The sequence below is a fragment of the Pinus tabuliformis genome, chromosome 6 (genome assembly GCF_031772625.1).
Source record: "Pinus tabuliformis cultivar Carrire ecotype Pingquan chromosome 6, CPIR1, whole genome shotgun sequence".
NCBI classification, from domain to species: Eukaryota; Viridiplantae; Streptophyta; class Pinopsida; order Pinales; family Pinaceae; genus Pinus; species Pinus tabuliformis.
Genome location: NC_142292.1, coordinates 1,875,073,654 through 1,875,145,742, shown reverse-complemented (window position 1 = coordinate 1,875,145,742; position 72,089 = coordinate 1,875,073,654).

The following is a 72,089-nucleotide window of genomic DNA, read 5'->3' as shown; positions in this document are numbered from 1 at the left end:
AAATCAAGCATATGAACAAACATTTTGGAGCTTTGTAGTTCTTGGTAATTATTGAGTTGAGCATCTTAGTCCATCTATATATTGTAGATAGCTCAATGATAGTATGGTTGATTTTCTTGGTGTTGATAGAGTATAATCTTAGAGGATTGTGTGCAAGTTGTATGAGTTTGTGTGATGCAAAATTTTTTACGTAGTTTTCAAGTGTTGCAATACATATTGGAGTATGTTTTAGCTAGCATTTTGTGTAGTGAATGAGGATAAGAAATAATGTTTGATTGCAGTTTGTGGAGAGCTTGTTGTTGCAGTTTGTGGGGTATTTGGAGTTTGGAGGTTTTCTTTTTTGTTATGTACTTTGATGGTACTTTATTGTGGTTCTCATGTCACGCAGTTCTTTATTGCAGTATTAAAATGTATCAAACGATATCCACATAGAGAAGTGGAGTTGGAGGTCTCCAATGAAATAAATATAAGTGAAAAGTTTTCTCAATTCAATGGTGGTTGGATAATTCAACAGAAACTAGGTGAGGCTCATTGGTCCTAGTCACTTCATGCAAATCCGAGTTTGTAGAGTCGATTGATAGTTCAGGAGTAATTGGGCAAGAATCATTGATTGTGGTGACCTTTAGCATATGTTAGTCCATAGATCCGCATGAGAAAGAGTATCCATTTGATAATAGCCATGTATATCTCTATGTAAATAATTTTCTTGACATAATACAATATTTGAGAAGCATAACAACAACGAGTGGTTTTTTTCCCTGGAGAGGGTTTTCCACCAAAAATATTTATGTCCATTATGTTGATTGATTTTATGGTTTCATGTCTATATTTTATGCGATGATCTATGGTTTTGTGTTTCAGTCTATGCATGTTTAAAGGAATAATAATTTGGAGAAAAATTTATAAGTGCCTCCACTACTAATTCACCCGCCACCCCTCTAAGTAGTGATCTAGTTTCCAATAATTGAAACTAGAGGGGCTCTTAGTTGCAGCTTGATCATTGGAGAGTAGATCTTAGAAATTTTGGCAATTTTTTACAAATTTTTTGAAATGGATCGGCAACTAATTCCAATGCATCATAAAGGTAAATTTGTAACTTGGAGAGTGAATTTGGATTCCTATTTTTTGTTCGTTGATGAAGATATTTTTCTATCAGTTGGGTGTGGAATTAAATATGAATCTAATGATTTGGCTAAAAATATTGTTTTTCATAGTTTTTCAAAATATTATAGCATGTATGTGAGACATTGTGAGACTGCAAAAGAGATGTTGGACAAGTTGTAGAATTTGTATCTTGGAGGAAAATTGCATATTTCTAAGATGGATAAAAATGAAAAGATTCAACACATATTGCAATGATAAATCAAGTCTCCTCATAACAAGAAGATGAAAGCACTAGTGATAACATTGATAGATTGAGCATCAATCTTAAGGAACAACAAGAAGAGATCAATAGCAAGAATGATGAGAAATCCAAAATGATGGCACTAGAAGAGGAGATTCAAAGGCTCATGGATGAAAATAAAGATCAACGAATGTTGTTACAAATGTTTGATGAAAAGGAATGTGCATACAAAGAATAATTTTATATTTGAAAACTCAGTTGGAAGATGGAATGAACATGGAAGAAATACAATGAGCTAGAGAATGAGTTCCAAAGATTAAACGTTGAAGTAATTTCTACAAGGTAATAATTAGAGAGGTTCAGATCTAATGCTCAAGTATCAACAAGAAAATCTAAAAATATTGGAGCAGCTAGTGGTAGCAAGAAAATGGAAATTCACTAGCCATGCAAGAAGAAGCAGAATAAGAGAAGGAGGCCAAAGAAGAAGAATATATTTGAAAAATGTTACAACTGTGGAGTTAGTGGACACATATCAGCAATTTGCAGCAAAGGAGAGATTAAACTCTCTCATAAGAAGCAGCCAATGGAGAAGCTTCATCAAGCCTGCATGCAAAGAACATCTCCATCCATCAGGTATAATAGTCCTTTTTATGGTTATTGTTTCTCATGCAATGATTTTGGCCATAGGGCTATTGATTGTAGGGCACATGCAAGGAATAAAAATCAGATCAACAGAAGATATCAAGTTATTTCTCAGTTCCTTGGTCACATTAGATGTTTTGTGTGACAATGTTGGCCATAAGGACAAGGTTTTCACATTTCCCATGTGTTACAGGAGATCCAATCATAAAGAGGAAAATATCCAAGGCCAACCACACAAGAAGACGAAGGATCAAGAGATGAAAATATGGAGGAGAAAAGAGAAGTAAGGAACTCCCACCAAAAATTGAGGCATGCTTGGTCTCAAGGGGAGCATATGGTTGCATCATGAGTTACATGTAGATCCTTGAATGTGAAACCATATATGGAAGAGTTCATGAAGAAAAATATACATATTGTAGGATATGCATGAGCTGAGGGGGAGTTCATGAGGCTTGAAGTGTATTTTTATTTCTGATCTATTTTCATACAGTTTATTTATCGGTTGGATCAACTATATTGTTACTGATTTTTTTTAAGCAACTCCTTGTTGAGTTCTTGTTGATGTTTTTGGAGATATGACAACCACATGGTTGTCGTATGTGCATGTTCAAGGTGTGATGGAGGATCATACATTCAAGGGGAGCATTTGTGCTTCCAAATGAACCTACAGAGTGTCGGCATTGAGGAGCATGTTGTGCATATTTTTGACACTAATTTGATGTAGGGAAGAAGATTTGTTCTTTCTGCCATCATATGCTTGCATGAAATAATTTGTGTATTGTCTTGGATAGAGAAATGTCATGTGTTGTCATCCATGTGTTGCTACTGTGAAGATCAAATGATGTCTTAGAGTTGGTTCATCTAAAGTGTGCACTTTATGGCTAATGGTTTTTATTCTAGATGTATCATGTTTTTTCTCATGTGTTGTTGGATGGATGAGGTATAAGAAGGATGATTGTTGTTTCTCATGATATTTTCATGCATGTTGTTGATATGTATTACATGGCGGAGTTATGATGATTTATATTGTTGCTCATACATAGAGAGCGTGGGTTGATGGCATGAGGTCAAGAAGATGATGAGTATATATATAGCTGATGGTGTTTTATTGCTAAATCTTATATTACTATTGTTGATGCATATTTCCTTGTTGATGCTTGTTGGATACAATGCATTTCCATTCATATGTTGCTAGTGATGTTATTGTTGATTGTTTATTTGTTGCTTAGAGTTTATGTTGGTGCTACTATATTAATGAGCCTCATGGATGTCTTGTGATGATGAGGATGTAATGTTGTTGCTTCTATGAAATATTGATATGATGATGTTATCAGTTGATTTTGTTGTTGATGCACATGTGGATCATGGTGGTGGTCGCTAGCGATTACAATGATTTTTCTGCAGGTTTCTCATTCTTGAGATGGTGATGGCTGAGGTGTTGAGTGGCCATGCACTAGCATATGATGTTGTCTTTTGTTGATACTACATATGGAGATGTTATGTAATTTATCATGGAAGTCTTATGTTTGATGCACATGCCATGTATTGCATTTTTATTGTTATTATTGCATGCAACATGCATTTTTGTTCATGGAGGCCATGTATTTCATGTCATATTATTGTATTAGGCATGCCTAGATGAAAGAACAATTATGTGAATATGTAAAATCCATGTACCTTTATTGTTCTATCTTGTTGGAACATTTCTCATGGAGATAGCCATGGTATCTAGTATGACTTGTCATTAGATATGTGTGGGTAAATAGGTTTCCAAATCATGTTTCATTTGGTATATCATTGATGTAGCCACACTATATTGGGTGCATGATTTAAAATTGGGTCCTTAGACTTTTTTGGTTGGTATTATGCTCTATATGATGATTGGGATATGTGCTACTTATTGGTAGGCGTGGATGCTAGTTGATATGCATTATGTTTCAGTCATATAGATATCATACGCTCCAGTGTTTGTGCTTCAATTCTGGTTGCCTTATCAGATGGATTTGAGCCTTTTCCATTGATGTTAAAGGGGTAGAGATAGTTGATGATGGTCTGTATTTTTTGTATGGTTTCCATCAATGCCAAAAGGGGAGATTGTTGGCATTATGGTGTGCATGGATCTAGTTAGATGATGTTGGCATTGGTTCATGACGATAGCTAGCTCATGTTGGTGTTGATGTCAATCCTTATATCTTAGATGATGTATCGATGTGATTCAGTGTAGCATGGTTGTAGTTAATTATGTTAGCATTGGGATAATTGTGTTGGCATTGATGATCCAGGTGGCTCTTGAAACACTTAGTGATCAAAGAGGGCTTAGGAAAGGCTCAAAACTAAAAGTTGTTGGATTACCATGAAACCAAGGTCAGATCGAAGAGCTCGTCACAAGATTCATAATGGCACAAATGACACCTCAATCTGACATTGTATGTAAATGTTATGTCAAGTCAAATTTTTGGTCAACTAGGCCCCTTGGCTAAAATTAGCCAAGCACTAACTAAATTTTGAAGCTCGACTAAATCTGGAAGAGTCGCTAAATTTGGAAAAATTAACGAGGCAACAATTTTCCACTTTGCGGTGATGGTTTCCAACGGCCAGAAATGGTGAAATTGTTGCCTACTTAATTTTTTCACTGACCCCAAAATTTCGGCCAAAGAATTTTGTCCATATTTTTTTAGAAATAAAAAAATATAAAAAAATAAAATAAAATTGGCCAACGTTCCAACAAATTAACATTTCCAACCATTCTGCCATGAAGGCAGGCTTAAAAATTAATGGCAAGTTCTTTTTTATTTAAATTCATATTTTCCACAAGGGAACATGGGGACAGAACCTAATGAAGAGGTGGAACCCTAAAAGGGCACGAAAAATAAGGAGAGGAACCCTACCGCAGGGAAATATACAAGGATTTCTGAAATTTTGATAGTTTCAAAGCTAGACCCACTTTATACTCATTTTACTTAAATTTTCGCAAGGAGTGAATTGGTGAAGTCAATATGAGTAGCAAATATTCATTCAACTTGCAAATAGGCATCTTTATGGAATCATGAGGAATCTAAAATATTCCCTAACAACCAAATTTTGACAATTTCATAACTAACCTGAATTTATACTCATTTTACTTAGTTTTTTGCAAGGAGAATAGTGGTGCAGTCAGATTTTTTATCTGAGCAGTAGAATTCCAGTAAACAAATGAGAAGGAATCTTTAGGGGATCTTTGAGATTCCTGAAGCTCGAGATTTTGACCGAAGAAGAAAGGTGTCGAGTTTACAGTTATTTTTCACAATTGTTCACTAGGAATTCAATGGTGCAGTCCATTCCTTGAGCAGAGGTGTGCATGTTTAGGCCATCCTCGAGAGTGGAGGTATAAGGTGTCTTTTATACATGCATGTAATTTGAGTTTTGCTAAATATTAATGAAAGAGCCCCCCCCCCAACAACATTAAGCAGAGCGTGGAGACGTAGCCCATACTAGGTGAACTCCATTATCAACATGTTGTGTCTTTGATTCTCATGGTTGTTTTCTATTTCCGCTTCATTTATGTATATGCATATTATGGTTACATGTTGTTTAAAATGCGATTTTATATGCATATTTGAAGTGAAAAAATGGATCAGGTTTGGTGTCTGAGATGGTATTCTATTGATGTGAATTGCAAGTGTATGATAACCAAGGAAAAGCTCCAAAGAGGTGAAGGAAAACTTAAGTCCTTTGATCCAGAAGTTTGTCATGCAACATGAAGAGGGAAAATGGTAGATGAAGATGCTTGATTGGAAGAAGAGTGAAGCTATCACAAGGCCTTCTATGCCACAACAAAAAAAGTGGATAAATTATTTGTCAAGTTTGAGAAGACAATGGCGAAACCAAAGAAGAAGGAAGGAACAGATGATAATTCCTCGGTGAATGATGAAGGAGGAGGAGAAGATCCTCTTGAACCTCCCTCTCCATATTCCAGCGGAAGTTCTTCTTATTTCTCTTCTCATCATTCTAGAGGTAGAAAAACTCATAAAAATCCATTTTTCAAACTCGATGTCAAGTTTTATATGCATGTGTTTAGTGGAGAATCTAATGCAGAAAAGATATATAAATGGATAATACAGGTTGAAGTATATTTCCACATCCAATGAATCAAAGAGGATGAAGCCAAGGTCTAGCTAGCATCTCTTCAATTGAGTGGCACTGCTCTTTTCTGGTGAGAAGGAAAGCTATAGAAAGGTGGCAGGATTAGTCGTAAACAACTTTCATCTTAGTCAGAGTTTGTTTCCACTTTAAGAAGAAAATTTTGCCCATTACATTACAAAAAGAAGGCCATGATGGAATGGAAAGATTTGAAACAAGGTAAAGGTCAAAATATTCAGACTTTATAGAGGATTTTACAAAACAAACATTAATATTGAATGTTCCACTAGACACTTCTGAGACATTGATGAAATATATTGGCTCTTTGCATAATTATTTACGTGATTCATTGCTATTATTTGAACCTAAAAATCTTGATGAATTTAGAGTGAAGGAAGTACATATGGAAAGCAGTGGGAATCATGAGAAAGAAGACCTCCCAAATACGACAGTAACAATTAAGAGAAAGGAAGCAAAGCCCTATTGTAATCATTATGTGAAAGAAGGGCATGATGAGGAACATTACTGAAAAATCCATCCGAAATTGAGGCCTACGAGGAATGATAGATAAGAGAAGAAGAAGGCAGTTGCGGCTATGTAACAAGACCAAGAATCAGAATTAGAGAATGATGAAAAGATCACCATTGTAGGATTTGTAGGTGTTGGACCAGTTGACATGGGATCGAACGCAGGTGATGAAATGAAGATTGCAACTCTTGGGATTGCAGAAGGTGGACCTATTAACTTAGGTTTTGATTTAGGCGATGAGGAAAAGATTTAATAGACATTGTGCCAAAGGTGAGAAGGGAACCAAAGACTGCGTGGCTCCAAGAACTCAAAGAGATCAACCAAATAATTCAAGAAAAGAATGTTGAACTAAAGAGACTCCTATAAAAGGTAGAGGAGGACAAATAAAGGTTGCAGCATCAGTTACAAGCCAAGGAGTAGGCCTTGCAAAAGTTGCAGAATAACAAGCTTGAGGTAAAACATGATTCTTCAATTTCATGTTCTTTTTATGATGATGATTTCACTTCTTTTGAGAAACATGTTAGAGGAATTTGATGAAAATTGTTGAAGAAAATGGGGTATCAAGGAAAGGGTCTTAGCATTAATGGCCAAGGAATTATGAATCCCATCAAAGTGGAGGAATTTCCTCGTTATCCAGGACATGTATATGTCAAAAAAAGGCCAAAGAATAATCCAAGACATCCAGTGACCAACCAATGACAGATGATGAGATCACTTCATCACATTCCAGTGATAGTGAGGATCCCACATGCACTTATTAGAGGAACACCACGAATAAGCGTTCCAAGATAATTCGAAATGTTTGGAGGAGAAATAATCATTATATTTACTACAACAATGATGGAAGCCAGATTACCACATGTTAGATACTCCATGCCCATAAAGCACCTATAATGGAACTAACCGATGAAGATGTTCAATAAGCGAATAAGCCACAGAGAGATGGCCCATTCACTTTGTTGAGTGAGAGATGGTTTTATTAGATATAGTAGCTTGTCGTGGCCATATTATTGTAAATCATATGTTGCTAAATTATTGTAGAAGTGGTGATTTATTTTTCATCACTTATGAAAGCAACATAATGATATTTTAGCCTCTTTTTATTGATAGCTGGGATATTGGTTTCTATTATGATGTACACTTGACCAAAGAGTGTGTCATCTAAAACCTTGTAAAGTATAGGGATGCTCGAGTCATGATTGGTCATGTAATTGAACATCTAGTTTGCAAATATTGTACGTCAGGTTTGCAGAAGATGCAAGTATCATCTCATCACTTCCGTCTCTGAAGAACAAAGATGAAGGCGAAGGAAGTGTGGTCAGTCAGGGCACTTGTTTTGCAAACAAGGGAACACAATAGATTACAAATTATATTCATGCTTTTAGAGGACCAAAAGCTCCTCAGTGGGGAGGAATGATCCAGGTGCCTCTTGAAACACTCAGTGATTAAAGAGGGCTCAAGGAATGCTCAAAAATAAAAGTTATTGGATTACCATGAAACCAGAGTTAGATCAAAGAACTCATCACGCGCTTATCAACAACGCAAACAAAACCTCAATCGAACATCGTATGCAAGTTATGGCCAATCAAAGTTTTATTCAACTAGGCCCCTTGGTTGAAGTTAGCTAAGTGCCAACTAAATTTGGAAGCCCTGATAAATCTAGAGGAGCCACTAAATTTCGCGGAAATTGACAAGGAAACAATTCGGAACTTTGAGAAAACGATTTAATACAACCAACAAATTAATACTGCCAACCATCTTGCGAGGAAGGCAGGTTTAAAAATTAACGTTAATTTTTTTATTTAAACTTATATTTGCCACAATGGAACAAGGGCATGAAACCCAATGCAAAGTTGGAACCCTAAGTGTGTACAAAAATCAAGGAACAGAACCTTGATGTAGTGAAATATGCAAGGAATCTAAAAGATTCCCTAAGGGAAAAATTTTGATTGTTTCATAACCAAGCTAGGTTTATACTCATTTTACTCAAATTTTCGCAAAGGTCAAATTGGTGAAGTCATATTTGTAATCTAAGCCGCAGATCTTCAATCAACTTGCAGAGTGGAACATTTGTTGAATCATGAGGAATCTAAAAGATTCCTTAAGGGCCAAATTTTAACAGTTTCAAAACCAGGTCAAATTTATACTCATTTTATTAATTTTTTTATAAGGAGCGCAGTGGTGAAGCCATATTTGTCATATGAGCAGTAGAATTCTAGTCAACCAATGAGAAGGAACCTTTGGGGAATCTTTGAGATTCCCGAAGGTCTAGATTTTGACCAAAGCAGAAATAGGTCGAGCTTATAGTAATTTTTCATGATTTTCTGCCAGGATTTCAATGGTGCAATCCATTCCTTCAGCAAAGGTGTCCATTTTCAAGCCATCACCATAAGTAGAATTATAAGGTGTCTTTTGTACATGCATGTAATTTTGTTTTTGCTGAAGATTAATGAAAGAGGCCTCCCCACATTGAGTAGAGTCTAGAGACATATCCCACACTGTGCAAACTCTATTATCAACGTGTTATGTCTTTACTTCTTATGGTTGTTGTTTATTTCCACTTCGTTTATGTATATACATATTATGGTTACATGCACTTTAAAATGTGATTTTGTATGCATATTTGAAGTGAAAATATCAAGATAAAGTGATTCCAACAGTATGACGCCACTCATGTTAGTCAGATGTTGGCATTGGTATGGTTGTTGGTTGATGGCACACTAGTTGAGTTGGAAACTAGGTCTTCATCTAGGTCTTCATGCTTATGCTCATGGAGATGACTTGTGGTAGTAGTGTGTTGGTCTCATGATGATGATGATGATGTTGTTGTAGAGTTTTCCACATCATTTCAGAGGTATTGCATCATGTGCATATGTTTATTTGAAAGTGGAGGACTTTTTGGCACTCTTGCCAACCTTTCTTGTTCGCCTTCTAGGTCAATTTGGAAGTGACACTTAAGAGACATGTTTGATCCACTTGTAAATGTGTTAGAGGATATGTCATAGGTTTGGAGGCTTGTACAGATGCTGGAAAAGGTGATCCAACAGGTTGAATAGGTTCAGAGCCGATAGTCACATGGAGCCAAGCTTATGAGAGTGACTGAAATTTTACAGTCGCTGGCAAGCAAGCCTGTGGGAATGACTAAGGAGCTCTGATTTAGTTTGTGTAGTGTTGTGTGTGAAATTGAGCTCTTGTCACAAGTTTTTCTATACATTCCTTGTGCAACTCATCTAATTTTGGCATTATATCGACATTCTTGATCATAACATTTAAGCATATGGTCAAAAAAGTTAGTAAGGCCTCTAGAAGCTAATCAAAGTTGAAAATATCAAAAGGAAAGTGGAGTCTGTTAGGCCCCTATACTACTAGTGTAACCCCTTATTGTTATTAGTACAACCCACTTATTATATTGACGTACCCATGTAGTGTCCATATTGTTACTATTGTGCCCCATAGAATCCCACTATTGTTATTATTGTGCCCTTACATTATTATTGTTATGTCAGCTCTGATTATGTTATGACCCCTTAGACTCCTATATATAGAAAGGAGGTCTTTTCATTTGTAGGATCCAAGCATTGTTCATTTATGTAATGTAAAGGAGGTTTCCCCCTCGAAGAGGTTGAATTGTAAGGTGTTGATCTATCTTTTCTATCTTTTATTGAGCTAGTTTCATAACATTTGGTATCAGAGCTTTGGATTCTAGGGTTTCACTGCTCCAAACAGGTCATCGTGGAATTTTCACTATAACTTTTTTTCTGCAACGTTTCAGAAGATAAAAACAAAACCCATTTGATAATAGATCGCTTTGAATCTCGGGTCCAAATTTCAGAGCTTTTCGCGGTATATTTGCGGAGATATGATCTGAGGAAGTTGGTCTTTTTGCAGACTCCTAAATTACATTCCAAACAGGTGACCTGGGGAAAATCATCATAACTTTCTCTCTGAGCATCGGATTGAAATTTTATAAGAAGGGTAAAGAAAGAGGACGGATTGTAGTTTATTTTATATATTTTTCAGAGCCAGAGGTCGAAGCAGTGACTCGTGGCACGTCGTACAAGTTCGCTCTACTGAACAAGTCTATAATCTGGTAATCTTGGGAGATTCTGCATAACGCTTCCTTGGAGAATCCAATTTGGATCAAACTGGTGGCATTGGAAAGAGGACACAGAGGGCTACTACATATCACAATTTCAGAACTTAAAGATCTGAAAGTACAGAGTTACAGTCGTTTCAAGATCGAGCTCCTAAAATCAAGAAAAAGCAAGATGAAGAAGTTTGATGGCAAGGATCCGGTAAATTGGATACTTCTGATGGAGAAATATTTTGATCTACATGGTGTACCACTATTACAAAAGGTATGTATTGCATCTTCATATTTAGAACCGGATCAATTTTTATGGTATGAAGGGCTTTTTTCTCATAAACAACTTGTTACGTGGTCAATTTTCACAGAGGAAATGATAACACATTATGAGGATACAAAGTGCAACACCTTCTTTAGAGCAACACCACAACAATTGGAAAGAGTAAAAGGGCTTGTGACATAGTGGAAAGAAAAATTATGGAAACCAGCAAGCATACCCCTCACAACTATAAAGATGGAAGTGTTGTTTCTCCTAGCCTTCCACAACCTACAAGGGTTACACCACAACAATTGGAAGAAAAAAGAGAAAAAGGGCTTTGTTACAATTGTGATAGCAAATGCGCTAAAGGTCATAATTGTGCTGAGAAGAAATTATTTTACATGGAATATGAAGAGGAGGAAGAAAAAGATCAAGAAACATCAAAAGAAGAAGATATACGCCAGGACCCCACCCCAGAGAAAGAAGAAATAAATCAGACCATATCTTGTAAAGCATTGGCAAGAATTACCACTCCTCAAACTCTCAAAATAGAAGGACACATCAAGAAGAAAAAGTTGCAAGAAGTGAAAGATCACATCGAGAAAGAAGAAATGAATCCAACCATATCTTGGAATTCATTGGTCGAAATTACCACTCCTCAAACTATCAAGATAGAAGGACATATCAAGAAGAAAAATGTTCAAGAAGTGAAAGATCACATCGAGCATCAAGAAATGAATCTGACCATATCTTGTAAAGGATTGGAAGAAACTACCACTCCTCAAACTCTAGAATAGAAGGACATATCAAGAAGAAAAAGGTTCAAGCAATGAAAGATCACATCGAGCATCAACAACAAGTTCTCCAACTTTTAAAGGATAATGCCGCTTCGATGCAAAATCAAATGAAACAACATGTAGATCAACATCGTAGTGAAAAATGTTTTGATGTAGGTGATTGGGTATTTTTACTGCTACATCTCAAGCAAGTTATTTATGAGAAGGAAATGTTGGAAATACTACATGCACTTAAAAAATGGCGACCTTATCGAATGGGAAGACTCTTCAAGGATGAGGATGTGGAAGCATTGTTTTGTGCTATTTATATTATCTAACCAGATTGGATAAACGAAGCAAGGGATGAATGGAAGAAGGACGAAGAAGTATGGCCACTTATTCAAAAGTTGCAAAAGATCCCAATTCAAACAATATTGCCAGAAATTGAAGAGGAAGGAAAAATCATATTGGAACCTGGAGCAGTCACAGAAACAAGAACCTGATAGCTTCGAAATCGATCAATTTCAAAGTATCTCATCAAGTGGAAGAACTTACCCGCTGAAGATTCCACATAGGAGGACAAGAATTTTATACAGAAGCATCAAGAACTACTCAAGCGTTGAGGACAACTCTTTTTGAAGTAGAGGGGCATGTTAGGCCCCTATACTACTAGTGTAACCCCTTATTGTTATTAGTACAACCCACTTATTATATTGATGTACCCATGTAGTGTCCATATTGTTACTATTGTGCCCCATAGAAGCCCACTATTGTTATTATTGTGCCCTTACATTATTATTGTTATGTCGGCTCTGATTATGTTATGACCCCTTAGACTCCTATATATAGAAAGGAGGTCTTTTCATTTGTAGGATCCAAGCATTGCTCATTTATGTAATGTAAAGGAAGTTGCCCCCTCGAAGAGGCTGAATTGTAAGGCATTGATCTATCTTTTCTATCTTTTCTTGAGCTGGTTTCATAATAGAGTCAGTGGCTTTATCAAGTCAATGAGCCAGATCCGGATCAAATCAAACATATGAACAAAGATTGTGGAGCTCAGTAGTTCTTAGTAATTATTGATTTGAGCATCTCAATTCATCTGTATATAGGATATAGCTCAATGAAAGTATGGTTGATTTTCTTTGTGTTGAGAGAGTATGATCTTCGAGGATTACGTGCAAGCTATGTGAGATGTGTGCTGTAGAATTTTTAAGCAGTTTGCAAGTGTTATAGCAGATAGTAGAGTATGTTTCAGCCAACATTTTTTATAGTGAGTGAGAAGAAGAAATAATGTTTGATTGCAGTGTGTGGAGAGTTTGTTATTGTAGTTTGTGGTGTATTTGGAGTTTGGATTTTTTATCTTTTATTATGTGCTTTGATAATACGTTTTTGTGGTGCTCATGATGAGCAGTTCTTGATTCTAGTATGAAAATGTATGAAATGCGAACCACATAGAGGAGTGGAGTTGGAGGACTCTAGAGTAATCAATACAAGTGAGAATTTTTCTCATTCCAATGGTGGTTGGATAGTTTGGCAAAAACTGGGTGAGGCTCATTGGTCATGGTGGATTCTAGCAGAGCAGTGTCTGTAGAGTTGATTGATAGTTCAAGAATAACCGGGCGAGGATCATTGATCGTGGTGGGGTTCAAAAGATACTATTTCATAGATATGAATGAGAAAGAATCCCCATTTGATAGTAGCCATGTATATCAACATGTAAATAATTTTCTTGACATAATAGAATATTTGAGCAACGCAGAAGCAACGGGTGGCATTTTTCCCTAGAGAGGGTTTTCCACCAAAAATATTTGTGTCTATTGTGTTTATTTATTTTATAGTTTCATCTCCATATTTGATACTCTGATCTATGGTTTTGTGTTTTAGTCTATGCATTTTTAAAGGAATAATATTTTGGAGAAAATTTTATAAGTTCCTTAACTACTGATTCACCTCCTCCCCCCCCTCCTCCGCAGTGATTTATTTTCCAACAATATTGGATTCCAAATCAATATTTGAATACATTTATGAAGAAAAATTTAGAATCTACATGCCATCCCATACTTTTAAGGGGATTCTAAGCCTGCTTCCCTTGTAGCAAATAGCTAGAGTGCTTAACCATGAATCTATAACCAGTATGATGGGATCCAAGTGTCTAATTCTAGTTAAAATGCACCCCTGTCAAGGGTATGGATACCTAATCGCAGTGGAGTCAATTCCTATGGTATCAAAGTCGCAATTACACCACCTTCCTAATCAACTATTTCATTTTCTAAATCTGTTGGTTATTTGTTCTTTGAAAATATATATGGAATTCATATGAATTTTGTTTAAATTGTTTTAACTTGTGGGCATATATATTTCAATGTTCTAATGTTACTTACATTCTAAGGTAACTAAAGAAATAATTGGTCATATTTTTTATCATTCAAGTCTCATATAACATATAATTTTATTCCTATTACTTAACTCTTCGATAACCAAAGATAATTGGTTCGTCCAACGAGTCGCCAATTGTTGGCTACCCAACCGAAACCCCTCACATTTTCAAATGATATGGGCCTCCCTTTTTTTATTTCGATCTTTGTAAATAGTTTTGAAAGGAAATTTTAATAATGGTCTGGAGTACATGTTTTGATTTTCCTTTTAATTGGACTTTCTTTAGATTTGATAATATGTGTCTTATGAGCTTCAAAGAACTGGAAGATTTAGCTCAAGTCTTGCATGGGGGCTTCACTAGGGGAGAAATACCATACCACGTGCATTCATATTGGGGGATATATTTTGAGGAATTAATGACATAATATATTGAGCATATAATAGGGGGCAAATGGTTTTTATATTGGAAAGTATAAAAAATGGAGCTTAAAGTTAATGAAAAAATGTATACCTACAATATATAGTGAAATTATAGGTTTTTTAAATAGGGAAGGTGTTTTGAGTTTTTATTTGTAGGGGGTTAAATAATGTGAGTTTTAGAGGTATGTTCCAATATGTAGTCAATTAAGGGTGTTGTTTAGTATGCCACAAATGCATGCGATGTGTCAGAGGTTCACTGAGTGAAGCCCCTGCGAAGTCTTGTTGACTATGGTTACTAGTAGCTTTTGTTATATAGGGTTGTTTATTCTTTTTTTGTAGCAATAAAAATTTGGCCTGTGTTTTGAGCCACTTAATGGGGTCATAAATTTATTTAACCTATCTAACATGTTGATGTTAAAGTTTCCATTATGGTTTATATATACTCTTGTTTTGATTTTTGGCTTACAATTGTGTGAAAGTCATAATGGTTTTTGTATTATATAGGTTAATGGACTGGATGAGCTTTATGGGTCACAAAACTTATCATAACATTATCTTATTTGTTTTGGAAAGGGTTTATTTACCTTCGTGTGAAAGGTGTCATTCCATAACCCGATGATATTGAACTTTAGGTTAAATGGCTTATTTGTTCAATGGTTCAATTTAATAACTGACTTATTGTTTTTACGTGAAACACTCTCATATCGGATGTTCTATATCTATTATACTACAAAGTGACATTTAGTGGTATTGCATTGATTTGATAAGATTTGTTTTGAAGGTATTATGTGTGAGTTTTGGTGACATGGCTCTCTCAATACGAGTTGTTAATTGTTGTTGTTGACAACTATATGCATCATTCATTGTCGGCATTATTGTTGGGTGTGTATTATGTTTTTTCCATGACTAGTCAGATGCATGGGGGTGTTTCATGGGGGTGGTATCCCCCTTGTACAAGGTATGGGGCAGCACTTCAGGAAAATGTTTTTTGGACCCTATATTAGGTGGGAAAACCTACCTATGGTTTTGTGCATGGGTTTTCCACATGGTTTTAAACATGATGGTTTTCTGCCCATGGTATTTTCTAGATCTGGTCAAGGGAACTATGATTATGTTCTAATCCAGGGTTAATGGATTGGGGTTTATGAATGCTTCGACATGTATATATATGTATTGTAACACTGAAAGGAACATAACAAAAAATCAATCTAGTAATCCCAGTTTTGGGATCCAGGGGAAAATATCTTTGAATTTGTTTTGTGTTTCTTGCCATTATATATTTTCTGTTTTTTTCAAGAATTCATGTCCAGGTAATTTTTGTATAGGTTTAAAAACTACATTTGGTATCTGAGTCGTTTCGGCTTCAAGGGGACACCTTTGATGTTGAGGGGTTTTGCTCGAGCTTGTTGTAGACCCTCTTCAGTGGGAGATTTGTGGGATCGATTCTTGTGGTGAAATAAGTTGGCGAGTAGTTGAAAGATAGAGATCGAGAAATTTAATGGTGATAGTTTGAGTTGTGGAAGCTCAATATGGAGGATATGCTGGTGGATAAAGGTCAATGGATCATAGTAGATCTGGATTCTAAACCAATGGATATATCAGTTGAAGATTGGCTGAAGTTGGATGAAAAGGCAAAGAGCACAATATGGTTGTGTATCTCAGATTTAGTATAATTTGTTGAATGTATCATGGGAAGCTACAACAAAGGATTTGTGGGTGAAGTTAGGGACTTTTTACCAATCTAATTCTCTAGTGAACAAATTTTTCCTGCCGAAAAATATGTATATCCCTAGGATGAAGGATGGAGACTGGGTGACAGGGCATATAAATGCTTTTAATACTGTGTTGGGCCAGTTGTTATCTCTTGATATAAAAAAATCCAGATGAAGATAAATGCATGAACTTGGTATGATGTTTACCATATTCATGGGATATTTTGGTTGCTACTATAGGTAGCAATACAAATACCTTGAACTTTGATGAAATAGTCTCATCCTTGTTGTCAGAGGAGATGAGACAGAAAAATATGGAGATCCAGAATGGAGATGCCTTGTCTGTACAAGGACGGTCCCAGAACATAAACAAAAATAAGTCCTCAAATTGGAGATCTAAATCTAGAGGGAGATCTAAATCTCTGGGAAGACCTATAAATGTATGTGGGAAATGTGGAAATGAAGGGCACTACAAAAAGGACTGTATATCTAAAGCTCCTAAGAAAGGAAAGGGATCTGATGATTCTCCTTCTGTAGAGATGAAAACCACCTTAGATGAAGGTGGGATGTTTACTTGGCTTCTTCTTCAAGTACACATGTAGATCATGAGGCATGGTTGATTAAATTAAGTGCATCCTTTCACTTCACTCCCCATAGGGAGTGGTTCTGCGAGTATGAGAAATACGATGGTGGTGATGTCTTCTTAGGAGATGAATAGAAGGCTAGAATCATCAAATGTAGACTTGTCAATCTGAAGTTGCAAGGTGGAAGGATTAGAAAACTTCAGGGTGTTCTGCATATTCCTGCATTGGCTAGAAATTTGATTTCCATAAGAAAGATGGATGATGCAAATGTAAAAATAGTGTTTGAGAAAGATACATGTAATATGGTTTGGGGAGAACTGGTATTGATGCAGGGAGTTTGGGTTGGAAGTCTGTACAAGCTTCTAGGTAGTAATGTTATTGATGGGTGCAATAGTTCTATGGTTCCTGAAAGTGGAATAAAAAATCTAGTGTTCTCTGGAGAAAATACCATGCTATGGCATCAAAGGCTTCGAAATAATGGAGAGAAGTGCCTTTGAATACTTCATAGTAATGGTATGGTAGAATTTATGTCTAATTTCTTTTTGGATTTTCATTTATGTGAACATTGTGTATATGGGAAGTGGAATCAAGTGAGTTTCCCCTCTGGTGCTAAGAGCGTGAAAGGGATATTAGGGCTTGTGCACAATGATGTTTTTGGATGTGTGTTGGTTCCATCACTAGGTAAGTTTGTGTATTATTTATCATTTATTGATGACTTTTCAAGGAATACATGGATATATTTCCTCAGGAATAACTCTAAAGTCTTTGACAAGTTTAAAGAATTTAAGGCTCTGGTGGAAACCTAGACAGAGAAAAAGATAAAGGTGTTGAGGACAGATAGAGGTGGAGAGTTCTACAAGAATGAATTTGAATAGTTCTATAAGAAATGTGGTATAGCATGACATAATACTACTCCATACACACCTTAGCAAAACAAAGTTGTCGAAAGAATGAACAGGACATTGATGGAAATGTTAAGAAGCATGCTCAGTGGTGCCGGGTTAGGAGAGGAAGTATCTGCATAGGTTGTGGAGACTGCATGTTACCTGGTTAACAGATCACCTTTATCAGCATTGGAGGGTGAGTCTCCACAGGAGGTATGGACTGGAAAGAAACCCTCTCTTTCACATATGAGTGTATTTGGAAGTGATGCATATATACATGTTCTAAAGGATAAAAGAACTAAGTTGGGTAGTAAATTTGAAAGGTGCATCTTTATTAGGTATAAGTATGTTTTAAAAGGTTATAATATTTTGAACCCATAAACAAGTAAGGTTGTGTACAACTAAGATGTTGTTAGGTCCCTATAGTACTAGTTTATTCCCTCATTGTTATTGTCAGTGTAGCCCCATTATTGTTATTGTTGTGCCCATGTAGTCCCCATATTCTTATTATTGTGCCCCATAGAAGCCCACTATTGTTATTTTTGTGTCCTTACATTATTATTTTTATGTCACCTCTAATTATATTGTGACCCCTTAGACTCCTATATATAGAAAGGCGGTTTTTTCATTTGAATCATCCAAGAATTGTTCATTCGTGTAATTTACAGGAGGTTTCCCCCTCGAAGAGGCTAATTTTGATGTCTTTGATCTATCTCGTCTTCTATTTTGTGAGTTGATTGCATAATATTTGGTATCAAACCTATGGATTCTGGGGTTTCGCTTCTTCAAACATGTCATATTCGTATTTTCACTATAACTATTTTTCTATGATGACCCAAAAACTAGATATTTTACCATCTAGAGCCGAAATATCAGAGAACTTTTTGTAAAACTTGCAAATCTTGGTTCACTATATTTTAGGAGATATGTTCTAAGGAATTTAGGGCTTTTTTCAGGATCTAGAATTCTATCTCAAATCAGTAACCTGGGGAAAATCGTCGTAGCTTCCATTTTAGGTGTCGGATTTTATGTTGTAAAAAGTTACTAAAATTTCACAGACTGTAGTTTGTTGTGTAGAAATTTCAAGGCGGAAGGTTGAAACAGTGACACATGGCACCCCATAAAACTTCTCTCTACTGAACAAATCCATAAGCAGGCCATCGTGGGAAATATGGCATAACTATTTCTTGAAGAATCCAATATTGTTCTGACTTCTAGGGTTGGAAACAAGACTCAGAGGGCTACCACAGGATGAAATTTCAGACCTTGGAGATATGAAATTATAGAGATATAATATATTCAATATTGATATTCTACAAAGTGAAAATAAAAGGTGTGTTGTTTTTAAAATTTGCATAATTATTTTTTGAAAAATAAGTTTGAATTGATTCAAAGGGAATAGTGAAAAATAATTATCATTAATTGATGCCCTAAAGAAAGAAAATGGAAGAACCTAGTAAGAAACCTGAAATCTCTACTATGACAAATGAAGAAGAGGAAGAAATGAAACATGATATATCAAAATTACGAGACCAAGTGCAACAAATTTCTCTCTCACAAAAAGTAACAGAAGCTAAGATGGATGGTTTGAAGAATTGCATGGAATCTAGGATCGATGGTATAGAAGGAAAAAATAAAGGTGACGTGCAATATTTGAAGAAGGACATGGAAGGTTTGAAGGACGGTTTGACAAAGTTGTTACAAAAAATTCTTCCTAATGGTGAAAAGGTATTAGAGGAAACTCATGATGAGAACAAAAGAAAAGTTCATCATGATTTCATAGAATCTAACATTGGATTGAAGACCCACCATATTCCAAAGATCGATATGAGGATGTTTGATGGCAAGGATCCCATAACATGGATACTACAGATGGAGCAATATTTTGATATCCATAATGTGATGCACAAAAAAAGGTACAGATTGCAACTTTATATTTAGAACTCAATTAGTTTGTATGGTATCGATGGATTTTCTCTCAGAAACAAATTGTCACTTGGTCAATTTTTACAAAGGAAATGATAGAACATTATGAGGATACAAAAAAAACACCTTCTTTAGCCAATTGATAAATCTCAAACAGAAGGGTTCAATGGTGGAGCACATTGAGGACTTCCAAAAAATAAATATAAGGGTAAATGATATTCCAGAGGAGCATAGGATCGATGTCTTCATAAGGAATTTAAAGGATAACATCCAACATAAGGGTCACCTTTAGGAACCTGATTCATTGGAGAAGGCATTCAGGTTGGCAAGAAATAATGAAAGCCAAATTATGGCAACAATGAAGCCTACCACTCATAACTATAAACATGGAAGTGTTGTTGCTCCTAGCCTTCCACAACCTACAAGGTTGACACGACAACAATTGGAAGAAAAAAGAGAAACAAGACTTTGTTACAGTTGTGATAGAAAATACACTAAAGGTCATAAGTATGCTGAGAAGAAATTATTTTACATATATTGTGAAGAGGAGGAAGCAAAGGAACAAGAAATGTCAAAACAAGAGGATATACACCAGGAACCAACCCCAGAGAAAGAAGAAATGAATATGACCATATCTTGTAATGCATAGGCAGGAATTACCACTCCTCAAACTCTCAAGATAGAAGGACATATAAAGAAGAAAAAGGTGATAGTGTTGATTGATTCAGGTAGTACCCATAATTTTATTCATTGTAAGATAACCAAGAGATTGAATTGCTTCTTATACCTAGCACCAGAGTGTCAAGTGATGGTTGCAAATGGAGGAACCATAAATTAATCTGGAAAGTTCCATAATATCAAGTCATCCATGGGATAATATGTATTGGATAGTATAATGCTTTCCATTCCAATGGGTGGTGCTGACGTTGTACTAGGTGTCCAATGGTTACAATCTTTGGATACGATAACATTTAATTTTCAGGAACTTTTCTTGAATTGTTTTTGGTAAGGAAAGGAAGTTGAATTAAGGGGTATCGTAGGGAAACCAAGAAATATAATTAACTCTAATGGAATGACAAAGATTCTAAAGAAATAACAACAGGGCTTAATTGCGCAATTATGTTCACTAGAGGTTCAAAACTTCGAAATCATCTATTTCTCAGCATCTCCAAAAAGCCGTGGACAATAATTCCAAGGTATTTGAGACTCCCAAAGTCCTCCCACCTATTCATGATCATGATCATGCTATTTATTTGATTCCAAGAACTTTTCCTCCAGACATTAGGCCTTACATATATCCCTATGCCAAAAAGAGTGAAATTGAACATATGGTTGCAGAAATGCTAGAGGATGGCATAAGTCAACCTAGTCAATGTTCTTTCTCTGCTCCAGTAGTATTGGTGCATAAGAGAATGGATCATGGTGCATGTGTCTGGATTATAGGGAGCTCAAAAAGCTCATTATTAAATACAAATTTCCCATTCTAGTCATTGATGAATTATTGGATGAATTACATGGAGAAATTTACTTAACCAACTTCGATCTTCATTCAGGATATCATCAATCATCTATCACATCATCTTTAAGAGAAAATTCTAAGGTTCAAGCAGTGGAATATCACATCGAGAATTGACAATAAGTTCTCCAACTCTTAAAGGATAACCTCACTTTGGCGTGGAATAGAATTAAATAACAGGCATAACAACATCGCAGTGAAAGAAGTTTTGATGCGGGCGACTAGGTATTTTTACGCCTACAACCATACAAACAAATGTCCCTCAAGCAAGCTAAGAAGGATAATAAATTGTCACCAAAGTATTATGGTACTTACAAGGTGTTGCAAAATATTGGTACTATGTCATACAAATTGGATATTCCTACATCTTCCTAAGTGCACCCAATTTTCCATGTTTCATGCTTAAAGAAGGTTTAAGTGACAAGCTCCCAGTTCAAACAATATTTCTAGAGCCTGATGAGGAAGGAAAAATCATATTAGAGCCTGAAATAGTCATGGAAACAAGAACTCGATAGCTATGAAATGAATCAATTTCAGAGTATCTCATCAAGTGGAAGAACTTACCTGTTGAAGATTCCACATGGGAGGATGAGAATTTTATATAAAATCATCCAGAACTACTCAAACATTAAGGACAAAACTTTTTTGAAGGAGAGGGGCATGTTATGTCACTATGATACTAGTGTATTCCCTCATTGGTATTGTTAGTCTATCCCCCATATTGTTATTGTTGTGCCCATGTAGTCCCTATATTGCTATTATTGTGCCCCATAGAAGCCCACTATTGTTATTGTTGTGCCCTTACATTATTATTTTTATGTCGGCTCTGATTATATTGTGACCCCTTAGACTCCTATATATCAGAAGGATGTTTTTTCATTTGAATCATCCAAGAATTTTTCATTTGTGTAATGTAAAGGAGGTTGTCCCCTTGATGAGGCTAATTTTGAAGTCGTTGATCTATCTCTTCTTCTATTTTGTGACTTGGTTGCATAAAAAATATGGTGTTTAGAGTCATGAAATATGTTAATAAACATGAAGTCCTACCAAAGGAACCTGAGAAAATAGAGTTTGAGCTAAAGGTGGAATAATCGGACTCTACAATAGAACATGAATCAGAAGATGAAAAGCCACAAACTCTGGCTGTGAGAAAATCAGTTTGAGAAAGTAGGCATCCAGAAAGGTATAATCCATCTGCTTTCCATTCAAATTTTTCCTTATCTATTATTGATGATGATCTGAGAACTGTTAGGGAGGTAGTAGATTCAAAGAATGGAAAACTATGAAAAGAGTCCATGGTTGATGAAATGACATCTTTGGACAAAAATGAGGCTTAGGATCTAGTGGAGTTGTCATCTAGAAGGAAACCCATTAGAAGAAAATGGGTTTTTAAGAAGAAGATGAATGTAGAAGGTAAGGTGGATAAATACAAAGCTCTGTTGGTAGAGAAAGGTTATTCCCAAGTGTTGGGAATTGATGTTGGTGATATTTTTTCTCCTATTGCCAAGGTAGATTCAATTCAATTACTTTTATCTATTGCTGCTACTTTTGATTTTGAAGTAGAACAAATGGATGTGAATAAAACATTTCTTCACAGAGATCTGGAAGAAGAGATCTACATGGAGCAACCTAAAGGCTTTCCAGTGAAGGGTAAGAAAGAACTGGTATGCAGGTTAAAAAAGTCTTTGTATGGGTTAAAACACTCACCATGTGGTATGAGAAATTTGATACATATATAATGGGACTTGGCTTCACCAGAAGCAAAGAGGATCACTCTGTGTATTTTAAATTAAATACTGACCATTCTATTGATCTGATCTTGTATGTGGATGATATGTTGCTGATTGGAAATGACAAAGATATTATCCAGGATTTGAAGACCCAATTTTCCTCTAAATTCAACATGAAGGATCTTAGTGCTGCAAACTATATTTTGGGCATGGAAATTAAACGATATCAGGAAAAGAGGAAGCTATGGTTAAACTAGAGGAATTATTTCGATACAATACTGCAGAGGTTTAATCTGAAATATAGTAAACCAGTGAAGGTTCCTATTCCTGTAGGTGTAAAGTTATTCATTGAACAGTGTCTCAAGACACAAGAAGAGGAATAGGACATGTCTCGTGTTCCATGTACAAGTGCAGACGATAGGCTGATTTATGCAATAGTTTGTACTAGACCAGACATTGCACATTCAGTGGGAGTATTGAGCAAGTTTATGTCAAAACGAGGGAAGGTGCATTGGACAATAATTAAGCGGACTTTCAAGTATTTGTGTGGCACTTGTGATTATGGTTTGTGCTACAAAGGAAGACCAGGATTGGAAAGAGGTTTGGGTATCCATGGCTTCATTGATGCAAACTGGGCTAAAGATATGGGTCGTAGAAGATCTACAAGTGCATATAAGAATGTAAACTCTGAAATGAGAACTATAAACTCAAAACAAGAAATCTAGCCAAAAAATCCCCCAAAAACATGAAAAATCAACTCAAAAATGAAAAGTGTTGATGTTGGAACAACACTTTTTTTTTCTAAGGTAGATTTTCAACATGTTTAAGAATGGCAATGAAAACCAATTTTTTGTGCAAAAAACACCTTGAAAATGAAAAGTGTTGATGTGTTGATATATATATATATATATATATATATATATATATATATATATATATATATATATATATATATATATATATATATATATTATTTATTTATTTTTATGTTTTTTTTCAAAATTTTGAAATAATGGCATAAAAGATTTTATCATGATACTGGAAAACATTAAAATTTCAAAAGAATAATGAAAATATAAATTTAAAAATTAAAACAAAAATTAAAACATTGAAAAAAAACAAAAACAAAAAAAGTTAAAAAATAAAATAAAAAATAAAGTAAATAAAAGTATATATTAAGAAAAACATTAAAAAATGGCAACAAGATGAAGAAGAAGAAGAAGAAAAAAAAAAAAAAAAGTTACTAAAAAGACCCAAAAAAAAAAAAAATCAATCATAAAAATGTTAAAAAAACAAAAATAAAATTATAAGAATTAGCAAATTAAATAAAAAAACTTAAAAAATATAAAGAAATAATTAATAACAAAAGCATGTTAAAAAAAAAAAAAAAAATTCATCTTCTTAAAAAAAGGGAAAGAAAAAACGAAAAAAACTTTTTTTAGAAAATAATAAAAATAAATAAATGAAAACACAACAATTTAAAAAAACTATTTAAAAAACTAAAAATGAATAAAAATAAAAGCAAACCTGATTTAAAAAAAAAAAAAAAAAACCTTGAAAATTAACCAAAAAAAATAAAACGACTTAAAATAATTAAAAGAACAAAAATAAAAACTATTAAAATTAAATTAAAAGAAAAAAACAAAAAAAGCAAAAGCAAAAAAATATAGCAAAAAAAAACAAAAGCAAAAAAATATAGCAAAAAAAAAAACAAAAACAAAAAACAAAAAAACATATTAAAAAAAAAGCATAATTAATTTAAAATTAGAAAAAAAAGAAAATTATTAACAAAACTTAAAAAAAATAAAAATTGGAGGGGCCCGGGGGCTTGCTTCTAGGTGGCGCTGAAGTCTAATTTTGTATTTTTATTTTTTTTAAGTTTTGTTAATTTTTTTTTGAGATTTTAATATTAATGTTCTACTAATTTTTAATTAATTATTATTTTTTTTTAAATTTGATATTTTTTGTTTTATTTTCATGGCTTTTTTTTAATCTAATTTTAATTTTTTTTTTTTAAGTATTTAAGATCGTTTTTATTTTTTGGGTCAATTTTCTAGTTTTTTTTTTTTTGGGGGGGCCTATTTTTAATTTTTTTTTAATAGATTTTTAAAATTGTTATATTTTTATTTATTTATTTTTATAGCTTTTTTTCTCAAATTTTTATCATTTATAAGATGAATTTGTTTTTTTTTACGTTTTTTTATGTTTTTTTTGTCATATATATATATATATATATATATATATATATATATATATACAAGTAGTCAACATTTAAAAAAAATATCCACAGTTAATACATTAGAAAATATAAAGTGTCAATAATGTGCTTCGAAAAAACGAGTGTATTCTGAATCAGCTTTTTTAAAATCAGATGATTTTTTGCTACCTCAAAAAAATGGGTAATAGTATCAATTCCCATTTCAAAGTTTACATTGTTGTTGTTATGAAACCAGCTCACAAAAAGATAGAAAAGAGAGATCAATGCCTTAGAATTCAGCCTCTTCGAGGGGGCAACCTCCTTTACATTACACAAATGAACAATTCTTGGATGATTCAAATGACAAAACCTCCTTTCTATATATCGGAGTCTATGGAGTCACAATATAACCCAGCCGACCTAACAATAATAATATAAAGCCACAAAAATAAAAATAGAGGGATTTTATGGGGCACAGTAATAAAAATATGTTGACAATAGGGGCTCAACAATATTAATAAGGGATAAAACTACAATAGTAATGGGGTAATCACTAGTATTATAGGGACCTAACATGCCCATCTCCTTCAAAAAAGTGTTGTCCTCAACGCTTGAGTAGTTCTGGATGCTTCTGTATAAGATTCTCATCCTCCCATGTGGAATCTTCAGCCGATAAGTTCTTCCACTTGATGAGATACTCCGAAATTGATCAATTTCGTAGCTGTCGAGTTCTTGTTTCTGTGACTGCTTCTGGTTCCAATATAATTTTTCCTTCTTCGTCTAGTTCTGGCAATATTGTTTGAACTCAGAGCTTGTCGCCTATAACCTTCTTTAAACATGAAACATGGAAAACTAAGTGCACTCGAGACGCTGCAGGGAGCTCCAATTTGTATGCCATAGTACCAATCATTTACAACACCTTGTACGGACCATAATACTTTGGTGATAATTTATTATCCTTCTTAGCTTGCTTGAGGGACATTTGTTTATATGGTTGTAGCCGTAGGAATACCCAATCACCTACATCAAAACTTCTTTCCTTGCGATGTTGATTTGCCTGTTGTTTCATTATATTCTGTGCCAACACGAGGTTATCCTTTAAGAGTTGGAGGACTTGTTGTTGATGTTCGATGTGATGTTCCACTGCTTGAACCTTATAATTTTCTCTTAAATATGATGTGATGGATGGTGGCTGATATCCATAAAGTGCCATAAATGGGGTCATTTTTTTTGCTGTATGGAAGGAAGTGTTATACCACCATTCAGCCATAGGCAACCATTTGACCCATTGTGTCTGTTTATCAGATACAAAGCAACGAAGATATCCTTCCAAACATTTGTTTACTATCTCGGTCTGCCCATCAAATTGAGGATGATACGATGAGCTATGAGCTAATTGAGTACCAAGACAAGAAAATAATTTTGTCCAAAAATTTCCGGTGAAAATGGCATCTCTGTCACTTACAATAATCTTTGAGTTTCCATGTAGCTTTTGAATTGTTTCCATAAATGCAGTAGAAATTGTATTGGAATTAAATGGATGTGATAATGCATAAAAGTGTGCATACTTGGTAAGTCTGTCAACTAGCACCATGATTACACTCTTTCCCTCAGACTTTGGTAAACTTGTGATAAAATCCATTGAAACCTCCTCCCAACGTTGGCTTGGAATGGATAAAGGTTGTAATAGACCCGAGGTCTTAATTGTTTCAACTTTATTTTGTTGGCAAACCAAACATTCCGCCACAAACTTTTGAATATCCGATTTAAGGCCATTCCAAAAAAACTCCTTCTTAACCTTGTGGTAAGTTTTTAAAAATCCTGAGTGCCCTCCTAAGGGAGAAGTGTGCAATTCCATAAGAATTTTTTGTTTGAGTTGTGAATTCTTACAGAGGTATAAGCGATCTTTGTACCATAACGAATCATTTTGCCAGCTAAATGTATCAGATGTACTGGAGATCTGGAGAAATAAATGATTCTAATGTGGAAACATCTAGTGAACATAATTGAGAAATTACACCTCTTTGTTCCTTTCTTAGAAGCTTTGTCATACCATTAGAGCTGATTATCTTTCTCGGTTTCCCTGCAATACCCCTTAATTCAACTTCCTTTCCTTCGGCAAAAAATTTCATGAAAAGTTCTTGAAAATTAAAAGCTATTGTACCCAAGGATTGTAGCCATTGGACTCCTAGTACAACATCAGCACCTCCCATTGGAATGTAAAGCATTGGGCTAGTCAACATATTCTCCCATGGATAGCTTGATATTATGGCACTTTCCAGAGCAATTTATCGTTCCTCCATTTGCAATCATCACTTGACACTCTGGTGTTGGATATAGGAAGCAATTCAATTATTTTTCTACCTTACAATGAATAAAATTGTGGGTACTTCCTGAATCAATCAACACTATTACCTTTTTCTTCTTGATTTGTCCTTTTATCTTGATCGTTTGAGGAGTGGTAATTCCATCTAATGCATTACAAGATATGGTTGGATTCATTTCTTCTTTATCTAGGCTTTGTTCCTGGAGTATATCCTCTTCCTTTGACCTTTCTTGCTCCTTTTCTTCTTCCTCTTCACAATCTATGTAGAATAATTTCTTCTCAGCGCACTTATGACCTTTAGTGTATTTTCTATCAAAACTGTAACAAAGCCCTTTTTGTTACAGGGAAAAGTGTCTATGTAGAACTGCTAATCCCACTAAGGCTGGTAGCTACCTTAGAAACAAACAAAGTAAAACTACTTTCATTTTCCTTTATGAAAGATAGATGAGAGAAGAATAAAGGAGACCAACCTCTGTCTTGCGCTTGGTTCCTTGCTCGATTCCTCTCTCTTCTGATAGTCCTTTGCTACTTGCTTTCTTGTATACCTAGCTTCACAGAGTACCTGTAGAATCAAAGCAGCATAACACTATACGAGAACATGGATCTATTATCATAAACAATCTAGGATCAGATGTAAATTGACCATACAAATGCATAAAATATAAATCACACAAGAGTATGGAGGAAAACTTGAATAGCTTTATTGATAATCAAGAAAGAGCCAAGAGAGTTACAACCAATCGTTCTGACCCAGCATCATCCTCTCAGCAAGTGAGCCCTTCCTCACCTCATGAAAAGCTTAGATCACCCGACACTATGATGTTGCCTCAAGAAACCAACAGCAATTCCTTACAATATGCAAAATTCCAGCCTCTGGATCTCTGGGATGAGGGATCCATATATAGATGTTTGCAAGGGAGGTGAGTCAGCTTTTGAGATTTGATTAGTGTCTTCCCTCTAATAGTTATTTCTTCCACTTGGATATTGATGATCTCTTACTCATCCCTGGTCGAATTCAGAGAGGCAAGTGTCCCAGGAGAAGTTTCTGGAAGATTCCATGCTTCTCCACCTCGCAGATTGACACTGCCATTTGTCCCTTCTCGCCCATCGCACCCCATAGAAGGTCTTTTTGAAATGCAACGCACCTAATGTGTGTATTTAGGTGAGATGCAACGCACTTTGCCTATGGAGCAGGTGAAATGGTCTAGTTCTAAGCAGTTTTTCATGGAGAACTTCTGGGAGAAGCTCTAATCAGTTGACCTTGTTCTTTTAGGGGTTGGAACAACACTTGTAGGGACTTAGGAGCCCTTAGTTTATGGACATTTATGCTTGGGGTTGCAGTGCCCAAAAATGTCTATAACAGTTGCCCCCTAAAGCATGAGGTCGTTAATCTTTTTTTGATGTCGGGTGAAATGCTTTATCTTGAGGATCCAAAGTTCTTTCAAGCTGGAAGGAGACCTGTAATAAGAAACAATACAATACATTATCTTCATAATATTTTCATGATCTAGCTGAGGCGGGCATTCCCATGCTCAGCTTTATAAATTCATTTTCATGTACATAGGACAAACAATCGTCTGAGTGTAGACTGATGATTCTGGTAGAGCCATCATCCCTTAGATTGGATGATTATCTGTGCAGTAATGATGTACATTTGATGTCTTTATTTTCCTGAATATATATCGCAGCCCATATGGATGAAACTAGATCCGGGGTCTTCAATCTCGTTCGATCTTCGCTCAAAGTACAAGTCGATCCATGTGAGAGATGTTCTGGAGTCGAACATGGAAAGACATCGCCTGATTACCAGCCAATGATGTAAGTTGTTAACAGGCGCGAGAGGAATCACCAATAATGATAATGATCCTCAAGGTACTGTAGTACAATTCACATGGTGTGAATAAGGGACTTGGCATCGAACACCACGCAAAATCGTTCGGTCGAAAGCCATTGATGTAAACCTATCGCCGGAAGTGAGAAACTTGCCATTGAGTCATGCAAGCTTCAAAGTACTGAAATGGGTGTTCCTAGATCGACTTCTTGGATAATGAGCTGATGTCGACAAGAAGCGATCCGTCATAGGAGGGCCTTAATGAATCCCACATCAATGACACGGAATGGAGCAAATGATTTTAATGGAGGTGAAAACGATTTGGTGATATAAGGTTTAGGGTGGCGGTCATGAAAGAATGGAGCGTAAATGTATTGCAGCAGGTGAGACACAGGTGAATTCTCTGAGTGACTTCTCTTGAACATATCGGCGACACTGACATGATGGATTAGTAGCATTAACCCCAAATGTGGATGGTGTGATGTGACCATGGTGATGTAACCGGTGAATGAAACAACCCAACCTGACTTGGATGCGGAGTGAAAGTGTCATGTTCAAGAGCAACTTGCTACCAACAAAGTTTCTTCAAGTTTTCTTCCCAATTTTTCCCCAGTCATTGCTGACCAGTACCTCTTTATTTTTTTCAAGCTTGAGGAGGATAACTTATTATTGTTCTATAATTTGCCCTTCGGGCAAACCCATCGCTATGTTTTAACGAGCCTAGCAATAGTGAAACTCGTTCTTATCTGTTATGGACAAGTTTGTTGCTATTAGGTTTTAACGAGTTTAAGGACAAGGATAACTCGGTCCTTTTCAATTTTAGAGAGTCTGAAAAGGGACGTAAAGGAAACTCCAAAAATCCTTTTTCGTCATCTAATCCCTTAGGTCTGAAAAAGTATAAAACAATACAGAAGGGATGAATTTTCGGTACTTTTAACGAGCCAAAAAAACAAGCGCTCGATCTTTTTGTGAAATAATCCCTCAGGTCCAAAAAGATTAAAATCTAAAGGAGGGATAGAACTTCCAGTCACTTTAACGAGCTGGAGAGGCCAATGGCTCGGAAATCTTTTCATATTTTATGAGTCAGCTGAAAAGAGCTTAAAGGAGACTCATTTTTTGAGGAACGAGTGATAAATTCGGGTAGCAGCTGATTCCAGGTAGGGTTTGGAATTTCCCAATCACGGCAGTGTTACAAGGATGGCTAATAGAATCACTCTTCGCAGCTGTTCCTCAAAAGGGGTAAACAATCAAGTGGAGGTGAATGATATGCCAATATAAAGTGGAGGTGATGATGAGAACACGACCAAGGCTTCAAAGGCTAAAGTACTACATTCACGATGGTTATTTACCAAAAATTGGTTCATTTTTTAATGAGCTTAAACACTGGGGGAAACATTTGCTCATTGATTATGTTTATTTTTTAACGAGCATGAAGTCCGCGTTAAAATTGCTCGATTAATTCAGTTGTATAATAAGAATGTCTCATATATAACAACGACATTATTTCAAAGCTTTGCCCCACATCCTTTCTTTATGCATGTTAAGAAACGACCAATCCTACGAGTTTAAAGGGTTAGAGGACCTACAAATTTAAAAAATAAATGGTCGCTCTTCGCTTGCATGCCAAAAGGTTTGCATGCCCCCAGGTATAGAGACATAGAGTTTCAAGGTTACCCCGCAATTTCGCAGACAAAACATTTGTTTTGCCAAAAAGGCCTACCTCTTTCAGGTTACCAAAGATTGTTCTATTTGTACCACAAACAAAACACTTCTTCGGCGATGTCTACCGAAATAGACAAAGGTGAATGGCACAGACGCCTCCACTCACATAACTTTGACGAGGGAATCTTGTTCCAGTCCAACCCCCTTTTCCAATTTCGGATGGGAGTGTCAGACTAGTCATATATCTCTCGCGGAAACCTACCCTATACCTGGAGTTTTCCTGCCAAAGCAGACCAGGGTGCATGCCCCCTGGGTTTCAGTCATGTCCCCCGAATTACTCGCGCTCATCAGGTGGACGGACTGGGGATTGATGAGACATTCCTTGCGTGAAAAGACCATTCAAGGATGGTATATGACTATTTGCTATGCATGAACCGGGGAATGAAAGCTGGTCTACGAGCTTGACCACTCTTCCTTTGTGCGGAAAACACATTACTCTAAAGAGTAATGAGACAATGGCTCCCATGCAATAAATATAGTCTCGCCCAAGGAGTAGAATATAATCCAGGGGTCCTTGGACTACCATTACGTTCATGTGAATGGTTTTCCCTCTCAATGTTATGGGCACATTGGGAAGGATCCCTAACGGTTGACTGGCTCCTTTATCAAAGCCTGTTAGATTTCTCATCTCAAGCAAAGGCGATGGCGAACCAAGCACTTTCCAAGCAGCCGAGGAAATGATACTCACAGAAGCCCCTTCATCTATGATGGTACCAGCCATAACCATTCTATATATTTGAGTAATGATTCGGAATGATATACTAGCCGGTAAACGGGGTCTGCCTAGTAGATTCCAGTCAAAGGAAACAACTAGGTTACTTGGAGGTGGGACTGAATAGACGGCCAGGTAGGACTCTGATGAACTTCCTTCCTACGGTAAAGGAATGGGTAAATTTCCCCCATGTTCATTGGAGTCTGTGCTTATGAAAAGAATTTGGACGGTGTCATCTTTGTTCTCTTCGGTGACTGTATCATCTGAAGATGGAACCTCTGAAGGCAAGACCAGGTCAACTGCCACCTCGACCTTTTGACTTTCATCTGGTATGGATTCAGATGGTTTTTCTTCAGTGATAGATACTTCGGCCGACCGCCTGGGCATGTCAGCCGGATTTTCAACTAGTGACAGACTCAGCAAGAGTTTCTTATATCCGGGAGGAAGTCGTAACGGCGAAACCGGACGATCATCCAAAACTCTTTTAGCCTCGTATAAGAAGGGGCAATGGTGTATGGCATGATCGCCTTCACACAGTTTACAAGGAAATTTGCTTTTTCCTTTTTGTCCAGGGGCTTCACTTTCACTAGTCGACGGTGTATTTTCAACATGATCATCAGAGGTTGACGACACCGGGTTGTGCAAACGAGGAGACCAGTCCCTTAAGATCCGAGGGATGCAAGGACAATCTCTATGAAAGCGGTCTCCCTTGCAAATGACACATGGCGATTTAGGCCTGTTCGATGCAGTGTGTGGATTTTCGCTAGACGACGCTTGGTTACCCCTTTTCGCCTTTGGCTCCTTCTTCTTCTTCTCTTTCTTCTTCTTTTCCTTCTTCTTCTTAGGTACTCGATTTTTGGATTTACCAGCCCCATTAAGCGAAGAGGAAGGAGGAGAGGAAGAATTGGACGAAGTAGAGGGTTGGGGGGTAAATTTGGAATTGTCTAGTTGCTGACTCGATTGTTCAGGAATCGCGTTGTTCTGAACGACGAAGGTTGAGAAAAGCCATATGGGCAAGCCGATTGTCAATCCTGGAAGCGACAATGTGGCCATATGGGGTGCACCAACATCTCCCCAAGAGGAGAAGGGACTAGGATTTCCTCCAAGGGGAACTCCTTGGTTGGTGGACTCCATTTTCCTCAACCTAAGACCAATGTAGGAAAGGTGATGATTATTCCGTTTAAAATAAATTTTAGACGCTTTGACACAACTTGTTTTTTCAATTTTAAAGAGTCGAGAAAAAGCAAAAGATGACTCTAGTTGCCTTCGATTTTTAATGAGCCTGAAGTGACAAGTGCTCAGATGGACCTTTTCCATTAAGGAGTCTAAAAAGGAATGAAAGGGACTGCTCTGGAAATCTAGGCAGAGGGATTACCAAACCAATCGCAAAACTGCAGAATACTTTTTACGGTATGGCAGTCAATCTTCCCGAATGCTGTGTTCAGTGGATTGCGATCGATAGGGCGGCAGACATGGCTTCCTATGGATAAAGGATTAAGCCTATTGTGGTCTCCCAAAATATACTCGACGGTACGTGGGAGCACAAGTGTTAGATTCATTAAATTTATTTTATAGTTGATCTTGCTTAAGAAATTTTCCTTTCAGGTTCACCGCGTGATGTAGATGTACAATTCCTAAAATGCAATCTAAGATGATAAACAGTCATTTTATCTTCTTTGTGCAATGAAAATCCTAGCTACTAAGGAAAGAGAGACAGTATTCTTTCAGCAAGGAGCATAGAGCACACACTATATGCACTGTCCTAAATCAAACCAATCAAACATTATAGATGCAAATGCACATGCATGTATTTGTTTTCAGCTTTCTTAATATGTGAATGATAGAAAGAAAGCTAATGCACAAATCTGAATTATTTTTCAAAGCGACAATTACTAACAAGTTTCTTCTCAAAATCAAAATGAAGACAATGACAACACTTTGCGATTTGGAAATGAAAACTTGCTTTCGACACTAGAAAAACTACTAATTCAGATCGAATACAATAGTAACAGGGTAATCAACTATCAAGAACAATCAGATTCTCTTCTATGACTGAAAACGACACTTGCGACACTTTCAAATCAAGAAACGACAGTACAATTACGTTACTTCTTTGTAAAGGAGAACTGAAAATGACTCAAAAATACATAAAAACATTTACAGTTTTGGCACAATATAGGCGGAATAACAGCAAGGAAAGGGGTTTCAAACAGAGGTGTACTAACTACAAGCAGCAAAACTCTTGAATAGATCTGAAAAGAGTGAACTCAGAAACCAAAATTTAGGAACAATGCATAGCCTGATCAGCACACCTGTAACACAGTGAAACTGAAATGCAACGCACCTACTACACTCGGGAAGTGCGCTGAATTTGAGATTCACAGAACAGACAGTGCGTTGGACTAGGGACGAGACTTTGAATGGGTTCCGGGTCACAGTTTGCAGTTCAGTTCAGGGATTTTGGCCGAGCAAGTGGTAATCAGTAAATCAATCACAGGGGTAGATCTAAGGAGGTTACTAGAGCCACCACGAGGGCAATTAGAAAGGTTGTAAATCAATTTTTTAATTCATAAACAAAACCCAGAGATTGACTGAAGCAGCATTGATCTACTTTGCACTTGCATAGCAAATGAAGTTCGAAGGCTAGCTGGCTTGACTTTAGGCTCCATCTATAAGTTTATAAAGTAAACAAATGTAGATAAGCAATCAATCTATTCGCTCCCCAGTTGAGTCACCATTTTGTAACAGGGAAAAGTGTCTATGCAGAACTGCTAATCCCACTAAGGCTGGTAGCTACCTTAGAAACAAACAAAGTAAAACTACTTTCGTTTTCCTTTATGAAAGATAGATGAGAGAAGAATAAAGGAGACCAACCTCTATCTTGCGCTTGGTTCCTTTCTTGATTCCTCTCTCTTCTAATAGTCCTTTGCTACTTGCTTTCTTGTATACCTAGCTTCACAGAGTACCTATAGAATCAAAGCAGCATAACACTATACGAGAACATGGATCTATTATCATAAACAATCTAGGATCAGATGTAAATTGACCATACAAATGCATAAAATATAAATCACACAAGAGTATGGAGGAAAATTTGAATATCTTTATTGATAATCAAGAAAGAGCCAAGAGAGTTACAACCAATCGTTCTGACTCAACATCATCCTCTCAGCAAGTGAGCCCTTGTTCACCTCATGAAAAGCTTAGATCACCCAACACTATGATGTTGCCTCAAGAAACCAACAGCAATTCCCTATAAGATGCAAAATTCCAGCCTCTGGATCTCTGGGATAAGGGATCCATATATAGATGTCTGCAAGGGAGGTGAGTCAGCTTTTGAGATTTGATTAGTGTCTTCCCTCTGATAGTTCTTACTTCCACTTGGAGATTGATGATCTCTTACTCATCCCTGGTCGAATTCAGAGAGGCAAGTGTCCCAAGAGAAGTTTCTGGAAGATTCCATGCTTCTCCACCTCGTGGATTGACACTGCCATTTGTCCCTTCTCACCCATCGCACCCCATAGAAGGGATTTTTGAAATGGAACGCACCTACTGTGTGTATTTAGGTGAGATGCAACGCACTTTGCCTATGGAGTAGGTGAAATGGTCCAGTTTTGACCAGTTCTGAGCAGTTTTTCATGGAGAACTTCTGGGAGAGGCTGTAATCAGTTGACCTTGTTCTTTTAGGGGTTGGAACAACACTTTTAGGGACTTAGGAGCCCTTATTTTATGGACATTTATGCTTGGGGTTGCAGTTCCCAAAAATGTCTATATCACTTTTGCTCTTTTTTCTTCCAATTTTTGTGGTGTCAACCTTATAGGTTGTGGAAGGCCAGGGGTAACAACACTTCCATCTTTATAGTTGTGACTCGTATGCTTCCTGGTTGCCATAATTTTGCTTTCCATTTTTCTTGCTAACCTGAATGCCTTCTCTAATGAAGCAGGTTCCCAAAGGCGAACATCATGTTGGATATTATCCTTTAAATTCCCTATGAACACATCAATCCTATGCTCCTCTGGAATATTTTGTACCCTTATGTTCAATTTTCGGAACTCCTCAATATGCTCCATTATTGAACCTTTTTGTTTGAGACTTATCAATTGGCTAAAAAAAGTGTTGCTTTTTGTATCCTCATATTGTGCTATCAATTCTTCCGTAAAAATTTCCAAAGTGATAATTTGTTTATGAGAGAAAAGCCATTGATACCATGAAAACTGCTTTGGTTCTAAATATAAATTTGTAATATGTACCTTTTGTGTGTTTTGTACATTATTGAGATCGAAAAATTGCTCCATCTGTAATATCCATGTTGCGGGATCCTTGCCATCAAACTTCCTCATATTGATTTTTGGAACATGGTGGGTCTTCGATCCCACATTAGAGTCTATGGAATCATCATTAACATTTTTTTTCTCATCATGAGTTTCCTTTACTACCCTTTCACCATTAGTGACCATTTCTTGTAGCAACTTATTCATATTTATGTTCAATTCTTCCATCTTATCATCCATGTCATCCATTTTAGCGTCAATACCATTCATCTTAGCTTCCATGCCATCCATCTTAGCTTCTACACCCTTTTTCAAACAATCCATCTTAGCTTCTACACCTTTCTTTAAACCATCCATCTTAGCTTCTACATCTTTCATCTTAGATTCTGTTACTTTTTGTGCAAGTGACACTTGTTGCACTTGGTCTCTTAATTTTGATATATCATGTTGCATTTCTTCCTCTTCTTCATGAGTCATGCAGAGCTTTCAGGTTGCTTACTAGGTGTTTGCATTTTCTTTCCTTGAGGCATCAATTACCAATAATAATGCTTTACTATGCCCTTTGAATTCCTTCAAACTTATTTTTCAAACCAAGCTTAAGCAAAAATTAAAAAAACTACACACCTTTTTTCACTTTGTAGGAGCTCGATATTGAATATGATGTATCTCTGTAATTTCAGATCATCCAGTTCTAAAAGTGCGACCTATAGTAGCCCTCTGCATCCTCTTTCCAGTGCCACCAGTCTAATCCAAATTGGATTCTCCAAGAAAGAGTTATGCACAATCTCCCAAGATGACCTGATTATAGACCTTTCCAAAAGAGCGAAATTGTATGAAGTGCCACGTGTCACTGTTTCAACCTATGGCACTGAAAAATAGATAAAAGAAACTACAGCCCATCCTCTTTCTGTAACTTCTTACAAAATTTCAATCCGATGCTCAGAGAGAAAGTTATGACGATTTTTCCTAGGTCACCTGTTTGGAACGTAATTCAGGAGTCTGCAAAAAGACCAATTTCCTCAGATCATATCTCCCCAAATATAGCGCGAAAAGCTTTGAAATTCGGACCCGAGGTTCAGTGCGATTTCGTCTCAAAAGGGTTTATTTTCACTTTTGAAACGTTGCAGAAAAAAATTTATAGCGAAAATTCCACGATGACCTATTTGGAGCAGCGAAACCCTAGAATCCAAAGCTCTGATACCAAATGTTATGAAACCAGCTCACAAAAAGATAGAAAAGAGAGATCAACGCCTTAGAATTCAGCCTCTTCGAGGGGGCAACCTCCTTTACATTACACAAATGAACAATTCTTGGATGATTCAAATGACAAAGCCTCCTTTCTATATATAGGAGTCTATGGAGTCACAATATAACCCAGCCGACCTAACAATAATAATATAAAGCCACAAAAATAACAATAGAGGGATTCTATGGGGCACAGTAATAAAAATATGTTGACAATAGGGGCTCAACAATATTAATAAGGGATACAACTACAATAGTAATGGGGTAATCACTAGTATTATAGGGAACTGACATTGTATGTGTTTAATCTATTTGGAGGTGCAATTAGTTTGATGAGCAAGAGACAATTTGTAGTGGTACTTTCAACTACAGAGGAAGAATACATGGTGGTCATTCATGCAAGCAAGGAAGCAGTTTTGTTACAGAGGTTGTGTTCAAGTATGGGGTTAGTACAGTGAGCTATAAGGATAGGCTGTGACACCAAAATTTCTTGGCAAACAATCCTTCTTGTCATTCAAAGGCAAAGCACATTGATGTTCAATATCACTTTGTGAGGAATATGGTTGAGGACAAAAAGGTGTTGCTGGTAAAGGTGGGCAGTTTGAAGAATGTTTCAGACGCATTTATGAAGTCTATGACCAATGATCATTTTTCTTATTGTAGAGAAACAATGCGTGTTACAAGGTTGGACCAATGACTAAGCTCTCTTGTGACCCCCTATGTGGAAAAGAAAACAACAAGTGGGAGAAAGTTAGGTGTGTGTTATATTTTTTCCATGACAAGTTGCACGCGCGAGGGGGTGGTTGGCACCCCTATTCGTTGTGTCAAGTGAAGCAAGGGGGTCGCACGGGGATGCAACTCCCCTTATTCAAGGCTTTCAAGGGGGTGGTAGGCCCACTATACGGGGTCTAGGGAAACGCCCTGGGAAATTTTTTTTTGGTCCCTATATTAGGTGGCCAAACATACCTATGCTTTTGTGCATGGGTTTTTCTCATAGTTTTTGGCATGACAGTTTTCTGGCCATGGTATTTTGTAGATCCAGTCAAGGAAACTATGGTTATGTTCTAATCCAGGGTTAATGGATTGTGGTTTATGAATGCTTCAGCATGTATATATATGTATTGTAACAATAAAAGGAACACAATAAAATATCAATCTAGTAGTCTCAGTTTTTGGATCCATGGGAAAATCTCTATGTGTTTGTTTTGTATTTCTCACCATTGTATATTTTATGTTTGTTTTAAGAATTCGTTTTCAGGTAATTTATGTACAGGATTAAAACCTACAATTACCTGGGTTACTAGACCATAACTCTCTTATGTGTATGATTATTACTCTCTAGTACGCTTTGTACCACGCTTGTCATTCATCCAATACACCACATATGGTTTTGTTTCTGCATTATTCACATTTCATTTTCCTTGTTCAAGTATCTGCATGTCACTCTATAACTAGTTAGGGTTTCAAACCTTTGGCCTCTCTTTCATTTCTTTTCGAGCTGAATTCTCATCAAAATTCCACCAGGATTTTGGCCATACCACCTGTAATTAGGACATAGAAAGTTGGAAGAAAAATCATTTAGACATATGATGAATATTTGACATTGTTTCAACTTGTTGGATGGTGGGAATTTATCCAATTTTTTTAGGGTTTCAATGAGGGAGTATTTAAATCCTTCATCTCAAGCTTTAATGGAAAGAAAGAAAAATTTGGCTTCCTGGAGATGTCAATGAATGTTGAATTCATAGTTGAAACAACCCATCTCCCCACTGAGGGTGAGAACTGGTAAAATAATTTCCCTATAGACAAAATACCTTGAAAGAAGCTCCTAGCCATCAAGAGCTACCCATACAATTTCAAAGTCCGGAAATTTCTTTCCTCAAACCTAAGTGGCAACATTTATTATTTTTTTTTCATCATTACATAACATGTGAGGGGTGTTATTGATTAGTGTTTATTTATCACATGTGTCTCCTAATGGTATTTTTAAGGTATAAACTTAATCTTCCATATTATTTGTATAAATGCCTGGCCATAATGGACAAAACACTGCAGGCCCAACATATAAACCTTGGCAGGTCTTTATTCCATCATGACCTTATATGTATTTTGGTGAAGCATCACTCAAACAAAAATGATGATGTGTTGGATACTTTCCTCCATCGTAATGGGTACAAAAACCCCAAAATTCATGAGAAACTAGGTCTTACATGTATGGTTTCACAAATTCCTCCACCGATTGACCCATTTCTATTTGATTCTCATGCTATAGATGAAGATGACCTTGATGAATAATTTCATGCAGAGTACTCATATTTTTCTGGCCGCAATGGGATTGAAAGCCCAAAACTACACCTACTTATGTAACTAGGAGTATGGATAAGAATATTGATTTCCATCATGTTGGCTCAAATGAGTCATCAGGGAAAAGACCTCGGGTTCAGGCACAGAAGGCCAACAATGGTCCGCTATATTCTAGGACAGCGCTGGCATTTTCACCTCACCCCGAAGGGCAAAGAGTCTTACCCGAAGCGCACTGAAACTAAAATGGGAGAAGTACTCAACATGGAATCGAGGGGATCTAATTTGGGCATAGGCAGTCATGCACATATCTATTCATAATACATGGAACAGAGATAATGATACCCTAAACTCATACACAAGGACTCATCATACATACCATAGAACTAACAACATTCTAGTATCAATCTAGTAAGCACCAGCTTCATGCAACAAGGAAAATATTTAAAATTTTGATAAGCCACAGAACATGTTGCATAATGCACTATGAGTCTTAACAATCATCAACTCAGATTACATTAAAGCAAAAAAACAGAATACATTATAACTTGGCCTCTCGGCATCAACAATACATAAAATACTTGACTCAGTCGCTCGGGTCAGATCTACTCCGCAACCTAGTTGCTCAGTTTCCAGCACTTCCTGCTTCTGCTCTTATGTCTATGTATCTCCTCGGGAGCCCAATCCTTCAATGTCTGGTAGGTGCATCCTCGGCAACAACCCCGACGATCAACCAAACCCAACAATAGTAACAAAAACCTCTTCCTTTCTATTCTTCCCCTTTTTATATCCTTCCCGACTGCCTGGATTGCTAGTTCTCGCTCTGCTGCTTGCTTCCTTGGCTGCCTTTGTGCCTTCCCGTCTCCTCAACTACCTTTGCCTTCCACTGCCAGCTTGCCGTCACCTTTCCACAACTACTCGTTCCGCCACCCAACCATTGCTGCAATTTGTCATTTCTTGCCCTACGGTTGGTCAAAACTGGTCAAAACTCTTCAAAATTAACAAAGGTTCCAACATGCCCTAGCCAAAATTTCTTGACTCATCCATAGTCAAGTCATTTCAACCTTTGGTGGCTCTGTTTCTGTTTCCATGGGCTCCACGGGTGGTGGTTGTGTTGCTCCCAGCACTGTTTCCACTGTCTGTTGTGCCAAAAACTATGTTGTTGTGATACTTTCTTGTGGAATAGGCATCTCTTCTATTTCAATCCTAGCCTATGGTGTGGCATTTGTTTATTTGGCCCTTTCTTGACCTTGTGGCTCCTCCATTCCAAACGAAGGCTCCAAGTTTGGGACTGTTGTTGTTGTCTGCTGCCTGAACTCACTGTATCGATGGATAGCCAAGTCCCAGTTTGTGACGATTGCGTCTGCACTTTGTGTGAATGCCTCGACTGATTATGATGTAAATGTTTTCAGCCGTTGGACCTACAGGTCGTCCAATTGCTGGCTTCTTGAATCGCATGTCTCTTTTAACAGCAAGACCTGTATCCGAACTGGTGGCCTCAAGTCCTAGATTATTCTTTTCATCCTAGCTGAATCCTCCTCAATTGCATCAACCTGGGCCTGGAGGTTGTTGATTTGTTCATTTAGTTGTTGAAGCTTAGCAAGATATGTGCATGCCCTTGTGTTGGAAAATAGAGATTGAATCTGCTCTCGCAATGGGTAGACTTGATGATTCTTCAGAGCTAGACTAGTCGTGGACCTTGCCCATTAAGGCATATCCATTGGTGAGGGCGTCGGCTAGTGCTTGTTTCTTTGTCTTGAGCTCTCATACCTTTCTTTCAATTGAGCATGCATAAATTTCTATAGGGTCTGGTAGTGCAGACCTTATGGTCTCTAGCTTCCTCTACATTTCTGCATTTGTGGTTGCCAGGCATATGCACGCTGTCTATATATGATCACAGCAGTCAATAAAGGAGCAGGTGGAAATGTCTGTCGATGCTTTCATGTTGGCTTCAGTGACAGTTGGCCACATAGATTGGAATCTTTAAGTAAGTTGATCCACTTGTTCTTGCAACCCTGTATTTGCCTCTTGCAGGCAATACCATTCTTCCGTTACTGCAAGCAACTGCATCTTGTGCTGCTCATGCTCCTTACCCAGTTTCTCATGCAGGCCCTCAGCCTTATGGACGACTTGCTGAATGAAAGAAAATAATTGGGTTGATGACCATTGATAGAGTGTATCAGCCCTTATTATGTTCGGTTCTACAAATTGTTGCTATAAGGGTATGCCACTTGCAATGGACTTATTGGAATGTGAGGTAGGTAAATGCTCTTGCTGGGAAGGTTGTTGTGATGGCGAGGTGAACTGTGGTGTGGTTGGGATGATACTGGGGTTTTGGGGGACTGTGATATTTATAGGGAGAGTTGGTAGGTATGGGCCAGTCCTTTCTCCCTGCCAACTAGTATCTAGGCATCTTCTAATTAGTGGGTCTAGTCCTAGCATCAGTGTTGTTCTCTCGGTGGGTGGCATCCCTAAGGTTGAGGTGGCACCTTCTTTCCAGCCAGTTGACTAAACTTCTGCTTTTGCATATTATCTCTTGTGGCCGAAGGGGAAGAGCTGGGACACCATTTCAAAGGTCGAAGCTGTTTGTGGGGATGACTCCCGTGACTGATGTACTGTAGTGGCTACGATGTTGGGGATTTTCTCAATTATGGCAGTTGCGGGAATTTGGTGTTCGACCTTAACAGTGAGATTGACGACTGGGGCTGGGGTGCTAACTTTTGGCTTTTTGGAAGCTGACTTTTTGACTTGGGGGGTGTGGATAACTTGCTTCTTTTGTGGCTTGGGTACTGGTGTCGTGGAGGGAGCCTAGGCTACACCCGCGGGAGGTGTTGTTGAGAGGGGTGGCGTTATAATGGGGAACAACATAGTTGAACCTTGAAAATGTTCGGGATAGTCACCCTCACCTAGCTCGAAGCTTGCGAGTGTCCTTCTTACCTCGAACATTTTCTCCTCCATTTGGAGCAGCATTGGTTGGAGTACTTCAGTTGCCACCCTTCTGCTGCTGCTTTCTTCCCCATCTCCCTCTTGGTTCTGTGGTGCCAGAGCTTCGAACAGGTACCTGGGCTTCCCTTCTATTATTTCACAGGCCACTCCCGGCTAGGACTCTACTTCTCTATGCAAGGCCTCCTCTGTCAGGCTAAACCTTTATGGCCTTAATTTGAATGTGGTGGGGTTGACACACCGTGGTCTGAGATAAGTATGTGCATGCGAGGCCCCAAACCAAAGGTCACCTGAGAACTCGTCCAAGAGAGTCCTGGGTATTCTTTTTGCGGATTGAATAGCATCCACCATCTATGCATACCAGCTCCTGAAGGTCATTTCATTGATCTCTTTTACGTTGGGGTCCCTCGATGCCCTCCATGGTTCATATTTGAGTGCAATTGGCTAATCTTCAGTAATAGTTTCCATCTGCCTCTCTAGTGGTGGCCTCCACTTCCACATTGCCAGCTTCATTACCAAATATCCGAACACAAAGCCAATACTCCATCGATAGACATCTTCACATGCCTCAAAGAGTTCGTTGAGTACAAAGGCTGCCTAGTTGAGTATCTCACCCTGGCAGCAGTGTTCTACTATTGACACTATGTCCAAGGTGCACTCATTTCTCGTGAAGTGCCTCATCGTCTTTCCTACAATAAGGTAGTAGGAAAACTGAATGTTATCCTTATTGATTCTATCTAGCTTCACGCCTTCCCCCCCCCCCCTCCCTCCCCCCCCCCTCTCCATTCCATAGCGAGTGTAGATGTTTTCCTCTGTCGATTTTTTACCTCGCTTGGCCCCAGCCTGGAATGATGTGCTTACTACATTCCCCATGTTTTCCAACCTAGTTAATCAATAGATATCTTCGACATGGATTGGGTATTCTTTGTCCAGCCATAGCAAACCTCCATGCGTCCTGCTCGCTAATAGCTTGGTACACTGCATTGCGACCAGCTGGGTACTGAACACAGGCAGATTTCTCAAGCTGCACAGCATCGAATTCTGTAGCCCTTTGAAGTCTCCCCTAATTCTGGATGCCCTGGTGCCATCCTCTCGTTGAAATTCTTCCGCATATACCTCCCTTTTCATTGTTGAGAATTGGAACCCGTTTGTTAAGTCATTGTCGATGAGGTTCGACCAGTCATATTTCCCATATAGGTCATCTAGAACTTTGATTCTTGCATCTAGAGTGGTTTGTGGGACTGATATGATTATCTTTGCCATTGTTCCCCTTATTTTGTATACAATTTGCACTAGTGGTCTTCTGTTTCTCCTGTCCTACTCCTGTTATTTTGAGTGCTCCAGGAATCCTTCTAGTGTTTGAAATTCTACCATTCCCTACATTATCCTGAGAGTTATGTAGCCGGTTCTGACATAACATCCCCTGACTGGTGAGTCTTTAATCAACTAATTACTCCAGCGGCCTTTCCATGTATTCTAGCTATCTTTTTGCTGTTGTTGGCTGACTGGTACATGCCAACTCTAATGTGGGCTTGGAAAGTACAGAGTGGGCTACATGGCATCTTTATTCTGCCACGATGGGCTTATTTATTAACTAATTCTATGCTTAACGGGAAATATCATGGGACCCTACCTTGACAGTTTCCTTATTGATTACTTAATTAGGAAATAACTATTGGTACGACGGATGGGACAGGTGCGTGTGCGGCCATCAATTTTGGAAAAATTTTGAACCTACGTGTATTCTGTTGATGGTGTTTGACATGCACGGCTACTATTCCTGCCAACTAGGTCTGCTGACTCTACTGACACTACCCCCCTGACCACAAATTGGTTGCGATATCTCTCTACTGGCCGGACCTTATTATGCGATTTTTAATTTTACTCACGGAAAGGTTTCAAGCATGCGCCTGGGAACTTGAGGAACTTGCTTTCATAGAGGAGCACTTGGCTGCCGATTCCAAATGATTTCTTCTTGATGTGCCTATCGTGCCAAGCCTTTTATCTTTGTTGCTCGACAGATTGATGGAACTCTACCAAGAACTGCGTTTCATTGAGCTCTAACAGCTAGCTCAGTCTGTCCTGCAAGGCACTGCTATCAGTGATTCCTGTTGCCTTTGAAATCAACATGTTGGGTAGTATGAACTCTATTGGCACCATTACCTCTCCGTCGTATACTAGTTGGAATGGAGTTTGTTTGTGGAGTCTTTTAACTATTGTTCTATATGCCCAGAGTGTCGCTGGAATTCTTTGATCCCAGTCATCTCTGTTGGCTGATACGATTTTGGTTAGCCCTCTTTCCAATATCTTGTTGAATGCTTCTACTACACTGTTTTCTTGGGGATGGTAAGGGCTTCTATTTTGATGCTATACCATAAAAGTTGTTAACAGGACCTGAATTGTCTCGTTCAAGAAGTGTGTACCCTAGTTGCTTGTGAGACTCCTCGAGCATCCGAACCTTGAGATGATATTTTCAGAAATGAATCACGTCACGATTTCTGCTATGTATTCTTTTACTGGAGTGGCTTCTGCCCATATTGACAGGTACTCTGTGGCGATAATTATGTATCGGGCTTTGGAGTGATGTGCTAGTGGGGATATTTGACCAATGAAATCTACCACCCACTTATTGAATATTTGCACCATATGGACCGGGTGTAGTGGTAGCTCATCGCATCAGGAAGGCCTTCCAACTCTTTGACAGACATCGCATTCATTGGTGAATGCCTTCGAATCCTTATGTACCGTAGGCCACCACAGTCCTGCTTGTAGTATCTTCTTTGCAGTTTCCTTACCCCCTACATGGCCTCCCATGACCCCTGTGTGGCACTCCCATAAGATATATTCTCTTTCTTGTTGTAGGACATAGCGTCTGAGTATCTAGTCTAGGCCCATTTTTTAAAGTTGTCCTTCTATAAGCTGGTAATCCGCTTCTCTGACCACCAAGTGCCTTTTCTACATTGCATTGTAGTCCTGTGGACAACTGCCTAGTGTGAGCAAAGTAGCAATTTCCTATAGGTGGTCGGGTATGGATTATATCCTGAATAAATTGACATCAAGTAACCGATCGTCTATTGCTCCATAATTCTCCCATGTTTCCAGGTGAGAAAGGTGATCTGGGCCTACATTTAGTCTTCCTGGCTTAACAACTACTTCAAACGTGAACTCTTGAAATAATAATAGCCATCTGCATATTCTTCCCTCCAGTACCAGCTTGTTTACTAGGTACTTCAGTGCAGAATGGTCTGTGAAAAATTTGAATGGCACACCCAGCAGGTAGTGCCTAAACTTTTGGAGAGAGTAGACCATTGCTAGAGCTTCTTGTTCTGTTGTTGTGTAGTTTTTTTCCACCGTGGAGAGCTTTCTTCTTGCGTAGTATACTGGATGATCCATCTTCTCTCCTGGTTGCGCTAGGACTACTCCTAGTGCTATTCCAGATGCATCAATATGTACATGGAACATTTTGTTCTAGTCAGGGTACACCAATATGGGCACACTTACTAACCTTTCTTTTAGTTTGTCCAGTGCTGCTTGACAATCTGTTGTCCAAATGAATTCCTCCATCTTCTTTAGCAGTCTCTCCATTGGGGTTGTTATGGTTGCATAGTTTCTGATGAACCTTCTGTAGTACCCTGTATGGCCTGGAGTTTCTATTAGTTGCTTTATGTTGCGGGATGGTTCCATGTGGACAATTGCTGCTATTTTGGCAGGGTCCACGCAGAATCCATCTTTGCAAACAATGTGGCCCTTCAGGGTTCTGAAGGGAACCACGAAAATGCACTTCCTCAAATTTAATGAGATCTGTAATTGTCTACATCTTTTGAACATTACTCTCAACAGACTGGTATGCTTCTTCAGCAGGCTTTATACTGTTCAGTTGTCCATGTAGACTTCTAGGAACTTATGAATGTAGTCTCAGAATGTTGCTGTTACAATCCTTGAAAATACTGTTGGTGCATTCTTTAATCCGAATGGCATTACATTGTATGCATACGACCTCCACTCCATCGTGAGTTTTGTTTTCCTTTTATCTTCTTCAGCTATTTGGACCTGATGGTAGCCTGAGAAGCCATCTGTTAACAAGTAAGCCTCATTCCCCGCAACATTGTCTAGGACTTCATCACTAAAGGGCATGGGGAACGAGTCATGCACACATGCATTTTTCAAGCTTCTATAGTCGATGCATACTCTAATCTCGGTTGCATCCATCTTGTTCTAAATCACTATTGGGCTTATCCAATCAGCTTCATCGACCGAAAAAATGATTCCTGCATCCAACATTTTATCAATATCCCTTTTAACTTTCTCTTTGACCCTTGGGTTCAGTCGGTATGGTCTGTGCTTCACTAGTCAGACTCCTAGTTTCAAAAAAAATCATTTCTATCAAGTTACCTTTTATCCCCTTGAGTCCGGCTACCAAAGCTGCGAATAGATCCTCGTGTTCTTGTAGCAACTCAAAAATTTATTTAGTGGTTTGTTCGTCCCAGTAGTCTCCTACTGATGCTATCTTGGGTTTATCCTCCATCCCTACATTCTGCTTTCTTAGCTTCACTAGTAGGAGATGGGTGCCTTCTGTCAAGGGACTCTCGCGAATCCCCCTTTCTCCCTTTGTTTCTTCAAAGGCTAGGTGTCTAAGCCCTTCCAATCCATCTCCTTCTGGTTCTGCATTCATTCTGTCACAGGTCACAAATTTTGGAGATTCCATGTTGAGCCCTTCTCCCCTTTTGGTTGTGGTGCACTTCGGGTGAGACTCCTTGCCCTTCAAGGTGAGGTGAAAATGCCAGCGCTGTCCTAGACTACAGTAGACCATTGTTGGCACGTTGTTGGAGCCTTCATTAATTTTGAAGAGTTTTGACCAGTTTTGACCAACCATAGGCGGGAAAGGACAAATGGCAGCAACGGTTGGACAACAGAATGAGTAGTTGCAGAAAGGTGATGGCAAGGTGGTAGTGGAAGGCAAAGGCAGCCGAGGAGACAGGAAGGTTTAGAGGCAGCCAAGGAAGCAAACAACCGAGTGAGAACTGGCAGTCCAGGCAGCTAGGAAGGATATAAAAAGGGGAAGAACAAAAAGGAAGAGGTTGCTGTTACTCTTGTTGGGTTTGGTTGATCGTCGGGGTTGTTGTTGAGGACGGACCTAATGGACGTTGAAGGATTGGGCTCCCGAGGAGATACGCAAACATAAGAGCAGAAGCAGGAAGTTTTCTTTGTGCTCCCTTTCCACTAGCGTCTCCAGGGTGAAAAAAACTCCTTTCACCGCTTGAAGCGCTTCTATCATTTGTGATTCACTATCCTTGAATGAGAAATCACCAATGAACTATGTTTTTAAGGCATCCGAAGCCGTTGTTTGTCATCGTAGTTCATCATGGATGTACCATGCCTGAGGGATGGCACTGAGGGTGTGTATAAAGGTATGCACCCATAGGTTTCTTGGCAGCTCTTGGATTTCCCAATTGGTCATGTATCCTTTGACATGTTCCTCTGAACTTGAATTCCTAGTGTATTCTTTTTGGTCTAGTGGTTGCTCTTCCTTCTTGCTGAACCTTTCCTTCATTGCTTGCTTTGCATCCTTCCAGTCTTTCAATACCTGGCAATTTGCTTTCCACCATCTTGCTGGTGTTGCCATGAGTGCAATGACTAGAAAGGGAATTCTTTGGTCTTCTGGTACATCCTGGTCCATCCTGTCTAGGAACTAATCTATCGATTCGAGGCCACAATACTTTGGGATGTTGTCCTTTCCTGTATCTTCCAAATTTACTCAGCTTATCATTACACATCGCCAGGTTGTTAGTTCGTATCCACCCTACTGCCATGTATCCCATGCATCTTCTGAACTAGCTTCTGAACTTTGGATGCTCCTCCAACTAACTGGTCCTCCGGCTATAGGATTTATGTAATCTTCCCTCTTTCTTGTCATGAGAGTATACAATTGATCTAGCATTACTGGTTCGTCCCTTTCGTCTGTTGGTTCTGTAAACTTGGGTCCTTGATAAGGGTCAAGCGGGTGAATCACCCTCAGTCCTTCTGCTTTGAAGATCATCTATTCCATTTTCAAATCTATGACGACATAGTTTTCATATGCTCAATCAATCCCCAGGAGTGTTGGATATGGGTCTTTATCTCCCATAATGTCTATTACTTCGAATTTAGTGTGTGCTTTTACTCCTGCTACATCGACCTCTACATTCTCCAATCTTCCGATGGGCAGTATACAGTATTGATTTTACATTCTCAACTGAATTGGTGAATACTTCAGTTGCGGCTTCCGCATTGCCTCCCAGGTCTTCCAGGGTAGGATGTTTACATCTGATCCCATATTTAGCATGGTGTCCTTTATCTAGAATCTTGCCACCTACGCATTGATTCAGAATTCCTTCCCACTTCTCTTCTTATTCTGCTTCACCCTCTTGGAGGCTTTCTCTAGCCATACTTCACAAGGTTGTCTTGCGTCCTCTCTCTCTACGAACACCGTGGCTTTTAAGCTTTTCCGTAATTCCCTTAGAATGGTCTCATCTTGGACAATGGGTTGGGTAGGGCCGAGCCCGTAGACTTGCAGACTTCTGGTGTCTTTATCTTCAGTCATCCCTTCAAACAATTTGGCTGCTTATTGGTAATACTTATTTTGGCACTCAAGTTGATACGCCTTTGGTGGTGAGGCTACTTTGACAATCACCGGGGGTTCCTCAGCGTAGCGATCTTCCCCTGTCTTCTTCCCTCCTCGGGTGACTATATTGATATTTTTTGCGAGGAGACCCTCATCGGTCTGAGGCTCAACATTCACTAGGTTAGCCCCTCACTGTCTGGTCCTCTCTTCCCATTTCGCAATGAGCTCTGGGCAGTCTTCTGTAGCGTGGTTGTTAACTCTACACTGCAAGCACCATGGTCTTCTCGGGAGTGGGTATTCCCTTACGACATGTCCTTCTTGATCACAATTTCAGCATCTTAGGGGTCCTCTGCCCCTCAATCTCCCTTTGCATCTAGTTCCTCCTCGGCCCCCTCAATTTTCTTCATTGACTCTGAACATGGATCTGTCCATCATTTCTACTAGAGAATCTAGCACCCGGTATTGATCGGTGTGATGAGTAGTCGATGCGCAGAACTTGTAGTAGTTGTTATTGGGGATGCTAGAGTACTTTTGCAGCACTGGACACATCCATGGTAGGTTTCCATACATTCTACAAATTTCGCAGAAAATCTGCGTTATTCCTTGCTAGGAAGGGTGCTTGCACCCTGATGGCCACAACCCCTACGGTTGGAGTGGTTCCCGATGACCCCGCCACCCCTCCTACTTGGTTAAGACCCTATATTCATGGGCTTCTGTCGCAATGTGCCCCTCCACTAGGCAATGGGTGCACCAAACATTAGGCCTGGTTGGCCGTATGGGCTGAAGATCCCTCAACTTCTCAGTTAGGTTCACGATCTAATGTTGCAAGCCTGTGATTGTTGGATCTTGTAGACTTGTGCCTCGCTGGTATCCATGGGGATATCCTGCCATTGCTTCTATCTGATATGCTTTCTTTAAGGCATCCTACAGGGTTCCTATTTTCTACTGTGTCAGCGGCATCCTGGTCAAGGGCAAGAGCGCCTTGATGAACCAATCCCGTTGGTGGTTCGGGTCCAAAGTGTAACTTAGCTTGGAAATGGTGTCCTTAAACCTTTTCATGAGCTCCCAAGAAGTCTTTCCCTCCCTTTGCTTTTCCCACAAATCTGATAGCCCTTGTAGATCGATTTGCAATACCTTGAAGTCTTGCACAAATCCCCTCTTAATATCATCTATGGTTGGGTTCTAGTTTTTCTCTACCCTCTTTATGAACCAGCGTAGAGCTTGTTCCCTTAGAGTTGTCTGCAATTCCACAGCACGAACATTATCTGGATTCCGATAGGCTCTCCAGATGGCTTCGCAGAGGTACCAGTTTTTCTCCACATCCTCGTTCCCCTTACCTGCAAACTCCAAGTATCTTGTAAATGATCCCACCATACTGCTATGAATATTGGCTAATAACACAAAACTGTTGGTTCCCAGCTGTAGTGACCCCTGTAGTCCCAAGTTACTGCTATAGCCAGTTCTGGTATCACTCCCAGTATTGAGACTAGTTCTGTATTTTTCTCGCGCCCTGTATACTTGCACTGCTTTTGTTAGGTTAAAGATGAATTCTTCTGGTTTGTGATAAGGTACCAGGGGAAGGTCGGGGAAAATGCCACTTGTTTTTCAGGGTTGGGGCTACTGAACTTTGGTGGATGTTGGTTCCTCGTCAAATAAATTCCTCATTCTGTCACCCATGTTGTCGTTGTCTTCGTGCCAGCATGGGTGTTGATCTTGCGTTCTTCTTCCGCAGCCTTTAGGGAGGATCCCCCATATGTTCCTGGTTGTGATCCCTCATCCACAACATTCTGAGATAGTCCTCCTCCACTCCCTCATTGTGATCCTATTTCTGCAACCTTCAAAGAATGTCTTTCCTCCTCTTCCCAATTCCGACATCCTTTTGTCCCATCTTCTGGTGCCCTAGAGTCCTCTTCCCTCTTCATCTTAGCTCGAGGTTTTTCCATCGCCACTCCGATCGAGCAGGACCCTCCCCTTCTTTTCCCTAGGGCTCGAGCTACTCTTTCCTGCCACTTATCGCCTAGCAGTGCCCTTCTCTGTGCTCTAACATCCCTCACTTTGTTTAATCCTTCTGCATCCATCCCCCCGCAACACTGTTATCCCCTTGTGGGCAGCATTTTCCCCTTTAGTTCCTTCCCCCGATACCGGGGTTTTATGCTTCCATCCTGGTAGTGGATAGAGATAGCAGTCCCTCTTCTACCAAAATAATCTTAATCCACGTCGAGATTTCCCCAATCAATTCCCCCCTTAGCTTAGAGTTGAACACCACCTCTGCCTTTGAGTAGGATTGATATCTTTTTGCAACAAACTCAACTACGTATCCTTCTATTGTAGTTTTCACCCAGAAGTCAACTACTCTCGTCTGCTCATTATCCAGCTGTTGTAATAGTGCAGTCTCAGACAAAGTCTAACTATGGCAGGCTCTCGTCAATTCGCTTGAAGGAATTTTCCGCTTCAGTTCCCTCAACCAGTTGTATAAGTCCTCAAGGAATTTGCACCAGAAAATTTCATATTGGTCATCTGAGCTATCAACGTATAAGATCTGCTTACGCACCTTGCCGATCACCTGATTCCTGCGGGCAGCTCTTTCTTCCACAAACTGGTCTATTTTGTGGTTCCACCAGTTTTCGATCTCTTTCTTAAACACCCTTGACAACATCTTCTAAACTAGTTCTCCTAATTTCAGGTCCCGGCAACGGAACCATTTGTTGGCTTGAATGAGTCATCAGGGAAAAGACCTCGGGTTCAGGAACGGAAGGCCAACAATGGTCCGTTGTCATCTAGGATAGTGCTGGCATTTTCACCTCACCTCGAAGGGCAAGGAGTCTCGCCCGAAGCGCGCTGTGACCAAAAGGGGAGAAGGGCTCAGCATGGAATCGAGGGGATCTAAGTTGGGCACAGGCAGTCATGCACATATGCATTCATAATACATGGAATAGAGATAATAATACCCTAAACTCATACAAAATAACTCATCATACATACCACAAAAAAACAACATTCTAGTATCGATCTATCAAGCACCAGCTTCATGCAACAAGGAGACTATTTAATTTTTTGTTAAGCCACAGAACATGATGTGTAGTGCACTATGAGTCCTAACAATCATCAACTCAGATTACATTAAAGCAACAGAATAGAATACATTATAACTTGGCCTCTCACCATCAACAATACATAAAATACCTGGCTTAGTAGCTTGGGTCAGATCTGCTCTGCAACCCAGTTCCTCAGTTTCCAACACTTCCTGCTTCTGCTCTTATGTCTGCATATCTCCTCAGCAGCCCAATCCTTCAACATCTGGTAGGTCCATCCTCAACAACAACCCCAATGATCAACCAAACACAACAACAGTAACAACAACCTCCTTTTGATTCAATCGGATAATACTTATATTAGTCTTATTTTCCATAGTTGCTTCTTTTTTAGTGTCTTCTAATTTCCATAATTTGACATCTGAGAATTTTGAAGATAGCCCCTTCAGTGACTTGGATCCGTGAATTGATACTAAATTTCATTGCATTTATTTTCGTTCATATTAGTCCAATTTATGTTAGGTATACTTTATCGTTACCATCCTTTAGTGGCTTATGTCCTAAGGATTACAACCGATCTAGACATTCCTCTTATTTGGGTTTCTATGAATTATATCTAGGAATTTAGATTGTTGAGAGGTGTTATTTTATTTATATGAATTGAACTAATATATCGGTTGTAGCAGTTTAAAATTTGTCGTTTCATTTCATTGTTGGTTTATTAAAGTATTTCATAAACTAAAAATTGTATGATAATTTAACCCAAAGAAATCGTTACAATCATCTTCTAGTATACCCAGGGAAAGAAATAGTATCTAGATATCATTGGTTATTTTTCTGTATATATCATATATTCTTGATGTGAATTATTGAAGCAAACATTGATTGTTCTGTGTTCGTTTTAAAAGATAAGAAGCTTGCATTTTTGTTGTTCTATGTGTTGTATTTACTCACATTAAGGATTATTGTTAATTTTAATTTGTAATTGCATATATAAATCAAAATTAGTTTTCATTTCATTATATTGTAGCATATTTAAATGCAATCATTATTTTGACCAATTACGTTTAGTTTCTGGGCGTTTCATGTGTTGTATTATAGTTTCTGTATTATCTTTACAATATTCATTATAATTTAATTACTGACACTAATATAATTTCTATATTATAGTTCATCAATTATTTAACCTATATAATATATTTCAGTAATCATTCATTAATAGCTTTAGGTATATTAACACTAGTTTAGATGTCACTATTAACCTTAGGTTTTCTTGGTTCTCTTCTTCATAAGATGAAGGATCTGAAGGCTAATGGAGCCTTAAAACCCATCGTGAGTGACCATCCAAAACAACTTGGGTTATTTAAAGAGCTTCATTCTAGGCCACATCCCCTTTTTTAACTGAGGTGTCAAAACTCATGTCAACAAACCTCCAACTAGGATAGGGGTTTATAGGTTGGTGCATGGTTGACCATGGGTATAGCAACTGCTTGAGGGATGTTGATAAGATATTCAATCATTTCCATCCTGTGATCTATCATTTCCACCTTGCATCATAGTGTTTTATGTGTTCATGCATATGGTCTAAGGATTGTAATAAGTCCCTCCTATACTCTGGTCTGTCTAGTAGCATATGTCCCAAGAGAAAATTCATCTACTACTACAAATCTACTATTTGTTATTGGCTTGTTGGGGCCTGACCTAGGTTCGGAGTTAATTAGCCAAACAAATCCCTGTACTACTGGCCCTTTCAGCAATAGTTGCAGAGCGCGAACTGAGTTCTCACTTGAAGTAGTATGGGAGGGTGCTAGAACCAGGTTTCCACACCCTTGAGATCTCTGAGAGGTTGGACTGGTCCTTTGGTTGTTCCTTGACGCAAGTGGTTTCGTGCACCTTCCATTCCTCGTGACATGATACCCTTCCTTCGAGCAGCCCTAACCTGGGGTTGTGTCCCACTCTGCGCTATTACTCGAGAACTTATTTATCTTCCAATTTATTTAAGTACCTTAACCTACTTAAATGTCTTAAGTTATACTTAACAATACAAAACATTCATACAGCTTCGCGTAGTAAGTAAACAGTATATTTGCAAATTATATCTAATCATGCATTAAACCAGGAAACGATACACAAAATTATAGCAAAACTTTTCTTTATTGATTCTGCAACAGTTACAGACTCGACCCGCCATGTGAACTCAGTTGCAAGGTTCCACACAATCAGCTGCAGACTACTAGGCCTCTGCACACTCAGCTACAGAGCCTTCTCCTACTCTACGACCCATAGACACACTTTACACTTCAACTCAATCACTTAGACTTCTCATCCTTCTATTCTCTTCATTTTTTATTCATTCTTTTCTACACTTAGAGCCTCGCTCTATTTATACAATCCCATGGTCCGTAGACCATGGGTAGGTCTATCCAACCGACATTACATTACAAAACTAGGGCGAACAACCCTGTGACTCTATCATACTTTCGTGTCCTGCACTCGCAATTCGTGGAGCTTTTACAACAAGATTTGGTCAAAACTTGGGCTTTAAGCCCCAAAACATGTCGTGGGGGGGATTCCATGCCCAACATCTGTAGATATTGATTATCTTTGTCGTGCGTATTCCCTATGTTAGGGATCCATCCTTTCCACTCTACCATCACTTTGGAATTTGAGAGGGAATTTCATTGAGAGGAAGCTTCCCCCTCAAACTGAGCCAATTATGCCTTCACATTCTTAGGAATATATTTTTTTCTGTCTTATTTCAAAGCTTGTTGCTCTGTTTTATAACTAGGAGTTCCTGTTGTGGGTGCACTCCTCAAAGTCAGTTGTCCCTCTTCTTACTCTACCTCTCTCCTTTGGCATTTTGAATGCAACCTCGAGCCTCATGACTAGATGATATGTGTTGTTCTATGCAAACATAACTTCTCTCCTCCAATTCCACCTGCCCTTCATGTGACCAAGCACTACAAAATATTTTCCCTATGAGTTGACTAGTAGGGCACTCTATTTAGTATGGCACTAGTCGGTTGACTCAACTTTTCAACTTCAGCCTCTGCCAACTTCCAACACCCAATTAAACTCAAATTACTTTAACCACTCGCTACGCCCGCCCGGAATAAAACATGTGTACCCAAATCAAGACAATAGAGCCCCCACCTCGACCAACCAAAACCATGAGGATAAGAACCCAAGATTCTTTCAACCCACACTACAGGACGATGTTCAAAACAACAAACACAACCTGTGGAGTCCTGTGGCAATACACTCTATTTTCTATTTATATAATGCACAGACCAATCTAAGCTCTACCAATTTTTAGTATGTATGTGAACACAAAAAATACGACACTTAGATTCTATACTAATATAAGACTAGGGTGCTACAACATAGCAATTACAGATACTAATCATCATACAAATCTCCCCCACCCAAATAAAAAAAGACTAACGTTCCTTTAGACTACATGTCCAACCCCACTCCCAAGCCAAAAGAGGAGAAACAATAATAAGGAAATTTCCAACCTCCCACAAAAATCTTATGAGGACAGAGGGGATCTCCTGAGTTGATTTAAGAGCTAGGGATCAACAAATACATACAACACAAATATGCCAAAGATGTAAATAACAATTACCTATTGCAGTTAGTGGCATTCCAAGTGTATTATGTTGGAGCTTCCTAAATCTGATTCCTCTTTAGGTGAATAATTTTCTAGCCTTAAACCCCCTCATCAATTATAAACATCATTCTTCTATATCATAGCAACCTCAATATTAAATTGTTTATGCACTCTACAATTCTCCAAAATTTCACTCTTCCCTCTCCCAAAATTTCACTCTTCCCTCTCCCAGTTAACTCATCCTTGCCGACCTCAGTTTGGCCTCTTAGTTTGGTCATGTGGGACAGTGGCATACCTTGGGTGGAATTAAATTATTGCTGTAATAATTCATTCTCTTTAATTAATATTGACATCATTTTAGTAAGGTTAAATATTCAACTGATATGAATGGTAATGTAGAACTTTTAAATCAATAAAAACCAACATTCAACGATTTGGAATTATTACTTCCGAAATTCTAATTTATTTCGATCCGCAATTCTAAATATATATAGTTATCATGCATTGAAATTATATTTTGACAAACTAATTTAATAAAATTCATAAAAGAAATATGTAGATATGATATAATGATTTAGTTGTCTTATCTTTTTTCCTTTCTATAAAGTTATGTTTAATATAAAGTTATTATATGTTGGATGGAAATTTTCTTACATGATAGATGTTGTTATGAAAATTATATTTGGTAAATTTATTTATTTATTTTATAAATAATGTAATTCCAAAATTAACTCTCACCATTAACTTTTAACTTTTTTTTTACAATCTTTTAATGTGAAATTCGATGGTGACTAAACCCTACTAAAACCCCCACAAATCATAAGTAACACCATACAAACTTTTATACATAATTACTAATATTTACAATAACTTAATCAACAACACTAAATAAAAGTAATGCATAATTTAAATTCCTTATTTATCATTATTACTTTTAAAATGAGCATAAATTTTATGTGTAATGTCTGAGCTCCTTTGTCATGATTTGGAAATCAAGACGACCTTGACACATGCTAGAACAATAAATGTATACCCATTGTAATGGGTAATCTACATGTTTTTCATAGCGACGTAACGAAAAAAATGAAAACTATCCCATCCTAAGGGTAAACATTGAACATAAGATTCCTATATAGCAACTTGCTTGAAACAATTTCAAGGTTCAAGCATTCATATAATTTGATTCGTTAATATTTTTGCTCGCACTCGGCACATGAAATATTGATATCTATATATATATATATATATTATTTAATATAAGGCTAATATTTTTGCCCACACTTCGAAATAAAATTTAAATATTTTAATTTTAATTTTATTATTTAATATAGTTAATAAATTAAAAAAATATTTTAAAAATCTGATTAAGAATTTTAATCAAAATAATTATATTCATGTCTTTGGGAGTAGCGTTATAGATTATGTCACATCTAATAAAATAATGTTCTAAACAAATAATAAGATTTGACCTTTAAAATAATCATGAAATTAAATTTTTTCATGCACATAACCCCATACAAGAGAATTTTGGGAATAAATAAGACTTGAATTTTGACAAAAGTAGGATTAAAATTTATTTGAAAGATTTAAATAAGAATACAGGCTTTTTAGCTTACCATGATACATCCAAAACCTCTATCATAAGTTTATTGTAATTTCATTACAAATCTTTGAGCTTCTATTAACAAGATTTCTAATGGGGTGTTATGTAAAAAGAGTAACAAAAGTACTAAAATGATTATGGATGATCTTTAAAGCTTGATAAGATATCTAGGTACAAATATCTTATTAAAAGAAAGAAAATGTATTATATAACTAAAAGGGAAGAACATCTATTGCACTTATCTAAATCTAAATTTTCTTTGAAGGAAAATTCTAATTCTTAAAATTAAAGCAAATAATTTGGTTCCATTCAAGAATTGGAATTTATGCAGTAATAATATTTAAGAGTTGTGTGATGCTATGGACACCATTTTGAATGTCCCTATACATGAAATATTTTCTCGTCTTGGGTTAAGGGGCTAGCAATTAGGAAAGATTTAGGGATATTAAAGGATACCCAAATGACATTTCTTAAATGGGAAGGCATATCCTCATAACATGACTATTAATTTTTAACCATATTTTGTGAAAATTAATAATTTTGATAATATTTTTAACTATATAAGATGTGATGTTTGTGGGGGCAACTCAATTGGTCATCAAAGTGATATGAAATCGTGTAAACTAAGAGTTTCAAGGTTCAATCTAACCCGGTCTATGGAGAGCAGGACAGGTCGTGGGCCCTAGAGGTTTAGTGGTAGTGGCTGGAATAGATCAGATGTCTCGCAGGTACGGAGAATGACCCAATGGTCAATTCCTCCAGTTACAAAGTAAAAAAAAAAAATCAAACCAAAAAACTATAGAAGATGTAATATTTCCTATTAATATAGGCTGACTGGTTTGCAACGACATTAGTGGTACATTTAAAATAAACTAGACCACTTTGAAGGCATAATGGCTAACATGGAGAAACATGTGCCTTATGAATTTAGACCTCTGTCATCACCAAGTTTTGGATAAATTCCACTAATCCATAACGATTTTGAGTCGTATTATGAACTTACAAGTCTTTTGGTTATATGTTCCTATGTGTTTATGGTTTGATAGATTCTTATGACAATTTGTAATTATTTTCAGTGATTATCTACTTACCGACAAATCTAATAAAAATAAAACCAACTAAATTTTAATAAATTACAAATAGCAATATAAATTTTTAACATAAATAAACAAATTTAATTACATATAATATATAGATATATATTTAGTTTTATATAATATACTCTATATTTTCAAATTTAATATTATTATTTTTTTAAATTACAATTTTATATAAAAAATATGGGATAAATTATATTTTCCTATTTCACCTCCCCCTATCATAATTTCCCTACCATAATTTTAAAATATTATATTTTATTATATAATAAATTAATAATATTTTTTTTTTAATTATAATTTTATAACAGAAATATTTGTTAAATTAAATTTTCTTATTTCACCTCGCCATATCATAATTGCCCTATCATAATTTTAAAATATATTTTTTTTTAAATATCCATGTAAGCTAATGTAATAAAATAAATAAAAATAAAAATTCATAATATTATTCTCCTCGAATTTAATTTATATACACCAGAAGTCTTTATAGGAAACATTAATTTTATTTATAGAAAGGCAATGTCACATTATTACCTAACATGCTTTACAACTCGATGCGATTACACAACCATAACATACTTTACGACTTCCATTACAAGTACGTGCGAATCGCGATCACGTAAACATATATATTCTCGTGCGATAAATTTTTAAAACTATTTTTTAAATTTTTTTAATCATTGTAATATTTTTTTGGGGTTTGTTAAGTAAAGTGAGTTTTGAGATTATTGGCATGTTTAGTTGTGGTTTGAGTTATGGGTTATTAAATTTTTTTAATCATTGTAATATTTTTTGGGTTTGTTAAGTAAAGTGAGTTTTGAGATTAGCGGTATGTTTACTTTATGGTTTGAGTTTTGGGGGTATTTGATTCTTAAGAAGACATATATATTCTAATCTTTCATACATACTTTAACCACCAATAGACTTTTCACCACAACTTATTTTTTATTATGGTTTTTATTATGGGTTATTATGGGTATTTGAGTGCTAAGAAGACATACATATTCTAACCCCCTGTGGTTTTGAACCTGTAACCTTTTAGGAGAAAACACATGTTCTTGACCATTAGGCCCACTCAAGTTGTATAAATAATATGTGAAATAATTTTGATTAATTTCTTATATTTTTAAGGTTTGATAGACCATATTGGTTTTAGTGTGCGTTAATCATCATCATCAACAATATGGACTTAAAATAATATTATTGTTGGGCACAGGCCTGTATGAGGGGGATGTTGTCATGTAACATTACATTTAAAAATAAAAAAAATAATACTTATTTTAGCAAATAAAAAAACAGTAACAACAAAAAAACAACATCCATGGTAAATAAAATATTTCAATTTCTACTTGAAATTTACATGAAATTTATATAAAGATATAACCAACATAGATACATTTTAACTTGGGATCTACTAAGTGTTGAGAGGAATAAAATCTCTACTGAAGCAAATCACTTTTTGATTGCAAAATTAAGGAGAGGTTCAAGCACATCTAGAGACATGTTCTTCTCAATAGGTTTGGAGATTAGACGAATCTGTATTAGTTTTGAATAAAACACTAAATAAAATATTTTAACCAGGAAATTTTTTATTTTCACTTGTTTTATATTATATATACATAGCTCACATTGAAATATTATATTTATGATTCACATTCTCCACATTAAAATTTTAATCCATGCCCGTCATTTTCAAAGAAGAAAATATATATCCATAGGATATAATCATATTTGATGTTATTTCTCTAAAAATGCATATTGAAATATTTGATTTATACCCACATTGAACTTCTTTTTATATTAAAATATTTTTATTTTATATATTACATGTTCAGTGAATATCAAATTAATTAAACACCATATAATATTAATAATATTATTTTAGCATCTAGTTTGTCAACTCTATATCAAATGGGAAGGAATTAAATGGCTTCCCCATGGTTAAAAGTAAATTATTATTATTATTATTATTATGATTTACTTTCAATTACTTTATGTCTTAGTAGGAAGTTCATGTAAAATTAAAATTAAAGTGGATATTGAAATATTTTATTTATGATAAGTATTATTTTATTATTTTTAAATGTAACATTACATTTTTTACTATGGGGGATATATAATTCCTTCCCTACTTAATATAGAGTTGATAAATGACATCTTAAAATTATATTATTAATATTATATGATGTTTAATTCATTTTATGTTCAATAGATATGTAATATTTAAAACAAAATATATTAATAACAAAAAAATGCAATGCTGATTTAAATCATATATTTTAATATGCATTTCTACTAAAATATCTTAACCTTATAGATAGATAGATAGAAATTTTCTACTTCCAAATATGAAGATGCATGTATTAACATTTTAATGTGGAGAATTCAATGTCAACTATGTCTATATTATATGAAATTAGTGAAAATAAAAAATCTTATAGCTAAAACATTTTATTAGTGTTGTTGAAAACTAGTATAGGCGCATCATAACTCTAAATCTATAGAGAGCTTAGAGGAATCATGTCTCTTGAGGTGCAAACTTTTTCTCAAATGTTGCACTTAAAAAGTGGTTTGCATATGAAAGCACTAGCTAGATATGAAATTAAAATGGATCTATAATGGTTGATATTATATGATGTTTTATGTTATATATATATATATATATATATATATATATATATATATAGATATATATATATCACTATGAAACTTCATTAGAATATTTTAACATCAAATACACACATATAGATCCTATGCATATATATTTTCTACATTAGAATAATAACATTTTAATGTGGAAAATGTGAAATATAAATACAATATTTTATTGTCAACTATCTATATATTACATAAAATAAATGAAAGTTAAAAAAATCTTTATAATTAAAATCTTTTATAAGTGTTTTGTTGAAAATAAGTATAGATCCATCTCAACTTCAAATCTATCAAAAACTCAAAAAAATTAAATCTCTAAAAATACAACGTTTTTTCCAATTTTACATTAAAAAAAAATTTTACATATCCAAAAATTTAATATCTCGCAACAATTATAAATTCAGAATCAAGATAAACATATATTAAAATTATTGTTAAACTCAAATAAGATAAAATATTTTATTTATCATTAATTAAAATTATTTTCAACCAATTTTAAATTTTAAATTATTATTAAATTATTTTTTTAAAAGATAAACAAACATTTATATTCAATAATATAAAAGATATATTATCGTGATTACATTTCATCACCTTTAAATTTTCTTTACAAGTGAACTGTTATGATTATTGATATAATGTTTTAAATTAATTGGTGACATAACTAAAATATTAAAAATGATTATTGATGATGATGATGATGATGGTGGTGGTTAACGTCCACTCAGACCAAATTGGTCTATCGGACCTACAATTTTCTTAATTTTTACTTGTCTGGCTCCTCGTCTTTCTTGGCGAGATTGGTGTTGTAGCTTTCTTTCTTTTCTCTACAGTCTTCCAACTTCCTTTGTCTTGCATCTCCTTCATCTCTTCTGGTTCTTGGGACATTGGTGTCTTAGCTTCGCGATCTATTGTGTTCGTTCTTTTGAAATAGTCGGAGAAGAAGTTTGGTTTAGGAGATCTGCTTTGGTGTTAGATGAAGATTTATTTTCTGCGGTATTCAAATCCTCATAACTGTTGATTTGTTGGGGTGGGCTTTCTCCTTGCTTGTTTTGAGAGTTGCTTCCTTCTTCCTTGATTACATCATTATTACAAGAGAGTATGGAAATATAAATCTAATTATATTATTTTATTATTATTATATTGTTATTTTATTATTATTATATTGTTAATATTTTTATGGGCGAATTTGAATTAGATAAAATATTTTATTGGGCTTAGAGAAGCTTAATATAAGGGTGATGTAAGTCATGTAATATTATTTTTAAAAATAATAAAATAATATTTACATTAACAAATTAAAAATATTATTAAAAAAATTAATATTTATTATAGATAAAATAATTTAATTTCTATTTTAATTTTAAATGAGTTTTATATTTTCTGATCGGCGTGCGAAACATTTGCAGGTTTACTTGGGTTTGATTGATATGACAAAGCATTTATTGGTTTGGGATGGTGGGTGGTATCCCCCACACCCTCACACGCTTATTCACTGTGATAACATGAAGCATCACAGATCATGGCAGATCCATGATGTGAAGGTTGGTAACCCTCAATGCCTACATGTGGTGGGAGCAGAGGTGGAGTTAAGACCATATGTCCAATATATAAACTCAGGTCCTCAACTTCTTAAGGAGCCTAATTTTGATGTTTACAGGTTCGCAGCGTCGAGAACGTGAGAGGTATACCCAGTTGTTGCCTATCTCTGTTCGAGGTTGGCGTATAAAGTCTGGTATGTTATAATGCTATCTTTGTATCCTAGGTTGGGGGCTTCTACTCGTGATAAGCCTCACGTACGGAGGGGAAATGAAACTCTGATTAAATTAACAGTTTTGGCTGGCAATGTTGGCCTTCTCAACTATGTAATGTAGATTTCTATATTTTTTGGCAACATCCTTTCTCGCATGGGAATGTTTATTGGTTTCCAGTTTTTTCTCATGATATTTCTTTTGCATGTTGATAATTAGGTTCCCCGTTTTAAGCTTAAATTGTCTGGGCAAGCCCTGTGGAGAGTAACGGTTTTGGTAAATGATTAGGGCCAAGTCTATGGACTCAGGGCTTAGGGGTGCATGGGGGACATCGTTTTTATTCTGGTGGTACCTCCCACTCGTGGAGGGTTACTGTTTATGTATGCTTGTTGGCTCGGGTGGTGGAATTCTGAAGGGACGTAGTGCTATCCGTTGTTTCATTTGTTTCTCTGGTCATACATTAATTTAATGCTTGTATTTTGGGTGGTTCTCTATATAAATAATATTCTAGGTCCGCCTACATTGTATCCACTTCTGACCTCTGTATAGTGGGATGGTTTACGAGTGAGTGAAGGTGGGAGAATGTTGAAGAAACGGGGCCAAAACTTGGAAAATATGATGAAGTCTCAGCCTTGCAGTGGAGTGTCAGATTGAGGCCGAAGGGGCCACAGACAATAGGAAGGATAAGGTACAGAAGCTGGTTAGTCCCCTGGTTGGACTATGCGGCACAGGACATCGCAACAGAGGATTGTGTGGTAGAGGGGGAAGAAAACAATTTCTGAGATTCTCTTGGCCACGGTTTAGGCATACTCTGAAGGGACCACGACACTGGTGAAACAATTGATCGCGACCTGGGAGGTAGAACCATCAGCCGAAGATTGGGGGGAAGCTAATCACGGACCCTGGGTACACTTGTGGTCGTCTCACCCTGTTTAGACGATCCATCCATCTATACTGGTTAATGAAATTCATAGTGGCCAAAGCAATGGATGTGACCACCAACACAACAACACAAAATGAGCTCAAATCGAGCCTCCTAGACATTAAAAAAGAGCTCTAGCTTATTCGATTTCAGTTGCAGAATCAAAATGCTCGCTTGGGCCACATTGTGCGGCATATCCCATGTATACCACAATCTGAATTTCCAGGATCAAGTGCTAAACATCTCACTCAGGTAGAATCGTCAGATGATTAGTTGGTCGAACTTATGCCTATTAATTTTGGCTTAATTTTGGTTGTATATGTCGGGTAGCATTTATGTTTTCAGTGGTATGCCTACTAGTTGGTTTCCAGGCTATCAACCCTATAAGGCTTAGTTAAATAGGCTCAAACTATTTATGTTTTGGATGGTTTATAATGTGATTTGGTGACCAACAAACCTGGTTTCCCACTAGGCATGTTGAGGCCACCAAACAAATTATATATCTGTAACCTGTCTGTTTCTAAATGAATGAATGAAAGGTACTACTAAGCTTACCAAAAAAAATGTTATATAAAGACATAAGGTAATTAAAAGTAAAAAAGGTTACTTTAGTTTTTACTATGGGAGTGATATGTAATTCCTTGCCTACTTAATATGAAATTGACAAATGAAAAGTTAAAATAATATTATTAATATTATATGATGTTTAATTTCCTAGCTACATATCTGCTACAGTTTGCAATGATTCGTTTTCTGCAGCGGTGTGATGAGCCTCATCATTGGGTAATTATATGGGACTTAATTCACCTCCTAGCTTAGTCAAACAAACTATTCTCACAACTTATTGCATACTTTTGATTATATTTTGTTTATGAGATGAGTTAGAGTTGGATATTTTGCTTTGTGGGCTAATGTGCATTTAATGCAGGATTAAAGGATAAAAGCAAGGAATTTTGGCAAAGACCTTGGTCAAAACTCAAATTGGACAAGGGAGAGGAATTATAGGAGGTAAATCCTCCTCATTTACTACACCTCCATTCGAATATTCCTCCATTAGCTCGGACGGCAAACAACCAAATCATGAGGACTAGAAGGTAGCCGAGCAAGTGAAAGTCAAAGCACCAGTTTATCTCGAGTTTGGCAGTCGAACCTCCCTAATTTTAAGGAATTCGTTGGAGACTTAAGACATATAAGTAGAGAGGCCTAGGACCTCAATAGGATTTAAATTTTTTATTGTTAAACTTTACTATATTTTCGAGCTGCAAGACCTGGGAGAGTTTTCTATGTAATCCATTGTTTTGATAATAAGAATGAGTTTTGTTTTGAGCTAGCACTGAGTTAACTCAGAGCACTGAAGCTCTTGGGTTAGGGCCCAACCCTAATAGGAAAGGCTCCTCTTTATTTTACATGTATGCTAGTGTAGATTCATGGTTTAATAGTTCATTTTCTTAAGTAGATGCATTTTCATTACAACAATGTAGCGTAGATTGGTTGTGTTTTAGTTTGCTTCCATTTGTGACTTCTTTTAATTAGCATGTTAGAAAGGAGGAAACAATCACCATAAGGTTGATAGGAGGTGTCTCGGCCTCACCTCCTCCCTCTAGGACTATGAAATGAGGAGGAGACCCTTCAGCAGCCCCAAAAACGCAAATTTCTAGTTCTCGCATGAGCTTTGGAGTTTTTGTCTTGATTTAGTACTTAGGTTCATTTCAACATCATCTCCTTCCATCACTATCTTTCTGTAATAAGATCGCACTCATATTCTCATTTCCTTCAACACCTTCTTCATGCTTAATATATGCGAAAGCTAATAAATCACGTCTTAATTAGATTATGCCCGTAGATTTCCTTACTGTCCAATCCACAACAAACCCGACCAATCGTCGTCAGCCTCGTGTCGCACAGTGGATGTATTCAATTCAACATTTGACTTTAGGCACTCAAAATCTCCACTATCGATCTATTTTGCTTGATCCAATGGCTATCGCGTCACTCGCTCACCAACTAGCTTGGCCAATCTCCATCGTTGATCAATCCTGCATGATCCAATGGCTATCGCACAATCTCGCGTGGATTATTGCACAGTCGATATCCGACTGAGAACACGCGAGAAAAGTGGTTTTCCCATGCTACGTGTCACCCACTTAGGTTAATCGCATGAAATTTAGGAATTCTATTTACAGATCTTAGGGTGTGCGAGATATTGCTTACCACCTATATTCATTTCAACGTTTGACTTTAGGCGCTCCACATCTCCATTGTTGATCAGTTTCGCTTGATCCAATAGCTATTGCATCACCCGCTCGCCAACTAGCTTGGCTGATCTCCACTGTTGATCAATCCCGCATGATCCAACGGCTATCGTGCAATCTCATGTGAAGTCTTGCATGACCGATATCTAATCGAGAGCACATGAGAAAAGTGGTTTTCCCATGCTACATGTCACTCACTTAGGCTAATCGCGTGAAATCTAGGAATTCCGCTTACAGCTCTTAGGGCACACAAGAAATTTCTTACAACCTACAAAGACCACTCCACCATTCCGCACGTTTTCCGCCCTTCTTCTGACATGTGACTTGATGTGATCCATCCATCTATTAACTTAATCTCCTGCGATAAGATCTTTGCCGCTCATCTTCTGTCAATCATTTTCATTGATCGACCCATCCATCTATTAACATAATCTCCTATGATAAGATCTTTGCTGCTCATCTTCCATTAATCTTGTTCATTGATCGATCCATCCATCTATTCACTTAATCTCCTGCGATAATATCTTCGTCACTCATCTTCTGTTAGTCCTGTTTGTTGATCCACCCGATGAAATAGTTCTTATGCACTGTTGCTTCATTACGTCTTCCTTTCATTAATTTCGATCTTCGATTGCTCTTCCGCTTGACTCCTTCCTAAACTTTGTTTTGTGTATTAGTTAAACGCTGCCACTCATAAGCTTTGATTTGGTTATTCAATTAGACTCCAACACTGTTTGATCATCGCAAACACCAAAAAACCCAAAAAAAAGTGAAAACAGATTTAGTTTAGTTTCCTTGCTTACACATTAGTATGGTTTGATGCTCTTTACTTCTGTAACTTAGATAGCAGCATTAGGTTAGCATTGATTTAGCAATTCTTCTTAGCATAGCTATTTAAATGGTTAATTAGGATATGGTGTGATTTAGCATTACATGTTGTTTTCTTTATTACTGCAGTAGAGTAGCTCTCTTAGAATAGATTTTCTCTTCTTCCATCAAAGAATTAAGCTTCTTATGACTCTATAGAAGTCTGGCTTGGAACCCCTGGGGTCTCTCGCCAGATGAACAGTGACAACAGGTAGGACCTTCAATTTTACTTGTGCATATAGCACTATCACCTCCAAGTTTGTATAAACCTTGGGTTGATAAGTAAATTTGGTAGCCGATGAGTTACAACATCCTTGCTACAATACTGGCGCTCATCACTTTTTGGCGTCGTTGCCGGGGAGGTGTCTAAGTATAATGTGATCACTGCTTTCTTTTCTTCTACTTCTAGTCTTCAATTTTCTGCCATTAGTTTATTTTTGCAAAAGTAATCTAGTAGCTTCCTTTCTTTCAGTTGTCATTATCTGCTTTCCTTCCCATTCTACAAGTAGAATTTCAATTTAGCAAGTAATTTTTTTTTTGTCAGTAATTTTCATTCAATTAGCAATTTCATTTCTGCAAAGTACTTTCCAGCTTTAAAAAACCTTACAAAAACCGACCCAAAAACATTTCCTTTCATGCCTCGTAGGAGTAGGGACAATTTAGGGAAATTCTTGCCAAATACCCCCGTTGCATCCAACAACCAACCTTCTCTCTTCTTCGGTGGCTGTGAATTGGAGGAACCTTTAGTTGAGTAACTTGACATATTTGAAGAACCTACAGGGGAAGAAGAAGAAGAGGAATCCATTCCTACTGAACTAATGGCTGGAAACCGAAATGATAGAGGGAAAAGAGAGAGAATTGAGGGCACCTTCCCCATCAAGGAAACCAATGGGGACACTAAGATGAAGAATATAAGTCCCTCTTCTCTAGCTCATTTCCATGACCTGACCACAGAGGACCCTAACACTTTCCTATTTGAGTTTGCTATTATCTTCCGAATCTATGACTATACAAATGATGAGAAAAAGTTAAAACTATTTCCATCTACCCTCAAGGATGTAGCATTTCACTGGTTCATGGGTTTACTTGGAGATAACATCACAACTTGGGCTCAGATGCAGCAAGCTTTTAACAACAAATATAGGGACTGTTGTAGGTCAAAGGATACTAAAGAATAGATTTTCAGGATGACCATGGGCTAGGATGAATCCTTAGAAGACTACGATGAAAGATTCCAGCGTAGTTACAAAAGGGCCAGGTGCACACTTGACCTCAAGTCACTAAAGTTGGTCCTGCTCAAAGGAGTAAGGGAAGATCTTTTGGACACCTTACATTTGTTAGCAGGACGAGATATCTACAAATTACCCTATGAGTATATCAAGGCTATCTTTACAAACCATTATAGGGCAGCCAGGAAAAAGGGTAGGAGTAGTCAACCTATGGCCAGTACATCATCTTCCAACTGGAAATTGGAAATATGCTAGAAGATTTCAAAAGTGAGATGCTGCAAACCCTTTCCTTGCAATTGGATACCATGAACATCAAAAGGAAGCAAGAGGAAGCAAAGAGAGCCCTGACCATATTTTGTCCTATATGTACCAAGAGGCATCCTAGGAACGAATGTCCATTGAACTACATTTAGATTTTCTCGATCTGTCAAGAAAACCACTCCACAGACAAGTCCCCTTCTTTACCCGAACTCAAAGTTGTACATCAAGGAGCTGAAGGGGTCACTGGGCAGCTTTGCTACATCAACCAAATGAGACCTCTTGGGCCTAGACCATAGCAGCTGGGTATGCAAGGGTCATCCCATGCATATTACAACCCCAACCGAACCACAACTATACCTTGTTGGGGACCCCCTACTCATCCTTCGTGGTCTACACCTGCTCCTTGGTCCTATGCATCTCAGTATCATTTCCAATTGGCCAGCCAGTCATTTTAACCTTACGTTCCGCCACAACCTTAGTGGAATACCCCATTCTAGGGGTGGAGGCCCCAATACAATAATGCTCCAGCTATATTTCCTCCACCACCTACCCAACCACAACTCCTACACTCTGCTCCACCCAAGCAACCTTAGATACCTGCCCAGCCAAATCCGAACCTGAACAATAGGTAGGCTCAACAAGTATATAGTGGAGAGACATCATACCCAGCTTATGTTGTAGAAATCCAGGATATCAACCTAAAATCTAGGAGAATTATTCCAGATAACCAACCTCCCTCTCCACATAGGGAGGTTGAGGAAGAAAGAGAGGAAAGAAACCTTAAATTAAATCCACCCTTTCCTGAGAGATTAGCCCAACCACTGCATCCTACCCAAGAAGAAACTGAACTTCTGCGAGAATTGAAAAATCTATGTGTAAAGATCCCCCTTCTCCAATCAATAAAAGATGTTCGCATTTACAATAAGTTGATTAAGGAGAAATGCTTCAAGCATCCAGGAAGAATAAAAAGGGATGCCCCTACCATTAATGTCATTAGGCAGCTGTCTGACTTAATGCTGGGGCAGGTAATATGTTTGAAATATTTGGACCCTGGAATGTAGTAGATGTGCACATCAATGGCACCATCGTCCCACACACTCTGATCGATCTTGGGGCTACCATTAATGTGATGACCAAGGACACCATGCTCAAGCTCAACCTCCAAGGGTCATTGAGGAAGACCACAACATTTCTGCAACTTGCAGACCATTCCACAGTCACCCTTGAGGGAATTGTGGAGGATTTTATGGTCTCCATTGACTCCTGGGAGTACCCTGCAGATTTTATAGTTCTCCATCCTAAGGATAATCTTACTGGCTACCCTCTCATCCTTGGGAGGCCATTGTTGGCCACAACTGATGCTTACATTAGTTGCAGAGCTAGGAATATGACCATCAACAATGGGAATATGTCTAAACAGTTAGTCTTATACCCTCATGCTCAACCTTCTCTAAAGCATGATTTACCTTTATGGTTGGAGGAGGAGGAAGAAGATGAGGTTTATTCAGCCCAACTTTATGCTTTGGAAGCAACCTGGAGGAGGACAACAAGAAGGGGATGACTTAATTGAACACCTACTCCAAAGTCCCACTCCTAGTTCGTTACCATTAGAAGAAGACGTAAGGGAAACCCAGAAAAATCATCCAATTGACTTATGCTTGGCCAATTCCAACCCACTCCATGTCAAAACCATAGAATTTGGCCCAGAGAAAACTTTGAAAATTAATCCATCTCTTTCTTCTCTTGAAGAGGAAAAGCTATGCAACATGTTGAGAGAAAACCTAGAAGCCTTCACTTGGAATTACAAGGAAATGAAGGGAGAGTACACCCCTTAGTGTGTACTCACCACATATACACCAAAGAAGGTTGCAAGTTGGTCTGGAAACCACAAAGGAGGATGAATCCATCTCTTAAAGATATAGTCAAAGAAGAACTACGAAAACTTCTAGATGCAGGATTCATTTACCCTATCGGATCTCCTTTAGTGTTAGTTCCCAAGAAAAATGGTAAGTGGAGGATTTGTGTCAATTACAGGGAGTTGAACAAAGCCACAAAGAAGAATCATTTTCCCCTGCCCTTCATTGACCAAGTGCTAGATGGTGTGGCAAGCAAGAATTTTTTTTCTTTCCTAGATGGATTCAGTGGGTACAACCAAATCAAAATCTACCCAGAAGACCAGGATAAGACCACATTTACCTATCCTTGGGGTACTTTTGCCTATAGGTCCTTCCTTTTGGCCTATGCAATGATCTTGCCACTTTCTAGAGAGCAGTCTTGAGTATTTTTGCTGAATTAGTACATGATGCAGCGGAAATTGATATGGATGATTTTACACCTTATGGCTATGATTTTCAAGAATCCCTAACTAACATAGGCAAAGTATTGCACAAATGCATTAAAATGAACCTGTCGCTAAGTCCGGAAAAATGTGAATTCTTAATGACTGAAGGGACCGTGCTAGGTCGTCCAATATCTCAGCAAGGACTGTAGGTGGACTCGAACAAAATAGCAATCATCCAAAGGGTCCCACCTCCACAAAAGTAGAGGGATTTCAGGAGTTTATTGGTGTTAGCTAGATACTACCAAAGGTTCATAAAGGAGTTTAGCAAGTTGGCCTCTCCTTTATTTGGTTTGCTGGCCAAAGACTCTGAGTTTATATGGTTAAAAAGTTGTCAAGAGGCCTTAGACATTTTGAAGGGTAAGTTAACCACTGCACCTATTCTTTGAGGCCCAAACTAGGCCCTCCCTTTTCATATTCATGCTAATGCCTCACACAAATCCATACGAGCCGCCTTAGGTCAGGTAGAGGAGAAATTGCACTATGCCATCTATTTTATCAGTAAGAACCTGTCAAATGCTGAGCTAAATTATACTGTGATAGAAAAGGAACTCCTAGCTGTTGTGCACTCATTAAACAAATTTAGGCATTACATTACAAGCTACCAAACTTTTTTGCATACTGACCATGCTGCAAACAAATATTTATTGAACAAACCAGACGTGAATGCTAGAATTATAATATGGTTGCTTTTATTACAACAATTTGATCTAACTATTGTTGATAAGCATAGTAAGGAAAAGGTTGTTGTAAACTTTCTATCTAGGATGAATCTGCCTATAGGTGAAGAAGGAATGGTGGATGACTAGTTACCAGATGAGCATTTGTTTGTTATTTCAATTCCCTCCCCATGGTTTGCTAATATAGCAAACTATTTGGTATCAGCATAGTTCCCACCAAACTTGCCCTCCAAAGAAAATAGCAAGATTGTCAGGAAAAGCACCCCCTTCACCTAGATTGGGGGAAATCTGTTCAAACTTGGCCCAGATCAAATCTTGAGAAGGTGTGTAAGGGAAGAGGAAGTTTTTTACATCTTTCTAACCTGTCATGATGGGCCTTGTGGAGGTCACTTTGTAGCAAAGAGGACAACATTCAAAGTGTTACAAGTGGGCTATTATTGGCCCACTCTTCATCAAGATGTGAAAAGGTACATTAGTCAGTGTGATCAGTGCCAGAGGACGAGAAAGCCTACTCTAAGAGATGAAATGCCCCTACAACCTCAAGTGACTTTCGAGCCATTTGGCAAGTGGGGCATGGACTTCATTGGACCTATCAACCCTCCTTCAAAGTAAAAACAGTACATTATTGTGTGCACTAGTTATTTGACTAAGTGTGCTGCAACCAAGGCGATTAAGGCGGCAAAAGAAGAGAAGGTGGTTGAGTTCCTAAGGGAGAATGTATTCTACAAATTT